At 42.4% G+C, this 72,089-nt stretch overlaps 1 protein-coding gene across 1 annotated transcript; it reads left to right on the top strand.

The window, feature by feature from the left end:
• The first annotated feature begins 42,813 nt into the window (after positions 1–42,813).
• Positions 42,814–68,785, top strand: brinp3a.2 (bone morphogenetic protein/retinoic acid inducible neural-specific 3a, tandem duplicate 2). Its single transcript, XM_078285674.1, has 8 exons — positions 42,814–43,040; positions 54,202–54,392; positions 56,165–56,355; positions 61,283–61,388; positions 61,646–61,882; positions 64,070–64,292; positions 66,909–67,251; positions 68,015–68,785. The coding sequence occupies exons 1-8, from the start codon at positions 42,814–42,816 to the stop codon at positions 68,783–68,785; spliced, it is 2,289 nt and encodes a 762-aa protein (XP_078141800.1).
• Positions 68,786–72,089: the final 3,304 nt, after the last annotated feature.

Raw genomic sequence — 72,089 nt, 5'->3', positions numbered from 1 at the left:
TTTATCACTCAGTGGTTATTATTGCATAGCGGAGAATGAACATCAACATAAGGTGTGTGGCTAAGATCTACAGTAATTAAAATGGGAACAATCCAGGAACTTTGCCAGGAGATTTTCTCAATCAGCCTCTACTCTATTACGCCATCTGTGAGCGTCGGCAACAATTACCTCTTCAATTACAATTACCGGGAAATGTATAACACCCTCCTTATTCCGCGTAGTCATGATTGGCACGTTATATTTTTACGCATTACTTTAAAAATCGAGAGAGGGAGAGGTGAAGGTAGGAGCTTTCAGAGGGGTTGAGAGTACATTTTCTTCAGAACTGATAACACTATGATAGAATAAATCTCATTTAGACATAAAACCAAAATATCATCCATTATATACAGATCCACTGTGAAGCTCAGTGGTATTCCCCTTCAATAACCCCTAATTCCACAGACACTAATGCCTACATGCAGTTTTGGCAAATACAAACACCGGCTTTGGACAAGTGGTCGATATTCGCCTTGAGCTGTAACAGTACACTGCTCAGTTCTGTACTGTTTGCTTTAAGCCCAAACTTACTGTATGGGAAGTTTCTTTATAATACGAGCTCCATCAAAATTAGAACTGTAATCCAGAAATCAACCACCTTACTGCATAATGGGGAAAGGGCAATCTTTGTTCCCTTATCAGTAAACAATCATGACTTCAAAATTAAACGGCATCATATTACCTTTTAAAAAGTCATTTACAAACAAATCATTTTTGAATGACACATTTAACAGATTAAATGTACGTTTCATAACCATTACATTATCGTACCACTCACTTCTATATTTTATTTCTTTATTTGTATTAATAGCGGTGTATGCGTTATCGCATGCAATTCGTTCTGCTCAATAAAATAATGGATATAACCGTACATCAAAATTAATTTCATAAACGTTATTGACTGTATCAATATCAATTTAAGTGTCAAGATGTCATCAATCAAGGTATTTTCACCAGAGCAGTCAAAAAAGCGAACTCGAGATAACTTTGATTTGATTTTCAATTTGTATTTTTATTAAAAAATTATAAACATTTATTGGGACATGGTGCATGACGGAAATGCCAATCAATCTAGGGCAAACATCATGACTTCTGCTAATTCATTTTTTCAACTTCCAGATCCTCTGATAGCTTCGCAGAAAGGATTTAATTTGATCAAACTCTGGTGACATTCTTCCAATATGGTCTCCCTATATACTGTAGCCCATACTGTAATTTCTCACCGCTGGATCTGCCGGTGGACGCAGTCCTATTTAAGAATCTGCTGGTGTGGCATGTGTGTGTGTGTGTGTGGTGGCGCTGGGTCTTGGCAGATGCATGAGATGGTGGAAGGCTCTCACTGAGGTGATTAATCAAAGCTGACATTTGGATGGAAATGAGCTAAGTTGGAGGGCTCATCTCAGTAATAACAGAGCGCTGCACAGCCATTGTCCAATACACAGATTTGAACTTGCATAAAGTATTCCGGTGAAGCCATTACTACTTTATATGGGACATAATGTAACAGAATCATTAGACCAAATAGTGCAATGGCCATATGAGAAGTGTGCTCAACAAGCCATTTAAATGGAGTTCAATTTGGGAGCAGAAATGAACACTGGAGAATGCTAAAAGGATATACTCCATGCCTAATCTATGAGATATTTCAGCTGTCACAAATTTCTCCTATTCATATTGAAATATCGACGGAGGCCCATCGTGTTTCATTGATTATTGTTTTCGCAATGCCACTAGTGCTTAACTTAAATACAGGTGATTTTTCACAACAGGGCTACATCTGTGATTGCTGTAGCAACCGCAATGTGTTCTCCCTCACTTTAAGGCAGTAACATTTGGAAACATTGTGTGCACCGCTTTATTCTGACCAATCTCAAAGAGGCTGCCCGAGATTCTTTTCTCACTTTTGCCTCTCACAAATGCATTGTGCTGACAAAAATCATTGTCCCGGGGACCTGTTTAATGCTGTCTGCTGCCTCGAACAATCAGTTTCAGACGGCAATGCAGAAGGATTAGAATCTAAAGCATGAACAAATAGCAATCAAAATGCTTAAAATGACTTTAAGTGCATAGGTGCCCGTGCTAGACAGGCAGCGCTTGCACTTTTGGGGGGAAATTGAATTTGTTCCATAGGGCCGGTCGAAGGGATATGATTCATTTCAACCCACTTCCCACCTTACATAATCACCACTTGCTGTGCTTTTTAGAAAGCTATTCTGCGGAGTGACAGAGTATGTGTCAGAGTCACTGTGGCTGGGAAGCAAGGGAAGTCGTGGGCTGGATTCCACTGATAGCGGTCCCCATCCGAACCCCAGCTTCACCAGGAGCGATTACGGAAAACTATTTTAGTTTTTACAGTGTCATTCTGAATCCTGCGTGCTGTATCAAGACGTACTATTTTCTATATTGAACATAGACCAGTGACTTTAGTATGCATGGTATGGGGAGAAGGGCATATTCTCAGAAAAGAGCAATTCTGCAATTCAAATAATACAGCGGCGAAGCCATCAAATTCCGTAAGCCTCAGATGGAGACGTTAAATTCCGTGTGATCTGCTTGTGTCTACGCGCGCTTCACTTTATGCCTATGTTTACCACGAGGAACGACAGCGAGTTTCATGTCAAAAGCGCGTATTATTGATTTAATTGTGTTCATAATGGCCTTCAACTGACTGAAGCAGTTCGGGAGCGGCTTTGTGTTCCTGAATTAAAACGATTTCCTGAGTGTTAAAGCAGCATGAAATTGCTTCTGTTTGCAAACAATTCCTGGGACACACATTTCTTCGGTCTATTCCCATGCCGTCGCTCAAACGATTCCGGCAGAAAAGATGAGCACCAAGGCTTCACAATTAGAAAAACCTGTAAGTTTGGACTCTGTGGACCGATGGAGATAGAAGACAAAATAAGTGGAATTAAGACACTAGATGACATTAAGATAGCAGAAAGAGGGCCTTCGATTTAGCTTATATAGTCTTAAAGGAAATCTTCACTACCCTGAATTGTTTGCATATTTCTCATTGTGCCTGCTTAATTGCCCCATGTGGGATACATAAAGCGCAGTTGAATTGAAATGATTTGAAATTTGTCCTGGAGCAGACAATTAATACTCTGTAGATCCCATAGTGGTCATGAATAGCTGTATTGTATTTTGCTGCAACATCCACAGCCTGCTGCATATTCCTTTACATACTGTATATATGAAAAATATATTGTTTGACCACTGAATTTGCATTGACTGAAGAAATTTCCATCCATCCATTTCCTATATATTCCTATTCAGGGTCACAGGGGGGCTGGAGTCTATCCCAGCAGGCGGAAGGCAGGGAAACAGCCGGGACAGGTCTGGACGGTCCATCACAGGTCTGACAGATAGACAAACAAACACACTCGCGCTCACATGCACACCTAAGGGCAATTTAGAGTTAACAATTCATAACCATATTTTAGCATTTAAAAATGCTGGGTAGGCTATAATAGCTAGATGAAACCGAGGCAACACGCCAGCACCTCACTTATGCAAAATCCATAGAGATCACAGCAAATCTGCCAAAAACTTGGAGGACAACAGGGAAGATTGAGTAAAACATGAGACTGTCATTTTACTGTTTTACAAACCTTAAATATTGTCCTTGAAACATTGGACAAAAAGACAATCAATTATCACAGCAAGCTAATCCTGTAAACTGAAAAATCACAGGTTCAATCCTTGCAACAATCCCTGTAATGTGTCCATCAACTGAACCCATTCACATAGATTAAATACGCTGCAGTGTCCTGACTTATGGTATATTTCCTCTGATGTTGATGGCATATAGCCTGGCCTTGCATAATTTCGTGAAATAAGTCCTAAAATGCAAATGGGTGTGCTGTGCATGAAAAGTGGGAGAAATATGTTTCCCCATCACAAAAGGGTGAAAGGGTAGGTGAAGGAGACACGACGGGAAACAGGTACTAGTCTGACATAGAAAAGTAATTGCAAAGTAAGGGTGTGTAGGTTGAGGTGGTGGGTGGATAGATACATTTGCCTTCAATTCCAAACTCATGCCAAGAAGATTTCCTACTGTGAGTGAAGGTTACATTTTTAGCAGTTTTTCTCATTTAACCATGACCAAAACATGACCTCATTGCCTAACCTCAAAGGTCCCATATTCTCCATTTTCCAGTGTTTTATTTTATGTCTTGAGGTCCATTCAAAGCTGTGTGTGTGGTGTCATGTACCAAAAACACTCTCAATCCATTTTTACACCTTCATTTTCCAGCATCTCTCTGAGCCTTACCAAGAACAGGCTGTTTCTGTCGCTGTGTCTTTAAGGCTCATTAATATTAACGACCCCTCTGTTCTGATTGGCTAACCGTTTCAAGAGTGAAACGTGAAACACCGCGGCCCGGCAGCTACAGGTAGGGAAAACTCTCCGGTAATAAACAAATGACAACCGCTTTGAAAAAAACACTTTGTTAGTCTATTATTTCTTACAAAAATGATAATGAGCGAACCTTTGTGACGCCACAGTTACGGAAGTCCAAACGGCTCGTTTAGAGGCTCGCTTTTCTAATATGGATTGTGTGGATTTAGTTGGCGACCGTGCGTTTTGATACTTTCACCATGTTTAGATAGCACATCCAACTCCTTTATAATCAAAGAGGCAAGGGGAATCCTGTTTTACACCATATGGGACCTTCAATATTTTATTGCCTAAACCTAACCCTAACCTTAACCTTAACCAAAGCTGTTCTGCATGACTAAATTAGCTAATGTTTTCACATGACCAACAGGTGAACATGGTGTGTCTAATTCATGGTATTGACACATAATCCAATTCATGTTGGAGGAATGGTATCATCACATAATTCGGGTCCACAACGCATCAGCATTTCAGAGTTCGTGCTCATTTCATGAAATTTTATCCGACTGTGTTGCATAGTAATGTTGGGTGCTTGAAAGTTACAAATGCTATCACTGAAGTTGCCAGATGTGGTTCTCATATATTTGCTTTAAAGTACATCTTGAAAATCTTATGGGTTAGGGTTAGGGTTATGGAACTGCGTCCAATTCCAGACACCTTATCCAATTCCGGACGCATTCTCTTGAACGTGATTTGGTGTCTTTGGGTGCAATTTTTTCAGTGAGTTCCCTAAAAAAGGCCACAAATTCATACATATTTGAGAAGCTAAATATCAAAGTTAATAAATATCTATAGAAAAAAGACAGTCAGGTATGAACTGCAAGGTAAGAAGCATAAACCCAAAGATTGCATTTTGGGCGACGGTGTCTTCATGTAGAGGATCCACCGTTAACATTAATGAATCTATCTGTGAGGAGTAAAAAAGATCCTGTGGAGGCAATATTGGCTGATAAATGGAAAAATAAGGCTTCAATTGACCTTCACACTGGCCATTTTGAACACTCAGGGTGGGAAACTCTACCTGGAAGATCAGCATAAATCTAGCGTTACTTCATAAGTGACACATAAGTGAGGACTTCAGATAGACGAACAGTTACCAGATTAACTAGCAACACTGACAACAACTGCCTGAATTTAGCAGGAATTTAGCTAGTTAGCTTACTAGTTAGTTAGCTACTAGCTAGCTGCCTAGACTAGACTCTGGTAGGTAGAGATAATGAGCCAAATACATTAAAATGTGAACTGATATCCCTCTGATTCCTGAGATACATTTGTTTCTGAATGTTTTTCAATGTGAATCTGTGAAATACTAAGTATAGAGCAGCAGGACCTGCTCTTCCAGGTAGAGTTTCCCACCCTGAGTGTTCAAAATGCCCGCTGTGTGAATAAGGTCAATAGCCTACCAATACGTTGCCTGCTATGCCTACAGTTATCTGTGTTGTGAAGGTACAGGGAGGGTTAATATCGAAATGTCAGAAATTGGATAAACCTTTTGCATCTCAAAACTATGAGTGCTATCATGCATTTGCAGGGACTGGAAGAAAGCGAATGACAAGACAAGGTAAAAATAAAATAAAATAAAAAAAAATAAATCAAAACAGTACAGAATTAATTATAGACATTATTGGTTGTGAATTTTTGCTCATACAGTGTCCGGAATTGGACACAGTTACGTTCAAATCACGAATACGGTTGATACATTGTAGAGGGACTTGTTGTCATCACCTGCAATAAGTAGCCCAATTTTTTCTTTAAAGTTTGACTCATTTTGTCAGTAGAGTCTTTTCACCAGTCCTCCCACCAGAATACGGCTCTGTGTGGAGGCAAACATGTGGCAGTTCCTGACTGATGGGATATAGCATATGCACAGCCGTATTACTGTCGTGACAGCTGGCACAGTTTGAGTAATTGCTTGCCTCTGTATCTTCCTTTATGCATAATTGGAGTATTTCTTTGTCAACAGGGTTCACTTTGCTCCTATGTGCGGGTATGTGTGGGTGTGCGAATGTGTGAGCAAGACGTGTGTGTGTATGCGTGCGCGTATATACAGTATGTGTGAATTAAAACAACAGATTGGCGTGTGCCTTAACATCATTGTTTAATGAAAATATCCAGCGGTTGTGCTGCGGTTCAGTATCATGTCATACTGAAGCTGGGGAAGACATGTGCCTTCTAAACTGTAAACATGTAAACTTCTTTCATAAGACTGTTCCATGAAAGAGAGAGTGTAGGAATAATAAAATCTCTGTTAAGGTTTTAGGATTACTTTCGTCAAACTTCCCCTCGATACCGACATGAACTTCACTACCAATCAGAGACAATGCCATTCACAAGAATCCATGGACTTGTGGATGTCCATTACAAAAACATGGACATATCACCTAAGGCAAACTACTGTAGAGTATGGAAATATTTCAATTTTAGCTCTCCTTTAAATTGCCTGGGTGTATGTATGTGTGTGTGTGTGTGTGTGTGTGTGTGTGTTGATGTGGGGAGTGCGGCCACTGAAGACGGGCGCTACAGCACCAGCTATAATGAAACTTCACCTGTTTTGATTTCCTATTTAAGCACCACTAGTGGCAGTGGCAGCGGAGGCTCCCTCTGCCTGATCGCCTCATTAAAGAGCCATAAAGCAGTTTGACACACACAGGATGCCAATCCATCACAGCTAGGCCACTTCTGATGGGGGTGGGGGGGGGAACCTCTAGGGGAGGCGAGCTGCAATGGCTGGAAGAAAAAAAAAAAAAAAAAAAGAGTCCATGTCGAACTGAGCTGTCGTCTGGTGAGCCGAGATGCCAACACCCCTGAGGCGCCAGAGCTGGATCCAGATCCAGTAGCCGACTAACACGTCCCGCAAACTCATGAACGAGGCAATTAGCAGGAGCCCCTGTGGATAGCACATTCCTCTCCCAATGATTATTTCTCTCCCTTGCTACCCCCCCCCTCCCCCATCCCCCCCTCCCTCCCCCCCCCTTCTCTCCTTCCTTTCCTTGCCAGTCCCAGTGTTTCTAATTCGACCGTCGACACATTGCAGCGGTTGTCTGTTGGAGCATAGTTGCGCGGGCCTGTTATTGTTAAACAGCCCTGTTCCTCGTTCCTCTAATTACCTCTCCAGGAAAATAAAATGAAATAAAATGTCATTTGGAAGGCCAATTAACGAAATTGAAAGTTAATCTATAGTGGAGGGGGGGGAACCTCAGACGGAGTTTGTAATTAAATTGTCAACGTCTAATCATTGTCGGAGCAAGTGTGCGCAATGCAGAGTAAGCTCATGTTTTAGCGTTAGGTGGGCCAGTCATGGACAGAGCGTGAATAAAAGAATCAAATTTTTTTTTTATTCCTTATAACTCTGGAAAAATCACAAGCGCCATATATTTTCCCTGCAAAAGTATGTAAGGTATAATAACTGATGAGATGGATTTGCATGAACAATGGTATAACAGTATAATCTCTCTTGTCATGGCCAAAGATTCAAAATAAAACATGTTGATTTATATTTTGTAGAAAATTGCAACCTTTTCAACTGCAAACTGTAATTATTTAGATTGCATGTCAGACTCATGTCAGACATGTTAGACTCTATACCTATTCCTGGCTACAGCTTTTCAACCATGAAAATAGTCAATCAGTTCACAATTAAATAATAAAACAATAAAACACATGGCTTGTGTAGATTGCCAGCAAGTATAAATAGTGAGGGTCAACATGTTGAGAATTAAAGACTAATACAAATGGGATAATTGTTTTTAAATGACTGCGTAAAGTGAAACACAGACTGTCCGTCCAGATGGTACTAGAGTTGGCAGAGGATGTGACAGTTTGCTGAGAATCAGAAGGTTATTTATCACTGTTACTATTACTCCTGTGGGGACACGCACCCTGTAATAATCACAAATAACACTTTTTGCCTCGTACTAAAACCACTGAATGAAAATGACATTACCTGACTAAGTCCAGTAAAGATAAACAGGTATTGGGAAAAAAGAAAATCCAGACATACATAACTACTGCAGTCCCTATTTCATTTCATTGCATTTAAGCTAGTAGTCTTAAAACATGACTTGGAGGATAATATAACATTGTAACATCAGGCTTGATCAGTATTATATTTTTCAAATTGCTGTTTTCATGAGCTTTAATTGCCAATTTGGCCATTTTTAAACAAATTTGAAAAGCAATTTATTCAAGCAATGGCTTGTGCCAGTTTATGGCCTAAATGAAATGCTCAAATCTTGTTAGTATGTCAATTTAGAAATGTGGTCAAACAATTAAATGAGAGCTGTCTGGTTATAGTGTATGTTAAACAAATCTACTGGCCACATTACGCCCATAAAAACAGAGCATTTTCCGACCATTGTGGTACAAATGACAATAAAACGTTTTGAAGCTTGAGGAGGAGAAAAAACACAACAGCAAATCACAGGGAATATATTTTCACCTGGCCTGACGATAATCTGCCGCCAACACATCAGCAGCAATCCACCAGCCAAATACATCAGAGCTGCACAACCACTCACTATGTTAATCTGTCCTAACTTGCCCCCTAAAGCACACATTTCAATCAAAAACACAACGCTTTCTGCCACCCATTTGGAAAGGGGGAATATGGGTAGGGGGGGCAAGGGAAAGAGGGATGGAGGAGATGGAAAGGGTTAAAATTGATGCTGAAATGCCAGCGGAGCCAGCGGGAGAAGTGGTGAATGAGGATTCAACTCCTCCCCCCCACCTCCCTCCATTCTTCTTCTTCCTCCTCCCTGAGTTGACTTTCTGGGATGGTAAACTGCTTAGAAAAACAAAGAGCGCCCCTTCTTTCCGTGGGCCTGCGCATGCTGCGATATTAATAAGTGTCCTTCATTATTTCCCACAGTGGGATCTTGTTAACCTCTGCACCGCACTTAATCAATCCTGAGGAAAACAAATATTGTCAGGGACCGGCGTCCCCACCCAGGTGCTGTTACACAGCCCGTAAGGACCCGAAAAAACACATTAAACATCTCTTCAACAGAGAAAACGCGATCCGCACACATATGGTCGCATCGTGTACCGATCCCAAGAAGCTGTTGAACGCTGTAGGAAACTGTCTTCAGCTTTGGAAGGTTTATAGCAGCAAGGTAATGTGATTAGAAGACTGTCTTGAAGCATTTGCACCTGCCAAACACTCTTTTAAAAGAAGGCTGTGTTTGTCTCATCCGATTGAAGAATTCAAGTTCAGGTTTGAGAGTTTATTTGTCTTAACCTTGACGTGTCTGAAACTGCAGAAAGGAAAAAAAAAAAAAAAAAAGACAACACAGTGACAACAGGCAACATGTATACAGACACATGAGATATGCACACTGCCACATCAAATTAACAATGTGAAGTGCAGGAAATAACCGAGGAAGCGGGGGCATGGGCCGGAGAGTCTCTTTGTCGCAGTTGAGCAGTTTTACCACATATGGAATAAATGAAACCTTCAATCTGTTTGATTTACATTGCGGTTGCCTGCAACCTGAAGGGAGTGGCTCCAGTTCTGCCCACAATGCGTGACTAGGGCAATCTGTGATACTCTGGGCTTTGTGTAAGACTTGTCGAACCCACGTCCAATGGAAGAGTTCCAGTTCAGAAATCGCCGAGATTCAATCCTCGATGGTTGACATGCCTTCATCTTCATATAGTGCACAAAAATTATGAGAAATTAAGTTGATATTGGCTGTTTTCTGGTGCTTTGACTCGCGAAACAATCATGAAATGAATGACAATCCACATGCCCTGTGATGTTCAATTAAAAAAGGCCTAATCATATTTTTTTTAAATGAGAAACATACTCCAAAAAGCAGATAATTGCAACTTAAAGTGTCTGGCTGTAGTTTATGGTTAAATACCAAAGCTATACCTGCACATATTGACGAATATGACACAGACACTTTTTCCCTTCTGCTCCTCCTTCAAAATAAAAGCGTTCCGTGGAGCAGCCAGAACGTTGCATTGACGCCACGCTGACAGCGAAGCAACGGCGCGCATTAACTGGTATTTGAGCGTGGCAAACATCAGTGAGGGTAGTCTGCTGGATGCCTGTGCTCTTATTTACTACTTTCACAAAACTGTGGAGTCAGTTTCACACCTCCAAATCAGGCCGCTATAGAGAAGGTGAAGATGGATTGACAAAATATGTGTAGAAAAGACATTATGCTCTACTCACATTAAAAAACATAAGCCTTTCTTGAAAAACAGCATCTCTGTTGGCCTTTCCTACATAGTGGCAGTGTCAAGATGAAAATTTAGCTTACAGTCAATGCCATATCCCCTTGTGACTAATATGAAATATTCATAGGGCATGTTTTGAACTGCATGTGAAGTCAAGTAATAGTGAGTGAGTCGGAAACGGGGTTGTACTGTCTCAGTGCTTCTTGAATATCTTGTAATCTGCTTTAACATACTGTATAATGACAATGGTGGAGTCTTAACCCAGGAGTTATCAACAAACGTAACAACTGCAGGCCCATGTTCTGTCTTAAGATCTACCATCAGCAACTTACGCACGCACATCATTCGCATAATGACTCCTCTAATTGTTGGTGTAGACAATAGCTCTGTTTGAAACCTTCCCGACATTTTGAACTAGTGTGTTGTAATTCTCAAAGGTTAATTTGATTTACTATATAGTTCACTAGAAAATACCCACAATCTACTGCAAACTTTGAACAGACAATGTACCCTACAATTTCCCCTGTATACCACAACGCAAAGCGAGTGTGTCTTACCGAAGAAGAAGAGCCATCTATTCTGTCTATTTACCGGTTGACAGCATTGGCGAATCAACAAAAGACGTATTAGACGCCTCATTTGAGTCAAAGTTTGCCTCAGTTTGTGTCTGAGAAGAATAACTTGAACCAAGAGCAGCAAAATAGCTACAGGAATCATCGTTGCAGGTCAGCTAGCTAGTTACCAATACAGTAGGTACATGAAAGGTCGTGCTAGTCGCTAGCTGTGAGCTAGCTAATGTTAGCTAACAAGCTTAAATGTTTGCCAAACCAAAACAGCTTGCTACCATTAGGAGACAGCACCTTAGTTGACAAAACCACACTTGCACGTGATTAGACAACAATTTATTTGTAATTTAATGTTCAAAACTTAGCAAAATCAAAACTACCTGAGTGCGTCACACCAATATTCAACAAATTCTTTTGAAGCAATGATGTCGAATGTAGTATCCAAAACTTCATTTGTTCGTTGCCCTATAGACAAACACTCCATAGGGAATAGTGAGTGAGTGAACGAGTGAACCATTCCGAACGCAGCAAATGTCCTGCGGAGGGGACAGCTTTGTATGCTAATGTGTTCAAAGAAGGACTTTATCGTCATGAAAGCTGTGAATGAACTGCGTGGGACCACTGCCAAAACCCTTCACAGAAAGAGGAGACTACAGCATCAATCAAGGTTGCCAGCCTATTTTTTTGGTATCTCTTTTCAGCAACCTAAGTGCCAAGAGTAAACACATGGCAATTGGTGTGGACTGTGGAGAGGCGTTGTACAAGTGGAGGGGCTGTTCACAAAGTAGCTTGTTCGCTTACTGCGGAACTCACAATTAATAGTAAGCTTGTCTTGTGCAAAGTTCAGAAAACAGGTGGCACAACATGAAGCGAATGAGAGAAAAGTCACTCTTGCTCCTGGTAATTTGTTTACGAAGCACACATGCAGCTTGATTACTGAGTTGTAACAGAACTCAGCAGATGAGAGCGAGGCGGAATAAATGTGTTGCTTTTTATGAGGGCATTTGTATTTGATTTAAGGGAAAATAATGCTTTCCTGAGTTCGTCGCGTCCAAATCCATGGGACGAGGTTTCACTGAATCAGTGATTAAAAGAAGAGGAGATGGTGGGGGTGGGGGGGAGATGGTTCTTTTTGACTGAACATACTATGATATATTCATCAATACGTTTGAAACCAAGCAAGGCCGCAGACAGCTGGGCCGTTCTGTTCCGGGCACGACAGATAGTGTCCCCCTTGTTAAATTCAGCTGTCAATGCCGTTGGAGGAGGAGATAAGAAGCGGAGCGGCCCCCACATGGAAATCAGTCGAAGTCCTATCGATCACTCTTGCCTTCATTTCAGCAAGATGGTTAAAAATGATTAGAGTTCCGGAACTGAAGTTAATTCCCAGGGATTGGCTCTCTATAACAAGAGCGTGACATAATCAATGCAAATGATCTCACACTCCTGTGCGATCAAATCAAGGTCCCTCATAGGCAAGATGCTTAATCAAGGACTAACTGTCATTGTTTAAGATTTGCATTATACTGTAGCTCTCTCCCAAGGCCTCTCCCACTGTCTTTTAGCCAGTATTCTGCTCTGTGCTTTTCATTGTTAGCCCTGTTGATCATTGAAGAGCATATAATCTATATGAAGTGATGCAAGCAGGCTGTGGTTTGTTGCATGTAGGGCATGGTGTGCTCTTGAGTTGGTCATTTTCATATTAATCACATGACCATTTGAATTTCACAATCCATGGAACTGGCAGGAGTTTCCTTTGAAGAGGCATAAAGAGGCCGATGAGTTGACAGGCAATGAGCGCTGGACTTTTACATGTTTACATACAGTATACCAAGGAAAACTAAGACAAAAGCTAGATCTGAAAATTGAAATAAATACAAAAACAAAATTGTGAAAAAATTAACTGACCTAAAATGATCTTGTCTCCATGTAAAACTAACGACAATGAAATAAAACAATTGATGACACCTTTTTAGTTTTCATCTTTCTGTGTGTGTGAAGGATGGATTTTGGGCATTTTTTGGTTATCTCAGGCAAATTGAAAACTTTATGTACATACATTTTGAAAAGAATGTGTGATTTATTGTTTGTATTACACAATATTGTAATTGTATATATACACAAAATGCCTGTTCTGAACTTCTATCATGATACCTTTTAAAAAAACTACCACCCCTATCAAAAATACTGAAACTAAATAACAACTACACTGAAACTAAACATTTGTGAAAAAAAAAACTACCAACTACCAAAAACCTAAACTGAACTTGAAATACAAATTGAAAACTAAAAAAATTTTTTTTTTAAATGAATGAAAAATCCCAAACTATAATAACCCTGCAGTGAATGAACCATGTGACTGAAGCAACTGTGCTTGGGATTGAGATTGGTTCGGAAGAATCAAAGCTAATATCTTTGGTCCAGTCGACTGTGAATTCATGATTCATTAATTGAGACATTCATGTTGTCAAGTACAAGCGAATATGAGGGAAAACAGAAGTGACTGAAATGACAGTAATATTATAACTGCAGACCATTTTCTACCTGGATCCTGGCTTCTGTCCAGGTCGTATCAGAGAAGAGCAGAGGCAGAGGTGATTGGAATGGTGGTTGAAATATCGCAGGGTAACGAGCCAACGATTATCATACGCTGCTGCCAACTAATTGACACACCCAAATGATTTCCAATAGCTGCCATTTTAAGCGAAGGAGGCGGAGGCAAAGGAGGAGACTCCCTGCCACGAAGCGCCTCGGGCAAGGATTCAACTCTCCGAGGAGGATGAAAGCAAAACGATGAATTGAAATTCCGAATCTGACGATGCGGAGGGGAGTGCCGCCCCCCACTTCCGACCCCTCAGCCCCTCTCCCTGGCCCCTGTTGATAGCGGTGTCAGCCGTTGATTGACATTTGCTAATTTCCCTACTCCGGCACGGGCAGTTTGAGGACAGTAAAAGGCTCGCGGGCTCAGGGTAGGAGTCCATGGTAATGATGGTCCCTGCTGGGACAAAACCAGCCTTAGAACAGTTCATGTCGCTTCACAGGCTCCATCTTAATCGCGGCGGGCCCACGGTCGGCTCCGCTGAACGTAATTGAGTGAGCGTATTTGAAATGTCTAATAGGAAGAGCTGGGAAGCCGGAGTTCCATTAAACCCCCAATTTGGAGAACTTACAGATGAGAAGGGAGCTTTTCGCAACATGCTCATATTATTATGATTTAGAATACAAGTCTGGGAGGCATGCGATTTTACATGATCTGACATAAAAACTCACAAGCCATGCCTTTCTATTTACCTCCATTTTCACTGTTTATCATTATTATCCATTATTGATGTAACCGATTTTGCTGCTGTTTATCGGCTAATTGGGATTCGTTTTTCACCTCTTTCAGGCTGAGGAGTTATCTCTACTCTTGATGTTATCGCAGATGGAGCAGCCTTTTGTCCGCCAGCGATGAAGGTGCGGAAGGTGAGGAAATTCAAGAATGCAGCATGTGCTTAGAAAATGCACAAAGGTTTGTTTAGCAAGACTTTTACCAAATTACAACTCCATCACCTGGATGGATCGCTTGCGAAACTGAGAATGCAAAGATGAAAGACTGGTCTGCCCATTCACTGCTATGCTAACTGTGCCAAGAGCCTTGCCGTTTGGCTACCATGCACCTTCAAGTGTGTGTGTGTGTGTGTGTGTGTGTGTACACAATCTATTAAAGTAGTTCCTAACATTTTTGGTTTCTCATTTTGTCCACAAAGATTCCAGGATCCCAAAGTGATGAAGACCATGAAATATTACGGGAAAGGTAAGATTGTCCTCTTCGGTTTTTCAAAAATATGTTTCCCTTTTAGTGTGATGCAGCTGTACTGTTGATTAAATGCAGGCTGCTGTCAGCCTTTTCTATTTGTGGGCGTAGACAGCAGACATGTTTTGATTAAATAGTAATACATTTTCTCTCTCTCTCTCTAGAACAATGAGCACTTTTATGAAAAGAAAAACAAAACAGTGTATTTTGTGTAACCATTAAAAAACCTTTTGTTGGCCCCTAAAAAATAACCGATAATTAACTTTTCAGCTAAATGAGCAATCAACTACCAAACACCCAAAGAATAGACTACTTCTGCAATTCAAGTCACAACCCAGCCCACCTTCCCACCTTCTTCTTCTTTTGTTCTGCTGTGACACTCAGGCTTTGCAAATACCATTAATTGGTCACCAAACTGAGATTACTCTTAGCCAGTAATAGTGGCAGGAATCCATCAGACAGTTGCCAGTCGCAGCATCAGTGACTTGATGACTCACCAGCATCTGCGCTCTGGTGAGATTTGCACTGTGTCTTTGAGATCTCCACAGCTCAACTTGCATGGCTACAGCCTCGAAATCTGAGGGAGATGGAGAGTATTGGAAAAGAAAAATCAAAACAGAAAACAGAATCCCCATTGCTTCACAAAGGAGATGTTGCTACTTGTCCCTCCTTTCCCTCCCTGCATTTGTTTTGAAGAACCAGAAGAAGGATAAGAGCCAATAACAGCCTATATGCATTCAGACCAGGTAAGCTAAAGTGTAATTGAAACTATGTGATGAAAATAGTGGAATGGAATAATGTTGTGCGTTTAGAGGCCGGTAGACGCTGTCAGCCATCTTGGCGATGATCTTGTTTGTTTAAGGTAATGATACTAATGTCTCCGAATTCATATGGTAATGATTTATTGATGTTAAAATGCTACATGTAGCATCTTTAAGTCATATTTATCTGGTGATTTCCTTTTCTTTTAGAAATTATTTCGGTATGCAGTACCTCACAGTATAGCGGTTTACTTTCAACAAGCTGAAATTCATTCATCACCGTTATTAAAATCAACAAGTCCTCAACCGGGAGAAGTCACAGCAAGGTGTTCAGGTGAATGGGATTAACAGGATGAGTTCCGGAGTGAAAATGATGCATGGATAATTGATGAGGTGGATCCAGACTATGTGGAAGTAGGTGGTCTCTGGCTCTGAGCGATTGAAGCCGATCTAGCGCTGAAGTATTAGAAGGCAGAGAATGGAGGTCAGCTCTCACAGGGAAAAGAGACTCAGTAACATGAACATTAAAGGTAGCCAATAATCAGTGCAAAAAAATGAGTGCAGAGAGAATATGTGAAATGAGAAGCCAAAATCCAAATTCACATTGCTGTAATGGTGGGAAAAAAACAACACAAAAAAAAACAATGTGTCATCCGCATTTTCCCCTTCAGTAGGAGCGAAAAAAGCCGCACCGCTATGTTTGACATTTAGGATGATGGGAGCAAATAATTAACGTTTTAAAAGGCTGCAAAAAAGACTCCAAAGGATGGTGGTTTAACCTCAACAAGGTTCAGTCGGCGGTGCCAGAGGCCTTTTGCTTTTTAATAGGCAGACCTGCAGTGAGTGCACCCTTTTATGTGATGTGCAGAGTCCTGAGAGTGGGGTTAAGACCCCGCCATTGTTGTTGTACAGTGTAATTATACAGTATATTAAATCAGATTACAAGATAGTCAAGAAGCACTGAGACAGTACATGCAGTCTCCCGCTCTTCTCACTGTTATTTGACTTCACATGCAGCTCAAAACATGCCCTATGAATATTTCATATTAGTCCCGAGGGGATATAGCTTTGACATTAATACAGGCAGCAGTGCACTCAGACAATGGCTATTTGTTTACTCACAGCTGGCTGTACGAATGAGAATGCAAGCCCCTTTTTTGCGTAGCCATGAAAATCATTTTGGGTGTTTACTCTTCCCTGCTGCCTGTGTGTGTGAGTGGCTTGAGTGCAGCATTGTAAGGAGTAAGGCCCGGGTCAAAGAGCCACTCGCAAATCAATCTGTGTTTTAATCTGTGTGGAGTACATGATGGGTGGGATTTACCGCACCAGGACAATTAAGAGTGTGTCAGGTTAGTTGTCAATCACACAGCAAATATACTAAATTGACTTTCAAATACTTTGCTGTTATTGTCAGAAACTTTGTAGCACTAATTGTATTGTCCTGTATTGACCCTTATGTGACATAAACAACATAAAACATATTTGCTATATGGCTCCTGTCCACACAGTAAGGTTCAGTCAATATGGGTTTTTGTCCGGTACTGATGCTGATCTTATTGGACTGAAGCTGCCAATTGCTTATATTTTGTGCTGATATTCAATATTTGTCATTCTGACCGTTTTCATGCCAAAAAACTACAAGTATTCAGAGTTTTCCCCAGAATTTTAGTGGCTTGTCAGGGTGGAAAAGCCTCTGAAACAGCATTTAGACCCTTGTGTAACACTAAAACTCTCCATTCAAACCCCCGACTAATGAAATTCTTAACAGCTCTTTAAGGCAGGGTGACCCACCACACCTATTCAATGGTAGGGGAAACTCTAGGATACATTACTGCCTTACCAAAAGACATGATCGAACAATTAAATTAATAAATAAAACGCACAAAGGAAATGACATTTCATTGCAGGTTTTACAGACAGGGAGGAACCTCCATCATATCAGAGGTGGACAACATCCAATATCCAATAATAAAAGGCTTATATTGACCCTATATGTCAGTCTACCCCTCTTACACAGGGTAGAAATACATGGGCTGATGTCTCAAAATGTATTTCATGACCCTTATATACTTTGTGGTTGGAATTAACTCTTTTAACATCAGCTGAAGTTTTTTGTATGCATATGTTAAGTAAATAGTGGGGATACAACAATATATCGAAATTCAATATATCGCGATACAAAAATGCGACGATACGTATCATGGGACAGAAAAATGAATCGTGATGTTAGCTCCATTTAATTCTGCTGTAGTCACAAATGAGACGGCTTGACCATCACAATTTCACAAGCTCGCCATCCAAATTATATTATTTGCATTTAATTCTGCAGTCAGACTTTGTCATTGAACTTATATTTTTTACAGTATCGTGGTTGTATTGAATCGTGAATCGTTTATCGTATCGTGAGATAAGCATATCGTCCCATCCCTAGTCAATGCTTTATATCAAATCAAATCAAAATGATAATTTGTCTGATATTGCGCCTCTAGCACCGTCCCAAAGCAGGCTTAACAGCACATGCAGACCTATCAGTATGCATCCCAGAGACCGATGAGGTGATGATGCTACATAACCGCTTTGGCGAGCGGCACTGAAGTGAGGACACAATTAATGTTATACAGTTAAGGGGGGAGGGGGGGGGGGGAGTGTTTATGTCAGCTGATGCCGGGCCTCTTAACGACATTTCTGCATCGACTGCTGCCAGCCGTGTACACACACACACGCGCGCTCACCGAGACTAAAACCAACTGGAGAGAGAGGAGGAGAGGCCATAGATTTCTGTCCCCCCTTTCCTCCGCCTTCCCTCCCCGCAGCCTCGGGGCTGAGCGATGGCTCTCAGTAACTTATGTGACGCCGAAGTTACCGCCGTGATGGATAGCGCCCCGGAGGAATCGATAGCATGCACGCCGCCTCAGACGGGGGCGGGATGGGGGGGGTGCCTACATATTTCAGAGCCATTAACTGACCACGGTTACCGTACTCAGGGCAATGTTTCTCAATTTGACCTGCCTCTTCATATCAGGAGGCATATATGAAAAATTAAAGAGTCAGATACGGAGAATGGAAAGGTGCGTCTGCCTGAGCGCGGGAGAGTCGCCGCTCCGTTTGCCGGGGTCAAAGGAGATTTGTTAACAGCGTCGGTTAAGATCCCTTCTATCCCTTCTAAGTGATAGTGTTTACAAGCGGGCTAGATGATTTATGACCTTGCCTCCCACGAGCCCGTGTATCTCTCCCTCCATTTCTGAGATACCACATGTAAAGCGAAGTCAATTAAATGATTGGGTGACACGGGCCGCGTTATCGGAGGCGGCGCCGGGCGCCCCCGAATGGAGGCACTACCTTGGTCAGTCGTTTGACCTTTAATTATCTTTCTTCAAAACTGGGATTAGATAAAGCGCGGCGCCCACTGGAAACATGTTGTTATCTATCCTTTCAATTATGCCGCTCCTTTGATGAAGGGGAGGAGAGATTTACTTCGGAGAAAAAGGATTGCGACTCCTTGTTGTTGAAATACGAGTCATGTCGGTATGTTGGAAAAAGGTGGGCATGCGTGTTTTCTGATGTTTACTGTATCTCATAATGTTGTCATTGTCATCTGAAGCTTTGCCTCAGCTGCTTTGAATCTATAAGGATTCATAGATTAAAAGCAGCGGCATTACAAGTACCTACAAGTAGTTTTGTAGTCTGGATAGCCAGTTGCAAAGAAATGATGATCTTCTTATGTTTCGGATACATATATAATGTTTATTACTCATCAGAACTATTTATTTATTTATTCATTCATTCATCTATAAGGGAGAGAGATGGATTTCATCTCACTTTGTTGAAGGACAACATGTTGTATGGTCATGTACTGCACTGATTCTCAACCTTTTTCATATCAAGGACCCCTAATTTAGTCCACATTAGGGCCACGGAGCCCCAATTGATGAGATTTTGTCTCTTGAACCCAAATCTGAGAATATTTTTGTTAGATATGATTTTGTCCAGAATTCCATGACTATCTGTATTGTAGGTAGAGAGATAACAGTGATGATGATCAAAACAGTCATTCTTCAACATTCTATAATCGTTCTTGTAAATGAAATAATGAAGTTTAACAATTCATCAATTTGCTGGGGGACCCCCTGAAATGCCCTCAAGGACCCCTGGTGACCCCGGACCCCACGTTGAGAACCACCGATGTACTGTATAGGATATGGCATCTTTCCTAGCAAATTATTTGAAAATCTCTTTGACAAAGTGCATAGCAAAGATTCGTTTTACTATTTGACACATATTGCAGAGGAAAGAAAAACAAAAAACAAAAACCTCGCTAATAAGAAGACTGACAGCTTTTCCTTTTAAAAACAACTAATTGGATTTCATCCGACGAGGCTCTTGATGATTCGGGGTGTTGAGGAAAACCATCCACCTGTGTGCAGACACGCCGCCTCCCGCTCGCGTCTGACAGCGAACGGGAAGCCCCGAGAGCCGCCATGCTGAAATTAATCACAGCGCTTTTTTGGAAACCAACGGCTCCGTAAACAAAATTAACAAAGCAGATGAGAGGGCCTATCAGGGCGCGTCCCATTGACACCGAAGCATTATTGTCACAATAAACATGTACGGAGCCCAATATTCCCCTCCCCGGCATTCTATGTCTTTCTGAGGCCCGAGCATCTGGGGCTCTATTAATTAACTTGGCATTAGTAACGTTTGGTTTTTTGTGCGGTGCCGGTGCACCGGGGTGTTTGAGGACTGTTAAATTAGGGCTAGGGAACATGGGAACGCTCGCGCCCAGATTCAGGGAGAATTACAGCCTGCGCAAACCCGCGAGGGAGCGAGCCTCTTCTGGAAGCTCTCTGTAATTTAACATGGCTGTCAATCACTGTTTCTAAAGGGCCCCTAAATCCCTTGTCTGTAGTGTGGATAAAACAACAATGCCAGGGATTGGCGACAACTCTGTTTCTGAGTAAATATTCGCCGAAACCCGCAAAAAACAGATGTCCGACGCTTAAAGCTCGATGGAATTGATTAGATTAAATTGATGGGTGAAGTTTGGCTTTAATGTTGAATTGTTGGCAAATCAGTGTGGATCAGCTTCCCCAAATAGCACATATACCTGTGGAGAAAACACATTCCCAATACACTTCCCAGGCAGGGGGGTATATTGTGAATCTGACCCTCCATCTGATCACCAGTGTCAGATGAAAAACCTGTATCTGCTGGAATTTAATTTTTCTTGGTTTCAGGTTGAGGATTATGTATTTTTGAAGTTATTTATAGGTTTAGCATGGATTTGATTGATACTTGATTCACGAAACCTTCTGAGCACATGAAGGTCTATGCAAACTTTCAACTGTGTCAAAAAAAAAAAAAATATCGGGTACCATTTGTTATTTGATAGCAGCAAATATTGTCTCTTACTTACACAAGTGTAATATCTCCAGCGCTGCTGAGTGACTGTGACCGCAGCTTCTGATTGGTCAGTGAGTTGGCGTTTCATTTATTGAGACACACGTCATTATTATTATTCAAGCGGTCTGAGGTCGCTCTGAGGGCCCTCACGTTACCCATAATTAAGTAAACATTAGCTAAATCAGCATGCAACAGACACAATTATGTCATGATTACTCATTTGAAGTCCTTTATTAGTTTTAATTAGTGATCATTACTCGTGGGCTTTGGCCATCAGTAACATTCATGGACAGTTGCACTTGTGTGTGATGTGTGTGATGCTCTGCCACAAATGCAGTGTGTCCTTGGTGAGTGGCTGTTGGAGGACCTGGAATGAAATGAACCAAATATATGACTTTTTGTAAAGGCTTACAATTGTAGCTCCTTTTTTCTATTATTACTGTGCAATTACACAGAAACAAAATCGAACAAAATTTGACTCAGCTTTTCTGCCGCTACCAATAGGCCCATTATTCACTTTCCCCTGATTAACATTTACTCTTACGCTTGATCTGGATAAGAGCGTCAGCTAAATGTCTGAAAGGTAAACGATGAGAAATCAAATGTTTCGACTTCATCCATTTAGAATCACTTAGGAAGAGTGATATACATTCCGATGGAATGAAATGACTAACAGCCCTGAATTCAGATGTAATCGACTTGTAAGAATGCGAAAATTCAAACAAAAAAACAAATTCAAGCAAATATTGGACACAAATGACTTGTTCCCATCCCATGCCATATCAAAATAACTGCTACAAAACTGTTGAGTCCATTTCATTTATCACAGACTGACCACCAGTCTGTTTTATTTGCATTATCTAAAAGTTTTTCCATGTCATTTTATGCAAGTGATGACTTGAACTAGCCGGCTCCCCAGTAGATCAAAGGATGACAACCAAAATGTCCTACATTTCCCACCAGAATGCCTTTCGATCCCCAGAGAACTCACCTGGACTTGTTGCACTCTGCTGGGTTTTACATGTAGGTGGAGAGAACATGTCTTGTTTCTGCATTGCATTCTGGTCTACTGAGGCTACTGCCAGTGGAGAAATTGGTCTCTCTCCTCTTCTACTATGGATTTCTCCCTGTATAATTGTCGGTGCAAAATGTCGAGCCTAGAAAGAAGCTCTTACTCTTTGATTCTGAGGGACTGACAACGAAACCTGATATTTACCCGGAATGCATTGAACATCACAGATTGATGATACACAACAGTGTCAGCGAGTTTTAGACTTTTTTTTCTCTGCTATTAAACTCCATGGTAGCTGTGCTGGAAATATCTCAAGGTGACATGAAGTCGTCTAGCCGTTGTTGTGAGAACACGTTGTAAGAAAGTGAGAAAGTCTTCCAAATACATTATGTATGGCCTAAAGGAATTTGGACTTGGGTGTCACATATCCAATTAGGTCCCTCTTTCCCTCCCTTATATGGGGCTGTTGAGTAGTTTGTGTGAATTTTTAAGTAGGACAAGGAAAATAGGTAAAAATGTGGACTGATAACAAACCTATACACACACATCAATGACAGTGGAGTAGTCTGAAGTTGAAGGTTTCATTTAATATGAATTGTCACATGTTTCGCTGAATTGACGAGGACACTTAAGTAGAGGGATGTCTAAAAATGAGCAAGATCTAGCCTAATGGTGGCTCTGGTCACTGTAGCAGACAGGCTCCTCTGCAGAAGAGGGGCTCGGCACAGCCATTAGAAAGCTTTATATTGCAGAGAATAATTTTCCACCCGGTGTCCGCCAAGGGTGAGATAGAATAGGAATGACTGACTTTTGTTCCCCGGTCAAAAATTGCAAATCCAGCTGCTGAGCTGTACTCTCACTGAAATGATTAATTTGGGCAGTCAGATATAAGGGTATTATGCTAATCTATAAATACATTTATCAATTTCTCAGCATAATGTTGGGGAAGAAAGTGCTGGTTTTTAGTCATATTTCATAAATGGGAGAAGCCAGGTGTAGTTATGTTCTTAATTTGTGTGTTTAATAAAAGTTCATAGTCCATTGAATAAATTCATAAATTTGATGCATGGTTGTGTCCGGACATTGAGACCACAGGGCTTCCTGTAGCCCTTTTAGGTCACAGGCAATTTCCTGTTGTCTGTCTGCTGGCTTTGGATACTTTTTTGTCCCTTTTTTTAGTAATAATCAACATTTTCATGTAAATAAATGTCTGTTTTGCTGCTCTCTACTGCAAATTGAAACACAAGAGTGATTCATCCCATATCCAGTTCATGAAAGCTTTTACATTTGCTGTTCTAAACACCTGGTGTCTGGTAGTTCTTTCCTAGGAAAAATCCTAACAGAAGAAGAACTGGGTAGTTAGCATGAGCAGCGATAGCCACCATGGCTGAACAGACAAAGAAAAGAGAAACTCAAACTGCATCAACAGAGAATCCAAGGAAAAAGACGTCACAGTCCCGCCCACACTGTTTGATTGACAGGTGATCTCTGGGAAGTGCAGTGCAGAAACACCACAGCAATGAGCGCTTAGTATCAAAGATGGAGACAAAATGAAAATATATATTTGTTTTTAAATACAAGGAAGTCAGAGATTACTACTTTAAATATTGGTCTTGAGTTCCATTTCTAAACTGGCACATGTGGGCTAAATCCAATCTCAAAGATTAAATGAAATAAGGAGAAAATGCTGATTGGCAAAATGGCTTCACATAAACTGTACTCATTCCTGTAATACTTGAACTTTAAAAGTAATCTGTCATCAACTTTATTATGACTTGAAATACAAATAAAAACTTCAGTATCCAAGTTGTAGAAGCATAGTATAACAATTTTAAGAGTACAAGGGTAAATCTTCTTAGATATATCTAACCACCCACATGTACATCATGTTGAAGTTTACTGCTGTCACTAAAGAAACGAAACAATAGAATTTTGAGATCTCTAATGACACTGGAGGAGTCGACTGAGGACTGAGCAGACACAGTGCACCGGCCAGCTCATCCTTGAAAAATTAACTGTGGACAACACAGTGCCAAAGCCATCATTGCTAAGACAGCTTAAGTAGTGGTAGGTGTAATAAATGATTCAGTAGTGCCGAGAAGTGGGGTGTCAATTTGTAACGTCCTCCACATGCCCAATCACCTCTTCCTACAGCCACACAGCTTACAGAGTTGAGGATTTGTCTGAAACCAGCTGTAAATTTCATTTTAATGGTGCGACACCTTTCGCTGAGTCATGCACTTTCCCCCCCACTCCCCCCCCCCTGCACTCCTCTCGGCTTTTCCCAACGCTGTCACAAAACAGTCTTTCTCTCTGCCTTGTATTATCTCTGTCAGCAGAGGGCCCATGGATCTATCAGGCCAAGCTGGGAAATACAGATAGTGACAGGGGTAATGTGGACCGGGTCACTTCACATGCCTTAACTTGTCCCTTCTTCCTACACTCAATCCTGTGCTAACCGCTGGTTGAGAATTTATCACTACGACTTCAGCTGAGCCTTTGGCCACGCTTCTAGGCCTAGGCAAAAGGGGTTGGATGACAAGAATACACAGGCAAAAAGACAAGTGAGCCACTCCGTTTTCCAACACTCCTCAGTGTTGGAAAACGGCTGCGCCAAGCCAAGATTTTCATGGAAAAATACACCCATCTTCTCAGGCCAAAGCACAAAGAGGGGCTGCACGAAGAAGAGCGTCCCGTTCCCACTAATTGAGACGTCATAGATTCGCCCCATGTGCTCAAATGAAATTCTGCCGTTGGGTATAGACACTTCTCTGCCCACAGAAAGAGGCAAGTCAAAATTTAAGATTGAAATACAACCTGTCTCCTAAACAGCAGTGAGCAGCGCTCGGTCCAGAGAAAGCTGGACTCACCAACGTTAGATCTTTTGTCTCTCTCGTCTCTTTGGTATCCTTTGGTATAAAGCATCACAGACTGGCAGTGCAGTTTACTGACATCTCCTTGTAGGATTTCTGGGTGTTGAAGTCAGTTACCTCTCAATGCCATGTGGGGCCACCAACGTGCAAAGTTGCCTAGTGCAGCTTTAAAAGAGTAACTAAACACCAAACCCAAATTTGGGTATGGGGTTTAATTACTTTTTAAATAGTAACTAAACCCCAAACCCAAATCTGTGGTGAAGCCTGACATCTAATGGTGAAAAGTAGGGCACTGAACTGGCCATCTGCTATTGGCTGGTCTTTGGTGCCAGGTGATGTCACCTCTAGAGTACAACAGGTGATGACATCACCTGGCACCAAAGACCAGGCAATAGCAGATGGCCAGTTCAGTACCCTACTTTTCACCATTAGGCGTCAGGCTTCACAACAGGTTTGGGGCTTAGTTACTCTTCAAGCACTGGCTGTGAAACATTTTATTCAGACACCAGGGAATCAGTCATTTCTACCATGGAACAAATCCAAACTGAGCTGCGGTCTGCAGTAGTTGCTGCCAGTGTGGAATATAATCAGGTGTTATCTGGACAGTTTGGGTACAAGCAGTACAGGCGCGCGTCAGCCCCTCACTGTGAGGATAGCCTTTTGACTTCGACTTCAAGTGCTCATGTAGAGGGAGGATGACTTTCCATTACATGTCTGAAGACAAATTGTCTGTTTGTTCTTTTCTGTCGGTGCACCGACAACACCCCCCAACAAGTAATAGTGTTGATATGAGTTCCCCCAGTACGGAGACAAGCTTTGACTGTTGTATTGCAGAGAGGGGGTTGTGTACGCCAGGATGGTCATGGGGGAGTTTTCACTTTCATCAAGGAGGTCAGCCTCTCAGTAGGAGCTTGTTGCTGCCTAGTAGTTTATCTGCAATACATCATTGGTGATGGATGGGTAATGGAGGAGCCATACCCTTCTCATTCACAGCACTATATCACCTCTGATAAATCTCCAACCTATCTGTTCTTGGGGTTGCGATGATAGCCTTCCTCCGTGGCAGCGGCCTGGGTACAGTATAAAAGTATACCGGTCCATCCATATCAGGCCTCTCAATTCTCCAATTTCTGCGGAGGAGAAGTGACTGATAATATCTGCACTGTTGAAATGTGTAGTTTGATTCTAAGAGCGGGACACATTGCAGAGACTACAAAGAGAGACACCAACTGTGTTGCGGAATGTAATTATTATTTTCATTTTTTAGTGTTTTAGCATTTTTTTCTAACTAGGCATGTTGAAAAAGAATACATTAGAGCAACAACAGGGGAGCGGTTGCAGAGGGAATGGTTTTGCCAAATGTTTAAAACAGCTCTGTTCTGTCGGCCAATGGAAAGCTCAAGTGGGGTAGTTGCGAGTTCAGTGCCTAACCTAAGGGCGCTTTGACAGCAGTCGATGCTCGCCTGCTTCTTGTCTCCAGCTAGTCCGGGGATTTGAACCGATAACTTTGTCGCAAGTTTACTTCTCTAACCATAGGCCGTCTATAAAGCACGATTTGCATTTTCCAATTTGCGATTCAAAGCTTCCCCAAAGAACCGTATAAGCCCACCTGGGTCACGTTTATGACGCTGTATGAATGGGCGAACGCCTTTCAAAAGAGCAGGACGTTATCGCTGTGAGATTGGGAATGTGATCTGTGTTTATGGAAGGGCTAGACAAAGCGGCTTACCTTTCTCATCCCCCCTCCACAGTAGCTTTATCAATCCTACAATCCCACTGAATTAGCAGCCACACCGTTAAGCACTGAAGCTCCCATACCATGATAAATCCCTCGAGTGAAAACATTGATTACTATCATCGTGTTACTGTTGTTGTTTCAAACCACATACAAGGTTATCTCGCCTTTATACCATTGCCTCTGGTATCAACTTAATTTTGTTTCTCATCAGGGTCACGATCAAGCCTAATATGATCATAATATGGGCTGTTGTTTATGGTATAATAGTAAGTAAAGCATCAGGCTCCATTTGGGAACATGATACAATTACAGGTTATGATATTGCAAGAACTTTGGGTAAATTACCATTAACCCTGACTAATCTCATTAAGTCTGTTCCTGCACCCAATAAAGAAACATGTCCATGGGGTTGTACTTGTGATTTTGTCTTGCTCACTAAAGCGCAAATAATCTGTGATTGCTATTTACTGGCTTTTCTTCAAGTGCAATGTCCCCTTTAAAAAGTCAAGAGGGAGGACAGCAAATACTATTGTGTGACGATGCGGACAAAAGAAGTTATTCTCTCTGAATAGTTTTGAAGTTCTACTTTTTATAACCTTTTGTCCCGGGTATACAGTGATAAGCATATACCATAATAAACAGGGGGATGATACTGCCGGCGCTGGCTTATATTTTAATGCAGGATCTGTAGCACAGCGATAGAAAATAACACGAGATAGCTTGAGGTAATCTGTGTGAAGTATGAGGTATATTCATCCCCAGCACCAAATAATCCCACCTGTTTTAAATATAGAATAGATAACTGCTGGTCTGATGGCATTCTGGGGGAAATGATAGCCAGTGAAATGGAGCCAAAATGAATGGGCTCTTAGTTGAACAGACCTAAATTCATTTCACAGGCCCAGTGGAATGGAGTTATCTGAATCAACTGTCCTCCATGGCTGCCTGAGGGATATTGGAGACGGCTAAGGTCAAATTACATGGGGGTTCGGCTTGTGCCTGACTGTGCTGGAATTGCCTTAAGAGTTCACAAGAGCCTGACAGTCTGCCAGTCGGCTATGCTAAGATGTAGTAAGATGGAGCGCAGAACGGAGAGAGAAACCCAAAGCCCCTATTGTGTGTGCATCACAGTCACTGTTGTCAAAAAAGTCAAATCAAACAAGCAAGGCGAGCAAAGCCAAACAAACCCCCCCAAAAAATGAAGTTACATTTCTCCTTCAGGCACCGCTCTCCCATCAGAACTCCTTTTGAATCAAATTCTGGCATTAGAGAGTCAAGCACGAATGTGAAAACAGCCCAAACATTACAAGTGACATCTCTCGTCCTGCTGCAGAAACGTTTTCTGCGCCCGTTCGCACAGCGCTCTCCAGACGTTCCCAGGTCCTCGTAATGAGACTGTGCTTAAGGTGTAAATTAGTCACACAGCCTTGCTCATCACAGACACTGGAGCAGCAAATCCACTGGGTTGCTCCACTTCCACCCGACATGGCGGGGATCTATTTCATGAACATCACTCATTAATATGCTAATGCCAGTCATTAATGCTTGATAGTGAAATTAATGGCATTAGAGTACTTAGTGGGTCAGGGCTAAGAAGAAAAGGGGGGAACTGTTTCAGACAAAGAGCCATTTCTGCAAAGTGTCTTTTTTAAGCGTTTTTTGCCACATGAAAACGCATAATCAGTCAAACTGGCTTGTTATTACTATGTTTTGTATGTTGTTATGTAAAGAGTGCACTCTTGGTGAGGCTTTGTGAGTACACAGTGTAGCGAATCACTTATCCAATCAAGCCTTTAAGTGCTTTTAATCTGGAAATCAAATTTGGGTGATCCCCATAGCCCGGTTCCCCCATTCAAAACAGTGTGAGGCTACATGTTCAGCACCATGGACAGCAGCACATCCTATAAACTCCCCACTCTTCTGCTGGAGCTGCTCCCTTTACTTCCACGCACATTTAAAAACAGCCACTGAGCTGGAATGGCACTAGATGAATGGTGCGAGCCTAAGGATGGGCACAACACTGTCATTTTTTCTTAATGTCGCAAACAGATGGATGAATACACCTCCGGAAAGGGTTAAAAGGAATGATATTTTTTCCTAAGAAGTTGTCACTTTTTTTTCCTGCGCCCACCGTGATCGGAATTGACAGTTAAGAATATAAAACGGAGTCCATGTCACACCGAATCTGGCACAAATCTCTGTTGGGACGGGACATAAATCAACTTCAGAACCACGGACAGCTCCGGCACAGCCCGGCATACTAAGTGGACACTCAAACACATGGGGAACTGGGTTAATTAGCACCACACTGAGGCTCCTGCGCCTTTATAATTCCACAGCTTGATTGCTTTCACAGATTCATTGCTGCTGTTTCTGGTCGGATTCTTTCTTTCTTGTAGCCTCAATAGCCCCTCCGCGTCTGGAGTTAACACAAGACCTCGCATTATAATACACAGCGCAGTTGATTTTGAAAGAAATCTGCTCACAGTTGTGGCATGGCATTCATTCTGTTAAACACTGAGGCATGATTCTGTTAGATGAAAACACTCATGAATAGCAATATATATCTGTTGCTGTCTGAGAGTTCACACTGCCTACTATTTAGCAGCAAGTAGTTAGAATGAACTCTTATAAATAGCCAGCATGGAGTTATTACCTACTTACCAAAGATAGCATCCACATCTCAGAGGGATTTGAATTGTGTAAGTCAAGACAAAAAAGTCCCAAATAAAACTGAGACCTTCTTCCCTTCCACTGCATATTAATTATTTCTGCCCCGCCGCCAAGGCAGAAACAGAAATCTGCCTTCCTGTCCAATTCAAATTCTCTCGAGATGGCGCTGCTTTTGATCAATGCAATCTGAAATGAAATCAGGTGCCCGGGCATATAGGACATCGGCGCTGATCCTTGTTGCTATAATGTGCGCTGTCATAGTCATTGTGAAAGTGCCAGCATCCATTCATCCCGCCCACTCAGTGGCCATGGTCTCTGCTGCATGGTGATTTTATGAGCGCTGTCATTGCGGCGCTACTTGACTCGCGGCTCATGCATAGCCATGCTCCCCCAGACAAAACCTTAAGGGAATTAAGCCTTATGCTCAGCACCTTTGCGCTCTCTCTCTCTCTCTCTCTCTCTCTCTCTCTCTCTCTCTCTCTCTCTCTCTCTCTCTCTCTCCCTCCCTCTCTCTCTCTCTTCCTACTTGGAGGCAACTAATGTGACAGCTCGGACAGATAAAGACTTAAATGCTGATGTCCTGGACCCGCCTAGCAGTTATGGGGAGATAATGAATCAATTACTTATATTGCTCGTGTCTTTATAAATAACTGTGGCATTAAATTTTTTTTTAAAAATTCTAAACTTCAAATATAATGGGGCATAAAGTTAATGACCTGAGTGTCATTTCTCTTAGTGCACACCGGTGCTTTTCATTTAAAGTGAGAGAAAGAGAGAGAGAAAGAGAGAGAGGGAGACTGTTAACAAAACGCTTATTATTCCTGCCGCGTCGCCTACCTTAGTCTACCCTCCTTTGGCAGCTATTACAGAGGGCTACTTGTGTCTTAAACATGTGACTAAGTGAGAGAGGGAAGCAAGGGAGGGGGGGAGAGAGAGGGAGCTGAGGCTGAACCATGCCCGCTATCTGCTGCCCGGCTCCTACCTATACAGTACAGAAAGCTGGCTCCTCCGCTCCTGCGCGCCTCCACACCGCACAGCGATGCGGAGTAGGCGGGTCAAGTAGAAAGCGGCGCCTGGCGTGGAATTTATAACGGGGATATTTAAGCGTCTTCGTGGGGCGGCTGTGATATCCGGTCCCGGTAGGCGCTCCAGAGCCGCATTCCGAAAACCGCCGCATCTGCTCGACGCGAGGAGCCCGCCGGTGTTTTGGGTTAGGGGGGTGGAAATTGCGCACACGCTTCCTTTTTAATCTCCTAATCGAGAGCCCCCTTTTTTTGCGCTCCTTGAGTCTCTCTCTCTCTCTCTCTCTCTCTCTCTCTCTCTCTCTCTCTCTCTCTCTCTCTCTCTCTCTCTCCTCCTCACTACATCTCTTGCCGGATGATTTCATTTTGTAAAGTCATTATCCCCCAGAAAGGTCAAAGCCTCTGCTTCCAGGAACGTTGAATTATACTCGGATAAGCCGACTTTACCCCCAACGCACCGCCCGCCTGCCTTTCCCAAAGTTTCTCACTGGTGTAGAACGGTAGGACGGAATTGGTCGGGAGCAGCAGCCTGCATTTTTTTTTCATTTTTTTTTTTTTTTTCTACCGATCACTTTCACCTCTTCTCGGATCCTTGTCTGTTGTGTGTGTTGTGTTTTTTTTGGGGGGGAGTCTTTCTTTTCGGGCCAGCTATTGAATCCTGACAAACTGTGAAATGAGTTTCTCCACAATTTCGGCAGTTTCAGGGACAGACAGCCTCCAAGATTCAGCAAGAGAATGGGAAATACTGAGTTAAACTTTGTCTGCTGTTCCAAACCGCGGTGAGTTATTATTGCCATCATTATTATACCTCATTTTTTTTTATAAGTGTGTTGTTTACTATAACAGAATTTCTAAAGAGGAATGTGAACAATAGCCTACCTGTGGAGATTTGTCTGCTCAGCCTGGCTGGGAAATAACTACATGCAGTGTTCTTGTTCTTGACCTGGATAGGACTCTCAAATCTGCTGTGCTGTGACATGTGTGAAATCCTATCTGTAGCTTGTTCATCATGCATACAGGACACACACACACACACACACACACACACACAAACAAACAAACCATCTGCTGTTCCGTTTCAGGCCAGCAGTGCATACACACTACATACATTCCTTTACATAGCTTTTCAGTATGACATGAGGCACAATCAGGCTCCTCTCTCCCCTCCCTCCCTCCCTCCTTTCCTCCCTCCTTTACTCCCTCCCACCTTCCCTCCCCTTGCCCACATCGCCACCCCCTTTATCTGTCTTTCCACCAAACATCTCTAATCTATATTCCTTTAGGGTGTATTGGCGTGCTTGCCTGTAGAGGATCAGATCTGTAACACTGATGTGCACTGAGCGGGCTTTGCCAAGCGGCGGCGAGGCAAGGAGAAAGCAGCTCCCACTCAGCCAGAAAAAAAAAAAAAAATGCCAGTGTTTTGATAATTATACATTTCACCCTGGAGCGTCACCCTAAAAGAAGGCACATGAGTCAGGGGCAGTCTTATGGGATCGTCGGTGGAGGCTGTGATAATGAGCCAAATGCCCTCCAAGAAAACAAATACAACTTTAAATGCAATCATGCTGGCCCTAGGCAGGCTGACATACAGTAGGCGCTTCCAATATTATTTTAAATTGTACCTTATATTAACCTCGGAATCCTAGAAATGCCTCATGTGGATAAAACACTGCAGCCAGCCATGATTTATAATGGAAAAACAGCAGAGGTGGGATGACATGCTTATCTCACAATACGATTCGATATGCAATATGGGGTTCAGGATTCAATACAACCACGATATGATGTCATAAATAAAAGTTAAATGACAACAAAGTATGACTGTGCAGAATTAGGTTTATTCCTGAGTCACAAATCTTTCTAGCAATGGCATTGGCTTGCTAGAATGTAAACAGCAATTTAAAAATGTCATTACAAAGTGCAAATAATATAATTTCAATGGAGAGAAATTGTGATGGTCAAGCTGTCTCATTTGTGATTACTACAGCAGAATAAAATGGAGCTAATATCACCATTCAGTATTTTGCCCCACGATACGTATCGTCACATATTTGTATCGTGATATATTGAATTCCGATACATATCGTCCCATCTCTAAAACAACACTGAATCAATGCTGTCATCCTCATTGTGACTTGGGTTAGCCGAAGGGCCCCAGAGGGATTTGAGCCAGCCGCACCAGAGCCTCACGCTGTTTATGGGGCCACAACAGGCCCACTGTTCAGTGTCCTCATCCATCCTGGGAGACTGGTGAACCCGACCGTGTCCAGGCCTGAAAGGCACACTGTCTCCCCCCATGAAAAGAGAGATTTCTCTCCCATATCAGTCGCCTGCCCCAGAAATGAAAGAGAGTTAAAAGCTCAACACATTTCCCAGAGCCGTTCCTGGACTGGAAGACTCTGTGTATGTGTGTGTGTGTCCATCTGTCCACGTCTACATGTCTGTGTTGCATGCAGGACACACCTCCCCTCTTGACTTGCTTTGCATGTGCGTTTGTCAGGCGGCTGATGAGCGGCCCGGCCGTCAGTGATGGACACGCGGCCTTTATTCTTGAGAGGAGACAAAGTGAGCTTGAAAAAAAAAAAAGCAATTACATCGTCCCGGCGACCGAGCAGAGAGCCACCTACAGGTTCCCACGGGGAGAATGACATGCCCGGGAGGGGTCCTTCTTCTTCTCCCCGTTAGTGCCGGAGTGTGTTGTAGGTGTGGATGAGGCTTCACATGGAAGGTGGCGATGGCTGAGGAGAGAAGGGGAGAGGGGAGAGGAAAGGAGATGCCCCCCTCTCCCATGGCCCTCTCTCTCTCTCTCTCTCTCTCACACACACACAAACACAGACACATCCATAACTGCTGCCTCTCTGTCAACAGCCTATTCATCTTCTCCAACTGTGAGATGTGGGTGCAGATCAGAAGGGATTGTAACCGCCGATGAGATGCCCCCACCCCCCTCCCCCCTCCCCCTCCCCCCTCCTTATTCAGTCAAATACGTGCCTTAAAAAATGCCTTTCCGTCTCATAGTTTTTCGAGGGCTAACAAGTGTTCGCCTTAATGAACGAGGAGCCATGCCGCGTAAAAAAAAAAAAAACCCACTGCAGCAAATTTGATCACATCACTGTTCGCCGGGAGGAGGGCGATGGAGAAAGGAGAAAGAAGTAAGAAAAACAAAATAATGAAGAAAGTCTGAAAGAAAGAGGAAAAGAAAGGAAGAAAGAGAGATGGAGTGTGGGGGTTTGGAGGGAGGTATGGTGGGTCAAGTTTTTGCCAAGGTCTGTCTAATATCCATAGCCCATTATTTTATGATAATGAGCAAAACCGACGGGTTCGACTTCAATCTGAAAGTGACGGAGAAGAGCAGAGGGGCTGGGGGGGGGGGGGGGGGGGGGGGGGGATGGGGGGGGGGAAGTAGGAGAGATGAGGGAGATGAGAGGAAGGCGAGGAGAAAATCATAAAAGAAGAGGAGGAAAATGTCTCATTCAGGGTTTTGGAGACCGACTAGGGCGTTAAAGCAGAATCTCTCTCTCTCTCAGATTAAGAGCGACTGGGGCATTAAACCGAAATCTCTCTCAGAGGCAATTGGTAATTGAATGTTGAGTCTGAATATATTCGGCAAAAGCACACACACTCAGGGAAACACACATGCTCCCTCTCTCTCTCTCTCTCTCTCTCTCTCTCTCTCTCAGTCGAGATGACTGCATACCAGAAAGAGCAAAAAGGAAAGTTTAACTTGTTCCATTAATGGATATTCAACATGTGAATGTAGCAGTAGAATACGTAAACAAAACACAGACAGGCAGAGAGAGAGAGAGAGAGAGATAGAGAGGGAGGGAGAGAGAGAGAGAGAGAGAACCAATCTCCTTTATTTAAGAGCAACCTTTGTCCCTCGCTTGTACAAGGCCACCGGTAGTAGAGGGCTATTTGTGTTTTACTGTGATTTATAGAAGCCTCACCCTCAGTATGTTCTCAACCGCCCAATGATATGCAGCCATATAAAATGTACAAGTGAGAAGTTTACAGTCTGGCCAGCCGTCATTAAGGTGACTTTTCCCCCATCGCTTTCCAAGCATCGACGGCCTTTTATGTCGCTTTACAACAATTTGCGTTGTTCCTGAATGCACCTCGCAGATTTAAACATCGCCCGCTTTCGACGAACTCTTTAGTTTTAACTTGCTAAACCCCATCCCCATATATATATATATATATATATATATACACACACACGCACGCACACAAAAACACAAGACAGACACAAACCACCAGCCAGCTAATTGATTCAATCCACTTAAATTATTTACCTCCTATTGCTGCCACAACCACCCACCACAACATACACACACACACACCCTCTCTCACACTCTCTCTCACGCTCTCACACACACGCACACTTTTCTGCAGTATTGATAGTCAACTCCCTTTTCAAAAGTCAAGGTTTGTTTTGAATTGATTTGGAGGAGCTTGAACAGAGAGGCGTGGCGAGCTTTCAAAGGAACACTCCGAGTTCATTTTTTGGTTCGTTTATCTTTGCATAATGTCCATTTTCTTATGTCGGCGCGCGAGGTGAACCGGGCTCATTGATATCCATCTCACATAATAGATTATTGTCGTACAATAGAGAGTTGCTGTGTTTGCTATCAGTTCGTTGCTCGCTGCTTTTGTGAGAGGGAGGATGAATCGGTCGTGAGTGTGCTGCTGTTTTCTCTGCTGAGCTATTGTCTCTAAAAGTTAGTTTGTAATGGTGTCGCCAAGATTAAGGCCTTTTATCAGCAGATGCTGGTGTGACTATCCTCCTTGTGAATATTCTCAGTGTATTTGAATGCTATTTCAGTTCTCTGGCTCCCTGCTTCCATCTTTTCTACGGAGAATACAGTAGGCTACTTACCTAGCTAGCTAACGTTAGCAACTGAACTGTTAGCAAACACAGCTTATAGCATATTACATATACCTAGAAGCACTGCTTATACAGCAATGTGCTTTGTTAAAAAATCCTAAGGTATGTGTTGTGTCGTCTTACCATTTATAAAGATAAAAGATATATGAAATATATATACAGTATATAAGAAAAAAGATATAGCTATATCGCTATACATATGCAGTCCATGTGCACTTTTTTTTTTAATTTCAAGATAAAGTCATATACAGATACATGAAAGTATGAAATATTAATGACTAACATTCAAAACAACAAAGAAACAACAGCAATAATAACAATAGTGAGAATCCAGTGGTATAAGAGAAAAAAAATGGCAATGGCTGGTTAGGTTTTTGATTTGAAAACTTGCTGGTATGGATGTGGTATTTACCCACTAAGAGGAAAATATAATAGATAATGAATAGTGATTTTGAATGTCGTCATCTGCAGTGCCAAATAAGTTTAAATTCAAGATTAACTGGAATATTGACTCCATGTAAACAAATAGATCATAAATTATCTCGTTGTGTGATGTCATGGAAGCTAATTTACATACGCAGATTACAATCGCAGCTAAAATGTGACAATTTATAGTTTAAGTTACATTTTTACAACAATACAACTTTTACTTCTGTTTATCAAGTATAGGCTACTCAATAGGGAACAGAGTTGACTTGTATAAAATGATTTTCACAGCACCATGACAGAGTTTCATAGGTACAGAGGAGTGAAGCGTCTCGTTCCCGGCCACTCCAGCTGTGTTTGGACCAAGGAGGTTCTATATTGGACTCTGAAAGAAATACGGAGTGGGCGAGGCCGGGTGTGTCATTGGGTTTATGGGCGCCTTCCATCACAGATGTGCCGCTGAATTAGACCCGCAACACCTCCAGGAGGTTCAACAGTAAATTTGCGAGTCCCAGAGCAACTCCTAAACCACAACTCTTCCCACTCCCCATCTATAGCTTCACTTCCATCTCTTCTCTTCTCACACACACACACACACACCGACACCTTCATTCGACCTTCCCCGCACCCAACTGCTGCTGCTCCAATGTTCAGCCGTCCCAGTGCATGTGAGGCTTGTACGTGCGTGCGTGTGTGTGTGTATTAGCGTGTTCGCGTGTTCGCGTGCACCCGACGCTTACACAGTGGCATTTTGTCTTTGATGTCTTCTTCCCAGGACACCATGGGAGCTTATCCTTTGTGTTTGTTTGTAAGACAGCCGGATGAGTGCGACTGGCAGTCGTATTATAATTTCACAAAGGCTGTGTTTTACCCCTGGCGCTGGTATGAGAGGTATTGTTGACAGTTGTAGGAGGGAAGATAACTGGGTTAATTAGGGCCAAAAACCTCGTTAGTCAGCGCGGAGGGGAAGATGTAAAGTTTATTGGTTCCTGTTTCCCTACTTTGAGGATGGTTTTGGGGTTGGCTCGCAGACAAGTTACAAAGTGCAGGAGTTACAAATTGGATCCTGTTGAAGAAATTCTAATGGAATGTTTTAATCAAAATCCCCACCCCCCCACCCCATCCCGCAAAGCATACACCCCCTCCATCTCTTTTTCTACCCTGCCTTTCCTTCAAATGTATTCAAAGTGTGAGATATCACAAAAAAAGAGACTTGCTTCAAATTTGCATAGTTGCGGTGCCAGTGGAGGGAAATGCGCCTTGGTGATAGTGTCCCAATCACAGATATGGACACATACTGCAGATGCACACACACACACATAGACAGACATACACTGCCAGTCAAAAGTCTGGACCCACCTGATTGAATGTACTATATTTTTCATGATCTTAAAGCCATTTTGATCTACAGGCTTATGCTTAAATGCTTGAAATATGTTTCTTAGGCAAATATAAATAGTGAAGTTGATGCCTATGTATGAATTTCTTTCCAAAGCCTTTGCCTTTCCATCAAGGCAAAGGGCGGCTACTTTAAAGAATCTAAAGTATAAGATAGTTTTGATTTGTTTAACACTTTTTTGGTCACTGCATAATTCCATTTGTGTTATTTAATAATTTAGCTGTCTTTACTGTTATTCTAAAATGTGGAAAATAGTAAAAAATAAAGAAAAATGTGGTGTGTCCAAACTTTTGACGGGCAGTCTACATAGCTGACATCACACACACACACACACACACACATACAAAGCTCAGCTAGGTGGCCGATATAGCTACGGCATCATAACAGAAAGTGAGTGAGCAGATGTTTAGAGGCCAAGTGCTCGTTTTTTGTCCCAGGCTCCCCTGAACAACGCCTGGCGAAATCCTCAAGAAAGATGAGGCTGGGGAGTTCCCACATCTCATCAAACCTCCTGTATCCTCTAAAAGACAGGGCGAGAGTCTAGATCCGGCACTGCAGTCGGTTGCCAGGCCCATCTCTGGGGGAAACAAGTAATTCAGGCAGTTACACAAAGTTACAGCAAGTGCTGCAGTGAGGGCTGAAAGCAAGCTCCAAAGATTTTGTTAAAGATTAAGTTCCGATTAAGCAAATGGAAGAAACCGGGCATGCTAGTTTGCTTCAGATGTTTTCTCATAGCAAAAGCGATCGAGGGATGAATTCAAAGCGGCAACTTAGTGAATTTAGTTCAAGAATTCTGTGAGTCATTCAGCAATTTTCAAGAATCGCAGGAACATTTGCAATCACGGTTCCCATGAATTGACTCATTTCACTAAAGATCTTTGTTTCTGAGGCAGCAACAGTCAGCTGTTCCGCAGGACTTGAGTATCAGGTGCATCCAAAATCTGTTTTCCATGCCCGGCATGCTTCTCACTCGCCCATTGAGAGGAATGTAGACAGACAAACAAAAAAGAGTTGTCATTTCGCACAGAGGTTCCAAATAGCCAGAGGACATTCCTTGCCCACGTCGCGCAAGGCAAATTCGAAACGTATCCGCCGGAGCCTTACACTCACCCAGCGCTTGTAATGAAAATGCCTTCGACTTGCTGCCTCATCACTCCATTTGGTCTTTTAACATTATGCATGGCGCTCTCGCCTCGGGGGGGGGGGGGGGGGGGGGAGGATGAGCACGTTATTATGTTTCCCTTCGCGTGACTGGTGGTCGTCCAACATGGATCCCTGTGTTTAAATCCCTATACTTTTGCTGGACTGGAGCGGTTTCCTCAATGAATTTAACCCTAAATTCTGAGTCAGGGGTTTTCTGGAAAAGGGCAAGGCTTGTAACGGTGACCTATTTAGCTTTCTCACTGGAATGAGGTGCTTAATACATTCTATAATTTAATATATTTTCAAAAAATAAATCTGAAAGAGGTCACGAATGCCAGCTAATGCATTTCCTATAGTAAAAAATAGACTGGTTTAAGGTAAAAAACAGTGTTTTTGAGGCATTACTACTGTGTCATACAGCCTCAATGATCTCAGTGGACCTCCATTTTAAGATATGCTTTAACTAAACGGTGCATTGCATGAGAAACAACTGCAGTTGACTAGCCTGCGTGGCCCTTTCGGTGGAGAAACGATAGGACATTCAACCTGCCTTACATATTACAGGAGTCATCACAGAATATTTAAGTATTTTGTCAGCGGAAATAGTTGATATCCAATGGCGCTTAATGAATATAGCCTGCCATTACGGCGGGCAGTGGGCGTAGAAACGTTATGGAGTTCGAACCGCGTCGGCTGTACTTCATCGGAATGGCCATTAGTTTCGAACGCTCCCTGCTCCTTTGTATTGCCAGACCGAAAATACTTTCAAACGGATATTTCTTCCCCCAGAGAAATAAACGGGACCTTGTCGTAAGCGCCATTTAAATGACAAATTGCAATCTCCGTGCTTTCCCTCTCTGTTGATGGAAACCTTGTAGGTTCCCGCACAAATGCTCCGGACATATTTTTTGGGGGTTTTTGATAGAAAGTTAGAGTGAAAAATTGTATGTCATATGACAAGGCTGAGGCGCTTGTGCACAGGGGGCATATGCTGACTGTAAATTACCCCGGAGAGCCGTTTCCAAACCTTGAGGGCCCCGTAACAGATGTTTGCAAAAGCAGGAAGAATGCTTATGAAAGCTTATACAGTTTTTAATTTAACTTGAAATTATGATTACCTCTGCGCTGTGAGAGTAAACAGCGGATTATGAAAACACCGCCATGCATTTACAAAACAAAACAAAGCAAAATCCCAAACCCTTGATGGCTAAAATAACATAATTACATGAATCGTCGGTAAAGGTGCAGTGGGCCATACCATGCCACATCATGGCCTTTTATTCTTGATACTTGCCCATTCCATTTATGCCACTCCTCATTACATTCGTGTGTGTGGGGAAAATCTATTTCCCCCCATCATTTGCACTCTCCTCACAATTCCATTGAGAGGACCTCACAGGAACAAACAGAGCTTTCATTTTATACAGAGGTTCCAAACAGCCCCAGGTTATTGCTGGCCCACGTTGTGCAAAATCATATTTGAGTGGATCCACTGGAGCCCCAGCGCTCGCCTACTGCTTGAAATGAAAATTCCCTTCCTCTCGCAAGCACCCGACATTTGATTTGTTGTTTTAAGATTATGCGAAGGGTTCTCGCCTGGAGGATGAGCATTTTAACAGTGTTTGATGAAAAGCGGCGTTTGTATACGGCGGTGCGTGTGTGACGTAATGCCCTTGCAAAAGTGGGAATGACATGTATCTGATATCAGCCAGGCAAGCTGATAGTGAAAGGCTTAGTGGATGGCTTTGTTTAGGGGGGGGGGGCGGCGATAACATGATTATAAGGCCGGCGCTAGTCTGACTGAAAGAACGATGAATGTTTACAGACAGGACTGTCATATCGAGTGTGTGCATGAACAAAAAAAAAAAAAAAGAGCTAAAAGTGGGTACTCGAAAAGAGAAAAGGGATTGTTTGAGGGGAGAGAGACAAAAGGGGACAGAGAAAAGAGAGTGTGTGAGGGGAAAGGAAAAGAGAGCGAGAGCACCACAGAGAAGAGAAAGAGCGCCGTGTTCTCTGACCCTCCTCTCCTGCATCAGCTTTTTGGACGGCTGCCTGTTGGATGATAGGATTAAAGAGTCTTTAAATGTGACCTTAGTGCTGTATTCTGATATTAACACGCCACACGCTCCCCTCTGAGCAAGGTCACTTTAAACACAACATGCACCATGTAAACCGAGGCAGCGTTTCCCCCTATAATATTTTGTCGAAGCGGTGCTTTTGGATGTGGCTCCCGAAATACCACTTGTAGCTGTTGGAGGCTCAGTTTACAGCCGGTTGCAGCATATACACAACATACTTTATCATACTGCGTTATTACAAAAGCATTCTCAAGCCCCAGCATCATTACTAACACGAGCCGTAAGTTTAGTGTCAAGCGATGTCGCCGCTCTTCTCGCCGTGTGTGGCCCTCCGCGGCTGGAGGAACAGAAGAGAGGAAAAGTGCGAGGGCTGAGAACAGAGAACGTGGCAGAAGATAACAGGGAGGCAGGGAGGAGAGAGAGAGAGGTCTCTTTGTCTCAGTGCGAATAAACTATTCAACAACCGCCGGAATGAGAGCAGAAAACCGCTAAAGGACTCGTTCGCTGTTTAACAGCATCAACAACAAAAGGAGTTAAAAGAGAATAGGAGAGAATTGCTCCTTTGCAGTGTTTTTTGGGGGAACTTGACTCCCGCCCCTGTTTTTTTCGCTATGTGGAGCAGCGCCGTACAGAAACTGTACCGCATTTATGACCCAAACCCAAACCCCCCCCCCCCCACACACACACACACACACACACACCCCCCATCCCCCCATGGCCCCTATTGTTTGCTACATCAGATCAAGTAGCTGCCTCCGATAATCCATATGCGTGATCATGCATGAATGTCTGCACTAAGAAATTAGGTGTTGCACAGAAAAATCGTGATTAAAGGAGGTGTGATGAAAAAGGAAAAAAACATTAGGCACTCTACCTGTGTGTGTGTGTGTGTGTGTGTGTGTGTGTGCACTGGCATGGTAATCCAGTTATCTTTGAATTACCTTCAGCATGCAGTTCCTTATGGTCTAGCACGCTGCCATGCTGCCACACGCACCTGAGTACACACACACACACACACACAAACACACACGCAGGGGTCAGACAGGCCGAAGCTGGTGAGTGATGACAGTAAACCCGATGTCAGACTGAAATCAATCTCCAGAGAAGCGCAATCTCATCTCATCTATGAAAACTACACTGAATCCAAATCCTACTGCATGGTTTAAATCAATAATTAACCCTCATAATGCATAATAGCATTTAATATCATACATTCAATCTCTTCACTCTCTCTCTGTTGCTCTTCCCCGCGTACTTTCAGCTGCTGCGCCTTCCTCCCATGGTGCTTTGTGGTATTGTCTGAGAGTAATGATTTTTGAAACCCACACACATGCGCACACCCACGCACGGTCATATGGCTGAGTTCACTTGACAGATTGTCATCAGAATACTGTAATGGGACTCACCACCCCCCGCCACCCCAACGCACACACACACGCACACACACGAACACAGCAAAGCAGCGTGTCACTGCGGGGGAGATGATTGACAGGCCTTGAGATGGTGATGGAGACTAATGTGAGCCCTGGACAGCGGTTGGAACAGCAGGTAGCCTGATAAAGCACAGGCACCGAGGCTTTTTATTTTAGCAACAAATGCCTTTTGTTTTTTTTGTTTTTTTCTTTTTCTTTTTTCCATGATTTGCGAGTAAGAGTACAAGAGGCATTAGATCTGTTGTGGTGGTGTTGCAGCAAAGCCAGCGGTGAAGTATGATGAATCTAATGTTGAAAAACAGCAGCACAGCACATGCAATTATTCTGCAATTAAAAGAGAGGAATTCACAATAGGGATGATCACTGCGACTCGTTTTAAAGCTGCGCTAGGCAAGATTTTTTTTATGTCAAAACACACTTGTCTTATAAGTCTAAATCACAAAGTGGGACTCCAACACTAATCCCCATAAACTGCAGTGTGTAGAATCAAAAAAGAATCAAAACTTCAAAGCGAAATACTAAAACTGTGTCCTAAAGTGCTCAACCCAGAGAAAACTGGATTCAACGATGGTTAAACATGCTGCGATTTTGTTTTCACCACCTCCATCCCCACCAGCCATTAAGAAAAAATCTGATTTCTGGGTAATGACTTCAAAGTTTGAAAAATTCAAGCAGTTATCTCTCGCTGCCAGTTGGGGCTGCCAAAGTGCAAAGTTTCCTTAATATTGTGATGTTTTTTGTTTGTGATTATCTATGTCTTCTGTATGGGTGTGTGCGTGCGTCCTTATCCGTGTGTACCTGTGTCCCTGCCTCTGTGTGTGTGTGTGTGCACCCACCATGTCTGTCGCCCAGGTGCTCGGGGGGCGTTGAGGTTATGCAGGTCCCCCGGTCGTCCCAGTGGAGGCGTGAGCTGACGACGAGTGGCTTCGGCTTTGGCTGCTGAACCCCCCCCCCCCCCTCATCCCTCCCTCGCTCCCTCCATCTCTGATGGCTCTATGGGGCGTCCTCAGCCTCAGCCTCAGCCTTCACTGCTGGGTGTGTTTACGGTCAGCAGCAGCAGCGGCAGCAGCCACAGCCAGCCTCCCCAATGACAAGCCCGGCGGTCCGCTGGACTGGCTCCTGTCGGATAAGGGGCCCTTCCACCACTCCCCAGAGTACATTGACTTTGTGGAGAAGAACCGGCAAGGCTTCTCCACCAGATACAAGATATACAGGTGAGTCACGGATGCAAAATGAAGACGCACTTCTGTACTACATATATATATGTTAATTGTATATAGAGGCTTTGCTGTTGTGTCACAATTCTGGACAATTGGCTGTGTGCAAATAATGGCTAAATATATATCAACCGGACTAGATAAAGAGATATCTGGAAAAAGATTGATGTGGTGTGGCTGTAGATAATGAATATTCTGATAAGGTACATTTGTTTCTGAATTTAGGTTAGTGTAACACAGGGAACAACCTTGTCTTTAGCCCTAGTCTCTACTCCAAAGAGCTGTACCTTGTACCTGTTGTACCTTGAACAGTCAGCTCAGTTGACCTGAACAAACAGTTGTTTTTTGGCATTGTTATCTAGCTAATTAGCCGGCTAACTAGCAAAGCAACCAATGTTAATGTGGAGATGTAGGCTAACTAGCCACTACTAATGCTATCTTCTACTAGATACGTTAGCTAGTGTGCAAATCAGATGTGTTTACAAGACAGCGATGGTTAGCTAGCCAGAATCTACGGTTAGTTAGCTAGCAGACATTATCTAAACGCTAAATCAGATATATCAGTGGTGAAATGATCAGTTCCCAGTCAAAAACATCACAGAAATTAACCAAGTCTATTCAATTCTCTTGAAACAGCCAAGATGTACATTTAGAAACACAATCAGCTGTTCACAGTCACTGTTGTCCAAGAGCTGAGGAACTCCAATATGGCCGCCAGAGAGTGCGTTACATCAGCAGAAAGCCCTTTATATACAAATACAGAAAACATGGAAAGTGGCAAATGTGCACGTGCATATAGCAGCATTTCCCCACTGTACTAGTTGCGGTTGGCTGCTCTACTTAAAGGAAAAAAAAAAAAGTTGTCACTTCACCTGAAAGACTTTCATAAGCATTGCTTTCAGTGGAGAGTTTAAATGCAGTGCAGTAGGTGGCTAAATTTAACATCAACCCAAACAAGCACACATTTTCACAATAAAAAGTGAAAAGGCACAGTAGAAATTCATATTTGAAAACAGTGTTGAACTGATATCAGAAAGATATTTAGATCCTGATATCACAAAACAATGCACAAAGCAGCTATGGACGACTATAGATGTTTCCACTTTGATTTCGGTGCTGTATTTATAGTTTTCAACATTGATGCAGTCAAAATGTTTGCTGGGTCTTGTTCGAGGCAAGACAATTCAAAAACTCAATGCAACAATCCAGATACAAGCTCAGTCTAAGATACAGGGGATTTTAAAGCATAACTTTTGGTGATTTGGGACCTTTGTGGCATATTGAACAGAACTGCTACATGTCTTCATTAATACAGTACATTAGCTGTAGGTACTGACCAGAAACCTATTAACAGTCAACCAACACCGATTGTGAGATATGTAGCGAGAGGAAAATATTGATTTAGGCTGAAAGATGTTCTTCATCAATAATGTTAACCATGTTTTTGGTCCCTGTGTGGGTTTCAGCAGTATAGATTATAACCTGAAGCCCATATAGAATTTGTGCAAGTCCTTACCTGACCCCTATTAAAACACTTGAGCGAAAATTATATTGGAAGGAATAAATTGTACCGCAGTTGAATCAGGTGAGGTGGATAAATTGATTGAGATGAGGAAGTAAAGGAGTGAACTACTTTCATCTGTCAGGGTCGAGTTAACCTGCAAACTGGAAACTCCATCTGCTGTAAAACCTTGGTTAAGTAGCAGACTATGAGTGGATGACAAGATCATTCTAAGGACAGTATATCCTAGTAAAGCATGCGATAAGGTTATTTGACCACCACTGTAAAGTCAGAGTGAGTTTAATACTACTATGAAGTATTTTAATACAACTGTAAAGGGTTTCTAGTACCAGTATGTTTGCCTTTCCCTGGTAAATTGTCTTACCACAAAATAAATGTATGCGCAAATTTATCCTAATATGACTATGTGTTGCATGTAAGGTAAAATTGAAAAAATGGACAAACTGTACCACAACAACATATCTCAATGCTTATTGTAGGCAATTGACAATATGGTCTTGTCAAATCCTTGGTTCTGCTAGTGGGTGTGCATGATTTGGCCTGTGTTGTCATGCAGAAAAGGTTTGCCCGGAGCCAATAATCACATGATATCTGGCACATGGGTGGGCAGGTCTGATTTATGAGTCGTGATGTATTACATGCAGAAATATTGCTATCAGCTTGCTGTACATCACATTTTACTGCCTTCTCTCTTTCACCAAGCCCCTGAGGCAGAATGCAGAGTGCGCCACCTGATCAGGTGGTCAAGTGAAATATGTTGATGAGCGCAGGGTAAAAAATGATGATTTGTCACGACGGCAACACAGTCTGAGGTATCGGCTTGTGGCCGAATTAGCGGGGATTGTGTCATAAATCATATCCGTCGTCATTTCGGGGGATGTTGTCCAGGCCTCTGGAAATGGACAGACAGGGTTCCTGACATCTATGGATCGGCACGGCGATGCTTTATGGCTTTGGTGATCGGCCGGCGCGTTAGAGCTTTTTAATATTTCTTACTCTGGCAAAGGCAGTGGTCCATTGGAGCTGAGCTGCATGGGCGGCAAGATTAATAGTCTTATCATGTGGCCAAGTGATTAGTGAGCTCTTAATACTTATTACTCTGCATTATCACTGGCTCCCCTGAGAGGCTTCTGTCAGCTGCAAGGTTGTGTTTGAGGCCCTCTAGATTACCACAATGCAGCCTTGATTTATAGTGATGGTATTAAAGCAAAAACTAACCTAAAACGTAAATAGTCCGTAAATCTTCCTAAATTGATTTCAGTTGAATTCAGTCGCGTTCAGTTCCACAAAATCATCTGGAAGACACATGAATACAGCTTTGGGATACATTCTGCTTCTGTGCTTTTGGCAAATGATATCTCTATATTATAGAAGACCTTAAAGCTCAAGATCAAGCCCTACCCCCCACTCTAATACCAACAAGGATAGGATGTGATGCTCTGTGGAAGTGTAGCTGAGGTCCAAGTGCAATGCCTTGAGACTTGTATCACGATGACTTTTTTTTTTTTAACTCTAACCTCTAGCCTCGGTGGCTATTTTTACAGTGCGCTTGCTGTATAAATAATGGGAGATATTCAACAAGTATTACTGGAAAATACAAGTCTTAAGTTGAGTTAGAATTTGTCTTTTCATGCCCCTCTAGGAAGAAAATGCTAAGAATTTTCAATACCAGAGAACATTATCAGTCATAGCCTATAACTGATTATTGCCAGTAATCGCATATTCTGGGCTTGCATTACCTGTGGCATGAACCCTGCTGTGCCTCTGCTGATTCAACAAGTCCACATTCTGTCCAGTCCCATGGTGCTTTTTTGGCAATAACATATAGACCTGATTATTTATCAGTTTATTTGAATGTGATTTCAGCACTCTGGTTCCCTACTGATCTATTAGCAAGCATAGCTTATGGCAAATTACATGCATATATACATATATAGAGGCACAGTTTATACAACAACGTGCTTTATTATGAAATGCCAGAGTATGTGTTGTCTCACCATTATACAAAGATTTAACTGCATATATCTCTATATAGACTGCATCACTATATTGCAGCAGTCCATTAGTAAAGAACCAGAAGTAAGGTTTGATGTTCTTAAAATTCATTTGCATGTGGAGAGGATTATGGGAGATTAAAATTGCAGCTAAACTGTGAAAATTTATATTTTCACAATAACACAACTTTTACTTTGTTTCATGAATGATTAACTGCTCAATAAAGAACAGAGCTGATTTGTACAAAATGACTTTTACCACACCATAATGAAGTTTCACAGCGGCCAGGTAAAGAGGACGAAAAGACCACAGTGTGGTTGCCATGGTAGTTAAAATGGACAGATGTCTGTAATAATAATATCATCATATCAGCATAATCACAACACCAATCACTTATATCAAACTGGTTTTAGTGAAATTAGCTTCAGTAAAAATCACTATATATATAAAGAAATACTACATAAAAAACAATCAGGCTCCAATAACCATCATCAGCCATATGTTTCTCCCAACAAGTAGGATGTGCCCACCCTTTGAGTTTAACTTGATCAAAGAAGCCTGCTTACTCTTTGATATAAGAGCCACTTAAAGTACAATGAGCAGTAGCAGCTTTCCTAAACCACAGGGGAGCCCGCAGGTGCTCAGAACAGGTTGAGGTGAGCATTGTAGAGCAGACTCCCTCAGCGCTGCTTCCCAACACCCTACTGCTGCATTGTTACTGATGTTCTCTGTCTGTTCTCCACTCTTGAAATCCCCTCAGAGGTTTCAGCACCTCCAAGTTCCTCCTTCTAGTAAATAGGCTGGCAATGGAACAGTAATAAATGATCTTTCTTGTGTTTGATTTCTTGATTTTTAAGCAGTTTTTACTCAGCCCTTTCCTTCAAAACATTAAAAATGAGTACTGGCATCTGATCAGTCTCTGCGTTTTGCAAGTTGCAAGTGAGACAATGCTAATTTGGTCATGAACTCAACTGCTCAGTTTTTAATTTTATCGCTTCCGCTCATGTTGAATTTGTTAAAGCCACATGCGCCTGAAATTGATTATTTCTCAGGGGGTTGGGTTGACTTGCTAACCTTTTTGATTCAATAAAGATCAGGAAATATAAAAAAAATATGTGATGTTACTAAACAGAGGAAAGCCTCATAATGCATAATGACATCAGGTGGTTTCCCTTATTATCCCCATCTCAGGTTTTTGACTTTATCATTAATAGAATCCTAAACACCAATGAAATTCCCTCTTCATTTACAGGTTAAATGAGTTACTCTTGCTTACTCTCACTGTTAGTAACACAAACTATGCATGATAAGTAACTAGAGATGGGATGATATATCGAAATTCAGTATATCGTATCGTGAATCGTCGGGCAGAAAAATTAATCGAAAAATTAATGATACTATCGCTAGAAAGCATATCTTCCCATCCCTAGGTAAACTAATTTGGAACAGATCATTGTATGAACAGTAATGTCACAGCAGCTTTTTACTATAGGCACACAAAAACATAAACAGCTTGTCTGGATTCAAAAAAATTCAACTAATCTGCAAGACCATTAAAAAGTATGGATGTGATATCAAAAAAGACAAAAAGACACAACAAGCAAACATGAGCAACTTGGTAAGATGTCATTTTCTCACCGGTTTCTGTGCTGAATACAGTAGCTGGGATTCATTATAGCCATTTGCATTCTGTGAGGCGCTCACACCCTTTGGTCAAATCAGTGTCAGCAGCCATTGCTCAGATCCAGCAATTGCAGTGTGGGCAGATTTGTGTGATCTGCATCGCTGTGAGCTAGCACAGCGATGACGAGGTAATGAATTTGCACCACCTCATCCCTCTCTTCAATTTTTCGCCCCTCTTACTGATTGAATTTGAAAGAATTTTTAACAAGTCCTCTGAAGGAAACGCGTGAAAGGAGCGCGTGTGTTTTGGTGGATGCGTGTGTGTGTGTTTAGGGGATTCGCTGGAGAGTGTACCCAATGCAAACACAATGTGGGCCGCTTCCGCTTTAGCCACCTGTCCATAGCAAACATTGCCAGGGGAAAGCTGCCATAGTCACCAGGGCGAAGGCAGTGTTGACATGTAGTTGGCTGTGTTCGGAGCATATTGCATTCAGATGATGCAAATGATTGTTTAGGGGATAACAATCCATTATAGTTATAATTTAAACTGGAAATGTGACTGTGCTAATGAAAAATGATTAAATCGTGCTGAAACATTAGGCCATATGCCAGTGAACAAATGTGGATACATTCAAAAATGTAAAAAAATATCAGACTATGATGTGCCCTCTAAGAAAGAAAGAGGTCTCTTAGAATTTGGATAAAATTCAAAAGCGGAAAAAAAAAAAATTGTCACACTTTGACTATGATAGCATCCAAAGAGTTGAACTTATGAAACTGATGTACCTAGCTGAAGAGCAAAGAAAATTGATAATAATAATGACTTTGCCGGCTGTGGAGAAGACCGCAGCCCCTAAAATCAGCTCCATGGTGAAACGCATTTCATTTCCTCCTCTCCCTCTAGGACGAACCATTTGGCCTATCGGGGGTTTAAGATAAGACGGGGCTAGCTTATCACAGTCAACGATAACTGAAGAAACGAACGACAGCGGGGATTTGCGAATACTCTTTCTGTACCTGTTCTCTGCCCCCCCCCCCTTTCTCTCCCTCTCTCCCCCTCTTTCTATTCCTCTCTTTCTCTGTACGTGCCGTGGCTTTGAACTAGTGCTTTCACATTGCGGAGTGGGACTCGAGAGACACAGTGTCCCATTTGAAGAGGTCATTTATTTGTATGGCATGAAATGAGGTAAAGATTAATAGCTACACCAGATATATCTGAGCAAGAGATTAGTCAAGGGCTTTGTCTAAATACTACAGTGTCAGCAAAAAGGTCAATGGGCACCACATATCCATTTAACATCATTATGTTTACATCACACACTCTACATTTTTACATCTGCTGATACGGTCTTTGCCCGACACTGCATGAATTCGTCTTTTGTCTCTTGATTATGCAACAGTATATGAACATGCATTGGGAATGTTTCCCCACCGCCCGTTTATAACTTCCGTGTTCAGCGGTTTGAATTCAGGGGGATTTACACTTCGAGTGTATCATTCAAACATCTGGGTGTTAGGGCTTTCCTCATTACTCCTGGTTTAATGTGATATATACCCTTTCAAAAGGCCACACTCTCTCCATCCATCATCAGCGGCCAAGGTTGTCCAACCCGCTCTGATTACAGCAGTCAAGCTATTTCTTCAGCGAGAGAAAAGTGCAACATTTGACTGATCCTACCTTGGAGAATGCGCTGTAAATGTTTCTCTTGTCCTGACCACACAATGAAATATGATAAAAGCTGTTCGTGCTCATCCAAAAGTGTACTCCAGTTGGTCATATTCATTTTTATATGGCCCCAGTGTGCTTTTGATGTACATATAAAAAGGGTGGTTCTCTTAGCTTTGAGTGGAATGGTCCTTCAATGAACTTTCTCAACAAACAGAGTGCTCTCTAAAAGCCTGACGGCCCTTTGTGACACATTTTTCCATTCCCTTTTTCTTATATAAGCGTGATTATGTGAGTAAATTGGGGGCAGTGCCGGGCGGATGACAAAAATTGCCATCGCACTCCTGTGGCCTCCCCAAGAAATTTCAAAGTAATCACAACTGATCTGATGTTATAATTACAGCTGTGGTATCTGTCTGTCATTTCAGAACTGTCTGCTTATAAATTCTGTCCCATGCAGATTTCTGTTGGAGTGAAACTACTTGCAGAAATAAATACAATCTCGCCCCATGGCCTAAGATCTGCCTTTTACTTATTTGAAACATCAAAAATTGGACTGGGGTCCAATCAGTCTCTTAATTTTGCAAGTTCATTTCAATTTGTTAAAGTCACAGGCAACTGAAATTGCTGATTTCTCTGTAGTCGGGCTATCTTGCTACCTTTTTTGATTTAATGATGAAAGTGTAAAAAAAAAAAAAGAGGCAATATTACTCAGTGGAGGAACGCCTCATAACTTAATTTGGTGGTTTCCCTCCTTATCCTGATTTCACCTTATGATTTAATACCACCCAAAACACTATCGAATTCTTTCTTAATTCCCATATTAAATTAGTTACTTTCTGTCAGTGCTAGCAGAACAGACAAGGGCTACGTTGCCCTAATGATATCATAGGTAATGCGACAGCACTCTCCCTTTGCTAACAGATGATTGCATGAACAGCAGTGTCATGGTGGCTTTTTACTATAGAAGAAAACATAAACAGCTGTTTTGGATTCAAAAGATGGAGCTAACATTAACAAGTTAACTGCAAGAACCAAGAACATTTAAACAAAACAAGCTAACGTTAGCACATCCTGTGGGTTTTTGTCTTCTTCAGTCAAATTTGAAATGCCAAAGAGTTACTGTGGACCTTTCTGCACAGCAAATAGCCTACACAAAACTCCAAAAACAATGTCAGAAAATATATGATTATATATTATATATTATATATTATCTTATGTCACAATATGTGACTATAGCTTTCAGTCATAGTTAGCCAGTTTGCATAGTGGCTTAAAACAAGTGGATTTTAATGGTCGTGAATTTGTTTCTCAAAAATAACAACAAAATATGTGACAGAGGACAAAAGATGTTGTGAGAATTCAGGAAAAGTTATGTTAGCTTCAATAACAAGAGGCAGAAAATGTGAATTTTAGCATCGGCGTTAATGTGGAGTTTTCTTGTATAGTGTCTGCCTTCCACTTCTTTCAGGTCTTCTCTTCACCTCTGTGTCTATTGATCCAGGCTGAGGACTGTAATGTACTTGGTAAAGGTTATAATGAATTCTGGAGAGAAGCCCTAAAAAAAGCCATACAACTCCTACTTTTTACACAAGGACTGACAGCATGTGACAGCTAGAGTGTTATATGAGTTCTGCAGCTATGAAAGGTTTGTTCATATCTAATGTTTGTCTGTATATTATGACAGAATAAGAAAGTTCCAAAAACTATATTTTCCATCTACACGTCCATCTCCTATACTGTATGTGAATATACCCAAAATTTAGAGGTCAAAAATAAGTAAAGCCTTGTCTCTTTTCCTATAGTACTTTTCAAGGCTAACGTGCAACACCTGTTCGGCTTGAAATATTAGCTGTGTAGTTTCCACATGCTTTGCTAAGCCTAAAGAAGTGGTACAGATTGGGAACTGCTGAGCTGAAAGCCTGTTTTGAGTGCATATTTTAGGTGTAAGCAAGCTGTAATGACCTTGTGCTTTTGCTCCTGCTGCCTTAGTCATATGAGGTTTAGCCGTTGGTTTTTTTATCCTCTTTGTTGTGACAGTGGTCAAAGTACAAGTTGTAGCCTCTCATGCTAGGGGCAAGTGGCAGCATTTTCATTTATAAAATTTAGTTGAATTTTTCTTTGGCTCGGTACTGTAACTAGTGTTGGCAACTACTAGCAGTATAACTGTGTGTGTGTGTGTGTGTGTGTGTGTGTGTGTGTGTGTGTGTGTGTTTGCTAGCTTGCATACATACATGTGGTTGCGGTTGTGTGTTAGCTAGGAATCTGACAAGATGAATGACCATAGATTGCAGCAAAGGGAAGTTTTTTACATTGCCTTCCTATTTAGCTTGTTTCACTGTCTGTTATTAATACTGCCAGTTTTGCTACTATTTTCTGGATAATGTTCCATTTTCTTTTTCTCTGGCACATATCCTGTAGGCCTTAGGAGCTATCTCAACTCTCAGATTTTATTTCAGAGAAGCGCAGCTCAGCTTCCAACAAGCTACAGAAGTTGCTGATTTAGTTTTATCTTTGCTATTGCTCCTTTGGCAATTGAGCTCATGAAACGTCTTTCAAAGCTTCAACATACATCAGCGATTAGTGTCTCACATCAAAAATAAAATGATTAGATTTCTTACTTTTTTGTAGTTCGCAAATTAACTCATTTCGGACATACTTCTAGTTCCAAGGCAAGAATGCAACAGTGTGATAACTGGCAAGAGGTACAAATTGGGTGAGCACTTTCAAATATAAGTGTGATCATTTTATATATTGAAGATTATTTCACAGGCTTTGAATATAATCATTTGAGAGTATAGGCTGGGAGTTGAAATGCATGATAGCATGAGTCTAAAATAAAAAAAACTATTCTAAGAAAAGACACTCTGTGCCTCTTATTTGACTCTGGTATGGTAAGTCCCTATGCGGAGCTATACTGGTATACACATTATCCTCAGGCTAAAATTTGTCAACTGTCAGGCAAGCAAACACACATAAGACTAATTTACATTCAGTCTTATGAAGTTGTCTCAGTTATACTGTGTGTGGAATTGTAAGTGGAAGAGTGTGGGACCCAATGGGCAATTCAACTACTCAAGGGATCAGTGAAGGACTCTTCACCAAAGAAGTGTAACTTATAAGCAACAGCAAAATATGCTTTCTAACACTGTATTTGATTCAAAACACTGCCAAATGTGATATCAGTTCCAAGAGCTGTGCCCTAGGCATGCTTTCTACAAAAATACTTGCAAAAATGCACCCAGGGTCGGCCTTTATTGATTGAACAACAGAATCCACTGGTTCCCTGAGTTTTGCTCCAGTTCAGCATTAAAATCCCGGCTTTGACATATCTGTCTGTTCTTTCTTCACACATGTCTTGTGTGTTAGCTTTTCTACATGAAGGCAGAAAGTCACACTGGACAGAAAGGCTGTAAGAGGGAGATAGGCAGCCTTTTATAGTGCACAAAGCTTTGTTTAAATTCCTTATTTCTGGTTCCATTTCCCTGTTGCCTGCAGCTAGGCAATGCTGGTAGAACATGTACAGTTTGCCCCGTCTCATAGCATTATCATCTTCAAGCTGTCAGATGCAATTAAATATGAACATGTTCAGAGATACTATAATCAATGAAGCACAGGGGGATTAATATAAACAAAGTGTAAGCTGCACTCATTGTTGAGGTCAGACATATTGGTTGTCAGTGGAGAACAGGAGAACATGATAAGGCAACAAAGGCTGATTGAAGCAGGCTGATCTTTTGTTCAGCCCTGCTTTCAACATTTTCATCACTTTTTTTTTTTGGTTCCTGCTTTGTTTCCTCTCTCATTATGGAAAACATTGGATGTGTCAGTCATGGGGATATTTCTTGTGCTGTTTGTATTTTGCCTTTCAGTGTATATATCTCTGTCATGATGGGGTTATTAAGGGAAACATGTTTGTAGCCCGGGACAGGAATGTCCCGGGCTACAAACATGGTTCCAAATGTCTGGTTGTCTTTTATCTCTTCTCTCCGGATTTCTCTCTCTTTTCTCAATCTCTCTCTTTTTTCCCCTTCTCTCTCCCTCAATTCAATTTCAATTCAATGGGTGCTTTATTGGCATGACCCAGGGATTCCACACATTGCCAGAGCAGAAGATGACAAAAGGAATTACATTCCCCATTCTCTCTCTCTCTCTCTCTCTCTGCTCTCTCCGCTCATTTCCTTCCACCGCCGGAGCTTTAGACTAATGATGCTGCTATGCAATGCAGTGTCTGCCCCTACAGACTCACCTCATCTTCCTTACTAGAGACACAATAATAAAAACTACCCTATTAAACACCCACTTTCAACAGTACTTTCTGTGTTTTTTCTCTCTCTTTTGGTTCTTTCCAGGGAGTTTGGCAGATGGAAGGTGAACAACTTGGCAGTGGAACGGAGAGATTTCCTGGAGTCTCCGTTGCCGCTGACTCCTGAGTTCATCAGGAACATCCGACTCCTGGGCCGCAGACCCACCACCCAGATGATCACCGACAACCTGATCCGGAAGTATGGGACTCACTTCCTGCTGTCAGCTACACTGGGAGGTAAACAAAGAAACAAACGCACTCTATATAGATTGATTACATTATTTAGGTATCTTCATTACAGTATGCATGAACCCTTATGCGTTCGCTAATTGTACCCCTTGGAATAAATGGACAAACTCGCAGTGCTGCCTGCTACTTCTTGGGCGGTAATTATGCATTTGGGAGTGAATTCTCTCCAACTCAAACACAGGCGATATAGGCTACAGTCAAGTATGGATTTTCTGTTGATAAAGTTTGTTAGAATGTGTTCTCCCAGGCATTGCCTACTGAAAACAGATGGACATGGTACAATAACTCAGTCACAGCGAGTAACTGAATAACACATCACAGAAGCTTGGCGGAGTAATACGCCACTGGCAGCACAGAAATCACTCTTCAAAGATGTATGAGTATATGTAAAAGCCTGTGTACCGCAAACGCGCCACTCCCAATCACGGTCACCGCATTTTTGGGGTTTCTCCGCAGCGTGATGGATGGACAACCCTTAATGGTCCTTGGAGTGAAAACAAACAAACAACAACGACGACGACAAAACTCATTTAAGAAGCCGGAGAGGCCCGCGCAGTTCTGGCAAAGCAGATTTCCTCTTATAGAGCAACACTTGTCAATTACTTTAGACCTGACTCCTGGCTTGTGAAAGGTCGCCGTCGTGAGTGGCTCCACATAATGCAACCCCACCAGCTGCCGGTGCCGATGCAGCCCCCGCACTCTGGCACGCCGCCAGTTCTTAGTGGTATGAAGAGAGGAGAATGAGGAGTTTGCCTTGGGCTCTTGCCAGAGATATGCCACTGGGGCTATAAATGGATTGCCTCTATGTTCAGAAACATATGGACTTCATGAAATGAATAAATAGATTTGCGATATTAAAAGGGTGCCCTTCAACGCCTGAGGAAGAAAAACTAAATTGAAATATTAACACTGCATTATGTTGAGCGGTATGAAGTATAGTGTCTTTGCTTTCGAAGTAAAGAGAGCTTACTGTACCGTGGCCTGGCATAGGGAAGTATTGATTGCCATTATCAATGGGTACTGTTACAAGGTGGCCTGACGATTGAAGAGATCATTCTGTAACTGGAAAGGCATAGCTGGTCCTAAATGAGTCCTTGGGTTGTCCTAGAGCAAGATACTGTAACCCTACCTGCTGCAGGGGCGCCTCTGTGTTCTTACCCCTCCAGTAAAAGGCAAACCTGTATATGTGTCTCTGAGGGATATGCAAAGAAAAAAAAATTTGTCCATCATCGATTGATATAATGGAATAGTGATACAACCTATATCCAGTTCGTGAAAGCTTCTACATTTGCTGTTCTAAACACTCAGTGTCTGGTAATTCTTTCCTGGGAAAAATCCTCTGCCGCACAGGAATTGATGCGTTTTACGTTTCCAGCAGCAGCAACAGGTGTTTTTTTTTTAATAAATAGAAGAAGAACTGGGTAGTTAGCATGATCAGCAATAGGTAGATAAACCATGACCAAGGTTCCAAGGAAAAAGACATCACACTACTGGACACACTGTTTGATTGACAGGTGATCTCTGGGAAGAAACACCCCAGCAATGAGCGCTGAGCAACAAAGATGTCACCAAAATAAAAAAATAAAAAGATTCCAGATTACCACTTAAAATTCCGGTAGACACAACAAAAGAGAGATTGTACTTGGAAGCTCTTAAAGGCAATGCACAACTCTTTAGCATATGGACACCAGTCCCCTGTTCAACAAGTACTAGCAAAAAATCTCAACATTGGCTCATTCTTTCTTTCTGTGTCTGTGCAGGAGAAGAGGCCTTAACGATATTTGTGGACAAAAGGAAACTGAGTAAGAAAGCGGAGGTGAGTGATTACTCGGGTAACTCCTCCACTGTGACTCTGGAAGCTCTGCACCAGCTGGCTGCCTCCTACTTCATTGACCGGGAGAGCACCCTGCGCAAGCTGCACCACATCCAGATCGCCTCCACTGCCATCAAGGTAATGCTGTTGTATCTCTATTGTAGAAATTTGAGGGGGGGGAGCACATTCACAGACTAATGCATTTGTTGTCAAGGATTCCGCCCACTATCAATTTGCATAATTAAATAATCATCCAGAGTGTTTTTTTTCTATGGCTATTCGCTCAGACAAGAACCGGCGAACACATTTTAATGAGTAGTAACTTGTGTCCTTTTACTCGAATAGAGCAAAACCTTAGCTGAACATGGATGGAAGTTAAGCCAATTACAAAATGTATTACCATAAAACAGGCATTGGGTAATACAGAATCATCAATTATAGGGGCATCAAAGTCAAAATCACTACACCATGAAGATAAGCTGAGATGGGATCTCTCCATGGTGAAAAGCCCGGAGGGCGCGTCTTGTCTCAGTTGATGGTCGTCTGTCTCCATCCTATTCAGCGATCTTCTCTCTCTTCTTTCTCTCCATCTCCATCTCCTGGCCCTTTTGTACAGAGCTGGTGTATGTCCAAAATAGAATTCTGCTACTTTCTCATACCCATTATGGAAATGTTCTCTTTTAGCTTACACCGAGCAAAACTCTCAATTATCCTTTTTTCTTGGAGGTAGGTACATTGTAACAGATTTATGGCATTTGCCGTCCCAGCCTGTCGCTACTGTGAACATTGTAGACAATGTGTTGGCATGTGAGCAATTTCTCAAAATAGCCTCCTGTCTTTATGTTGTAAACCTGAGACAGTGTTCCTAGAGAAAGATGGACTCACTAACGTTAAAGCAATATTCCACTTAGTTTTAACATGGGGGTTATTTGACACTTGACTGCCATGAAAACCAGAATATAAACTAATCACCAAGTTCAGATGCAGCTGGACGAGTTTGTAGCATTCAGATTTTTACTTCCAATTCATTTGAATGAGGCCACGAAAATAGCCTGAGAACTTACATTTAACGCATTTGTGAACAGATTCAACAACAGATCCTGCTATTGTAATTTTCAACTGACTGTTGGTCCAATGTTTTAGAACATAATTTTGCCAAATAGCAGTTTTATTGAAACAAGAGAACAGCGGCGGGATACCATTTAGGAGAGATAGTTCCTTTTTGGGAGAGATCTACTTTTATTTTTAAATACTAATTTTAGTGTAAACCAAGAATAGAAATGCAAAATGACGACCAACCAGTTACTGCTTTATTGCCTTAAAAGCGGGATCTGTTGTTGAATCTGTTCACAAACGTGTTAAATGTCATGTTTTCAGTCTATTTTCGTAGCCTCATTCAAATGCATGGGAAGTAAAAAACTGAACGCTAGAAACTCGTCCAGCTGCATCCGATCTTGATGAGTGGTTCATATTCTGGTTTTCATGTTCCGGTTTAAATCTTTTGCCTCTCTCATCCCTTTAGTATCTTTTGATATAAAGCATGACCATGTCATGTGCTGTTTACTGAACATGTTGCGTGATTTCTGGCTGTTAAAGTTCAAATTTTTCAAACAGTTACCTTTAAATGAAACTCCCTTCATTCCCTGAATAAAAGCAAAACACCATTGTCATTAAATCCAGCAGCTGAAAGTGAGATGATGTCTTAATGTTGTCTTAATATTTGCACACCTCTAAAATCTTACACTATGTATGCTGCTGGATGCTATTTTCCTCGTTGTTTTCGACAATGACGGTGTTGGTGATGATAACGATAATGATGATGACAATGATAGTAATGACGAAGATTCGCTATCAGCCCACTCGTGATGAGATATGATCCGCAGCAGCCGTAAGCACGTCGACTCTGAGGGAAGCTTCAAGGTGTGCACATATGCTGGGGGAAGATAAATGAATCTTGTGAAACACAGCTCATGACAGGTTTCTGCCTCCGGTTGTCACCTTCAGATAGCGTGGGTTAATAGGGTGACTGAGGAGAGTGTGACCCCCTCCCCCCCTCCCTGCCTTTTTCATCCCTTAGAACACAATGGTAGTCGGCGTGTGAAGTGTGGTGTCTCTCTGTTGTAACAGAGCATGAATCAGACTCCCTGTACTTCTATCAAAAAGCTCTGTCCTCTGACTACATGGCGTTCAGGGAGGGTTGGATATTTCGTCGACTAAGGTGGGCGCATCTGAGCTACAGATGCTTTGTCTGTTTCATTTCTTGGGAATTAGGTTTTTTTTTTTTTGTAGCTACACAGAGAGAGAGAGAGAGAGAGAGTTGGCTTTCATGCTCCAAAGGCAGTCATCTGGCGTAACTGACAGGTGGGAACTGGGAAGAGGAGAGGTTCACCTCCATCACCGGGAGAGAGTGAGTCACAGGAGCGACAGATTCCTCCACACCCCGCACATCATTTCCACAGGGCGTTGACCCGCGCAGTCGGCGGAACAGACACAACTAAGCGCTCCTCTTCGCGAATTTGAAATTGAACAAGTTCGGGAGCGAGAGAGAGGGCTGGGCAAGGCAAAAGGCCCCCCCGCCGCCGCCATGCAGAGGGGAAATTGAAGCTCATTTCTGAGGAAAAGCCTGTTACTGTTGCGGTGTGCTGGGGGTATGGCTGTGGAAATCTGGGCTCTCTTAAAGAAGTCACGGTGCAGCGCCAGAGTCTGTGATCGGAGCGGGTTGTTTGTACAATGAGTAATGACTCAAGCTGTTTGAGAGCGGCAGGGATCATTTTTGTTATGATTTGACAATTTCCCAGACTAAATCGATGGTGATATCCCCACCTGACTCTGGTCATATTTGCCAGCGCGTCTACGCAGAATGATGAACAAGGCGACAGGCTTGAAGAAGGAAACTGCGGGGATCTAGCCAGATTCTCCGTCTTCATATTTTATTTTCATCTCAGGGAGAGCCTCTCTATTGTATTTTGTTCTCATTATAGCAGACTAATGCATTTTTATGATTCCACCCCTACGACTCAATCGATTTCCGTCTGTATTATCACAGAGCAGACAAAGCGTTCCCATACACGACCGACTTGCAGTTCATCCATGATCACAGTCGAGCCAAACTTTATTTGTATGGCATGTCAAACACGAGCGAACTCAACGTGCTTAACATACACGATGAAAGCAAAATACAAAATGAAAAAAAAAAAACATATACACATATCCCATAGAGAGAATGTGGACGTACACACATGCCCACACACACTCATATACACAGGGGTCGTTACAGGGTTTAGAGAGAAGTGGTCTTCTCTCTAAAGAAGACAGCAGAAAGTAGTCTGCTTTTAAAAGAGGTTAGAGTTGGAACACATCTCAGTCTCGTCTGGCAGGCTATTCCAACAACTTGGATCATAATAACTAGGAGTCAAATCATTTGTTTGCCAGTATCTGCGCCCAAGGCTTGTTGTAATGCCGAAAGACCCCGGCTTTTAGAATCACTGCTTCTCTCCATGTGACCGGGATCAAAACTCGCCTCCTCCTTTGCGCTACTCTTTCTCCTACTCTGTTTTTACTTGCGTTTGAATAAGTCAGCGAAATACTTTTTTTTTTGAGCCCTCTAGCACCTGTAGTTCAAGTTCACATCATGATGATGGAGCTCCTTCAAGAAAGTAGAATAGAAAAGATACCGAGAAAAAAAAAAAAGAAGAAACAAATCTTCAGCATCGAATTTTAGCCTTTGCCTCAGTCCCTCAAACAGCCGTGCACCGAGATACAGGTGGCCAATAATGTCCCATTAAGTATTTTTTAATATACCAGAATGTATCTACAATGAATAGCAGCTGCCTTACAAAGCGGAAATTGAATGCTCCGCTCATCAGTCACTGTTTTGCCATATGGCATATCATATGGCATATCAAATAATGTCTTATATAGATTCAATATTCAAGTGCTTCGAAAGCCAGGGTTGTATCTCATTTCCCCGCGTTCATATCAGCGGTAAAATCCCACGCGAGGGAAACAAGGGATTTATGATGTAAATATTATAGTAGAAGAATTGCACTCAAATGATTTTTCCCTTTCCCGTTCGCAAAACGTATTTACTTTTCCCTCTGCAAATCCCTTTCTTCTGGATTAGGAGTTTGATTAAGGAGCCCCCCACGCTGAGTTTTCACTTCCCTGCAGCACTTGCCTTATATGAGCTCCCAAGCCCTTCAAGCCCTCTATGATTGTGTTACTGATCGACTGACCCTCATTGTCTCGCCTCATCCATCTGTCACTTTACACCAACTGTCCTCTGACAAGCCTGACCAGGACAAATCGCTGAACAAAATATGGTGTCCCGCAACCACAAAGGGAGAAAAATGGGAATCGGTTAGGTGCTCTCCAGCATGTCGCGGCGAGAGAAAAGGAGGGGGGGTCGAAATGAGATCTCTTATTGCAAATGAAGTGAAAAAGGATGCTTTGCCGGAGCTGCTTTGCGGCAAAGGTCAATGGAAACGTCTTCAGTCAGTGACTAGACAAAAAAGGAGGCCTGATGTCTCCTTTAATGCTTTTGCTCTTTCAGGGGGTGAGGGGAGCGCTTGCCAATAGCCATCTTTCTCTGGTGCTTAAGATGTTTCCAAAGAGGACTGAACTGAACTATGCAAATAATTAAAGAACGCACGGAGGGTGCAATGTATCATTTGGTTGAAACATTGTTAATTAGCAGCACTCTTCCACCAGAAATGAGTGCAGAGAAAGACTACGCTTGGTGCAGTTTGGAAGACTCTGATTGTACTTACCATGGTTTTTCCATTTTTTTCCCCCCACATTGCTACTTTTTCACAAGTAGAAACGATTAAGTAGCAAAAGGTTTTGTTTATAGACTACAGAAAAGTCACTTATGTGTTTTACAAAGAAGCGCATCTTATTAGAATCCTCTCAAGCCGCTTTTGTGTGGTTGGATTTTAGGAGCAGCCTTTAGATGTTTTTGTGTAAAGAAAGAAATATAACCTGACCTTGCACTTGATATGAGCTTGTACTAAAATGGATGCTGTGGTGAATTCATAAAAGAGCTCTTTTATTTGTTGTTGCCCAGGTGACAGAGACCCGAACAGGTCCTCTCGGATGCAGTAACTATGACAACCTTGACTCTGTTAGTTCTGTGCTGGTTCAGAGCCCTGAAAATAAAGTCCAGCTGCAAGGTTTGTCTTATTTTTATCATCTTTTATTGCGATTGAATGTCATGACATAATGTTTTTTGCACAAAACAAACATTTTTTGTGTATATGGGATCAGCGCCAACAACAGGTTGACATGTACTCAAGGCTAGCTGAAAAGTTTAATAGATTTTATTGAGTAAATTATAAGCCCGGCCAGCGCTATACTGCCTCTGCACTTCCACTATCACTCCATAAGTTCACAGTTTGATTACGGCACTAAACCCAGCTTGGTTTTACAGGCTTGCAGGTTATCCTTCCGGACTATCTGAGAGAAAGTTTTGTTCAGGCCGCTCTCAGCTACATTGCCTGTAACGGAGAGGGAGAATTTGTCTGCAGGGACAATGACTGCTGGTGCAACTGTGACCCCAAGTTCCCAGAGTGCAACTGCCCCTATATGGACATCCAAGCCATGGAGGACAGCCTGCAGAGAATCACAGAGACTTGGGGGATGCTCTACAAAGAGTTCGAGGAATCAGGTGAGAAAAAGTTCTCTGATGGATTCTTGCTTACGTTACACATTGCAGAACCCCCATTCCCCCCATTCATACCTTATCCTAAATGGTTTTAGAAGATAAATCATTCATATGGGAGGGAGGGAGTGAGAACGAATTGAAGTGTTTTATCATATTCTGCACGGTTAAATCTGAGTGAGGATCCTAAGTGTGGGCTCCTCCCTCCTCTGTGATTTATAGGTGAAGGCCTGTAAACTATAATAGCTGGTCATGAATCCTGGGTCCTGGCACGCTATCTGCATATAGCAAATTAACAGTGTGACAGGACCGGATTAAAAAAATCAACAGCTTTCGGCTCAGGTAGTTTACAATATGTCTGGAGCAGATTAATCAGCTATAAAACCCATTTATTGCCAGTCCGGCTTTTCACATCACCGGAGAAGCAGAGTTTGAATGGAAGCACTTAGCATAATGTTTAGTTATTATTGCTGTGCTCGGTCACCCTGCCTTGGCGATTATTACTCAGGTGAAATCAAAATGGATGCCTTTTTTTTTTTTTCACTCCTCAAATTTGGCTGAAATATCTCTAAGTGCAATTACTTTCAAAGTTTATGTTTTAATAGCTGGGTGAGAGGCGAGGGCAGGAGTGTGCCCAGAATACAGAAACCCTCAAGTGTCATGATGTGTCCTTCAGTGAGGGATATCAAAGAGTCCCAGCACTTTGCCCCATCAGCAGAAGAACCATGGACACATATGGAGATTAACAATGGTGACTCCAACCAACGCTATTGTTAGCCTTGAGCCTAATGGTGACACACTGAACAGAATAGAAAGCCCAATGCATTTTCCTGTCAAACTCATGCCTGTTGTTTCAGGCTAGACCCCCTCTTCAGCTCATCATCATATTTCAGAAACTGGAATACGGATGTCCGTAAACTTTCCTCTGTCTGTTGCGTTCAGATTAAACAAAGTAGTAGTAGTAGTAAAAGTAGTAGTAGTAGTGTTGGTAGTTGTAGTACTAATAACTTTAAAGGTGCTATGTGTATCATCATTAAACATCAATGACACCATAGTCAAGATGATTTGTAGCCTCTATCTCACACAAATGGTATTGTTAGTGCTAGTGTTTCTCAAAATTGACCGTATTTCCCATAACTCCCAGTGAACATATATTCTAATGAGGCAAGCTAACAAGTTGAAAGTTGAAACAATGCCATTAGAATGGTGGAACTGTAATAAAGTTGTGTATTACTTACAAAGTAAAACAGTTCCTATTTTGTGTTGTAAAGCAATCTTCCTTTGTGCCGTAAAGCAATATGTAGATTTCCCGCCAAATCTGACATTGTGGCAACAATGTAAAATGCAGTGTAGATACTGGTAGAGGCTGCCAATCTTCTCTGCAATATATCATTGTCAAATTAATTGTATTACTTTAAGATAACGTCTGACTAGGCAATTCTAACACTGATTTTAAGTCTGATTTTAATCTGGGCTAGTCGGGGTTGGGGGGGCACTCGGACCCAGCAGTCGGTGGCTGAACAGGCTGAAGACTGACGACTCTTGCCGTTTGGCCTGAAGTGATTCATGTTTCATTTTGTCAGCCCAAGTCCGGTCAGGCTCCAGTAGAGTGACTCACCAAGACTGAAATCTGAGACAACAGCCAATGGGAGTTTAGATACAGGGGGAAGAAAAACAAAATGAGCCAGAGGAAAGATCACGTTAAACAACAAGAACACGCACTCATATTATATCATATCTATATCAGCAAGATTCCCAACTCCACGTGCTCTTGATAAACTCTTGATTAATTGCTATACAATTTCCTTTGGAGGAATAAATCTCATATAAAATAGTATAAAATGATGAATGATGAAGTATGATGAAGTATGCAATTACAAATTAAGTGAAAGAAGTCTCATGCAAAATGCTTCATGTAGCCTGTTCCATTCCATCCAGCTCCATTTGCACTGGAAGGACAGCGCCCTCTTCCTGTTTTGTGCCATAAAGCAATATCTCTTCGTGCTGTAAATCAATCCAGCAGATTTCCCGCCCAAATCCGACCCACTGGCACACAATGTAAAATGTCACACAAGACCAGCGATGTTCTTGTTTGTTTGTGGTAATTACATTTCAGAATTAACGTGACAAAGATCTATTGACGTGAAAATGGTCCACATAGCACCTTTAATTTGTATTTTGCTGTCGCACTAGATGAGTTCAAGACCTTCTTCGCAAGGCTGCCCCAGAACTTTTTCCTGAACGTGTCAACAATCCAACACCTGTGGTCACTGGACAGCCTGTTCCAGTGGCGATACGAGCAGCTGGAGAACAGCATGCGTGTCCTCTTCAGGCGGGCCCAGAGAGTTGTCTTCAAGCTCTTCAGTCTCAGCAAAAGGTGCCACAGACAACCCCACATCCGCCTGCCTAGAGAACGGTGAGTACAACCGTTGACAAAGCTTTAATATTAAAAACCAATGCGTTTCAGCAGAGGAAAGCGATTCCAAAAGCTTCGTCAATTGTTCTCTAAGAGTAGCTGATTGTTTTTCATTCCTCGGGTGCTTTTTGATGCATGCCCCTTTGAGGAGTTGCAAGGTTGCGGCAATTTTTTACCCAAAAGCCGCATCCGGTAGCAGCCAGAGGCTTTCGCCTTACAGCGCATCCTGTTCAATGTCCATTCTCCCTCTCTCTCTCTCTCCCTCTCTCTCCATCCCTCCTCAATCTGTCTCGTTCTCTCCACCACTCCGCCACATTGCCAAAACACACATTAATCACTGATCTATGCAGCTGATATTCCCACCCACTCGCCAGGAAAAGGAGTGGGAGAGTCATCGCCCTCATCCAGGCAGTGTTTATCTATGTTATTACTGCCGCATCAAATGTGAAGCATTCTCTGTTGTTTTTTTTTCCTCACTGCATAGAAATCTCCATATTCAGTGGAGAGAGATTGAGAATGGGATGTTTGTCAGTTTGCCTGGGAGTGAAGCGGAGGCTCTTGAAAGCCCCTCACCCTCCTTTTAACATCCTGTTCATGGCACTTGAGACAGATGAGAGATATATGATTGATTTTGCTTCCCGGGGCTACTTTTTTCTCTGTGCTGACAATTATGAGCGAATAATCCAATGGAAGCCGCAGTCAGCTCGGCTTTTGTCAGGCGAATAATGATAAGAGCTGCACAGTACACTTTGTGCTCAAACTTTTGCCATTAGGCATAATGATGCACATTCTCGCTCAATTGATGTTTTCGTTGCATCTCCTTTAAGCAGCTCAGAAAAGGCCTTTCGTATACGCAACTCACATATTTTCTCACATACGCCGAGCTCTTGAGTCCTTGACTTAAAGAGTGCTTTCACCTTTGTTTGATTACAAAGACAGCACAATTAACGTTTGATTAGAAAAATCCCGTTGAATGTGAAAGTGCCAGTGTATTAATGGCTTGTTAATGAAGTTGTCAAAGCACGCAGTGCATCAGACCAATTTCATCTGCATTAACAGCCGATGCTTTTTCAGTCGCAGTTCTTGTCATTGAGGAAACGATGACCAGAATGTATGATCATCGCCCTCCACCTCACCCCGCTTTTCACATACTTACATGTTACATGTTGCATGTTGTTATTACAGTGTAGTCACTTTAATACAGACACGCAAGTTGACTAAGAACACACTGAGATTTATAGCAACGGAATGGGAGAGCCGTACAAATACACAACTATAATCTTGTGTTGTTGCTCTCCTGAAGCATTGGGGGTCAAATGTCTTGCTCCCAGGTAGCCGGTGAGGGAAGGGAAGAGTTATTTTTGTTCATTTCCCATGACCAGATTTTCCACTGGGGGATTTGATATTCAAATCATTTTTCATTTTTCAGAGCTCACTTCGCTCGCTTCTCTAACCTTCAGGCTACCGCCAACCAGACCCGAGGATTGGGATTCGGAAGAAGGATGCCCTAAATGTAATCCAACAAACATTTCCAGATTAGCATAAAGTTTACCACAATATAACCCTCATCAAAGAAAAAGCTTTTTTTTTTTTTCTGAAAGGAAAGCCAGCAGTATGTACTGTGCATTTCGTCTCCTCAGCTAGCAAAGAGGATAAGAGGCATAAAGGGATCACAGCAAAGAAAGTGCTACAGACGGGAATCAAACTCCAGCCCACATGGGGAAATTATACGTACGTCTGAAAGTCGGTTACCCTACGGCTGCAGCACACTTCTAATATTTATGTCATAAACTGATCAAAGACAACTCTCTCTCTCTGTCTGTCTCTCTCTCCCTTTCACACACACACTTTCCTCCCCGTATGCTGTTTTGGTGTATGAAAGCTATACTCATTGGCCACTTCAGGACACCCTTTTTGCCTCCAGAACAGCTCAAATTCTTTGAGGCCTGGATTCAACAAGGTGCCGAAATGTTGGATCTTGGTCCATGCTGACTCACTAGCGTCACTGCTTTGCAGATTTTTTGGCGGCACATTAATGCCGCAAACATCCTCTTCCACCTAATCCCAAAGTGGGTTGAGATCTGTGCAGGCTATTGTAGTAAAGTCACTGTCGTGTTCATGGAATCATCTTGAGATGATGGTGCGTAAATCCTCCTGGAAGTATCCATTTGACTGTGGCCATGAAGAGATGCACCTGGTCAGCATTAATGTCTATGTACACTGAGGTGTTCAAATGATACGCCAATGGTATTAGCCTCTAGACAGTGTGGTGCGAGAAAATCCAAGGGGGGTCAGTCGTTTCTAAGATGCTGGAAGCGGTGCATCTGGCACCAACTATCCAACCACATTCAAAGTCGCTTAACTCATACATCTATTCTAACGTTTAGTCAAGCAGTAGCTGAACCTCCCGACCCTGTCTGCATGTTTTATATTTATGCTTATTTCACACATGACCTGCTTTCTAGAGGAGCGAGCCATAAAGTGGATACTGATTGTATAGCCTGTAGGAGCCAGCGGCTCACACTGCAGTGAGCTCTGTTCAATAACCACTCTCTCTCTCTCTATCTCTCTCTCTCTCTCTCTCTCATCCTTCCCACTCGTCTCTCCCTAATGCAGGCCTCAGTCCTACTGGCTGAGCCATTTCCAGTCTCTCTTGTATTGCTCGGAGAACAACCAGCTCGGCACATTCTCCGAGGAGCTCCACAGCTGTAGCTGCCGATATGAACACAGCCCCTGTCAGCTGCCTCCGCCCTGCTCTGTTGGGGAAGGGGTAGCCTGTGCAGCTTGTGCCCCAGACAACCACACTCGCTGTGGGAGCTGCAACCCAGGCTTCGCCCTCACACAGGGGGCCTGCAGGCCCATGGTGGCAGACTCCACGGAAAACTACCTGGGATTCGAGACGGACCTCCAGGATTTGGAGCTGCGCTACCTACTGCAGAGAGCTGACCGCAGGCTAGAGGTATTTTTCTTTCACCCTTTGTTTAATCATGTCAGGTTGACCGAGAGCTGAGCTATCTTTTGCAGCAATAGCCTGGGGAGGATGCATTCACTCACGGGAGCTACTCAGCATTACAAAGGCTTGTACTGCTGGCTACTGAGGAATTCTCTAGCTTCCTCATGTTGTTCCCATATTTTGTTGTACTCAAGGTCTGAGGAAGTTCTTGTTTTGTTGATTAGAATACTGAATAGCAATGAATGTAATACAGGGCCAATATGGATTTTATAGTGATTTGATCTGTATGGGATAATGTACAGCAAGCTGGTCATTATCGCAAAATGAGCTTAGAATTGCTGTACATTATCCCACTTAGTAGATGGCTACTGGCCAGGGTCATTAATCATTTGGTATGAAATTGATTTAAAATGATTTTATTACAAGCTTAAATAATTCACAAGTTTCCGCCAAAAAACTAGTCCAGCAGGACTCTCTGGAGTAACCAAGGAGTAACGTCTTTTTGCCACAAGGTGTCGCTAGTTAATTTGATTAGAAATCAACAAAATTGACCATACTTCTTTACTGCGGAGTGATATGATGAGATGTGAGAAAGTGGCCTGTTATGTGAAACCTCCATCAGTTATTAAGAAATAACAGACCTCAGAATGTGTTCATTGGCCAATCAAAATTGAGTATTCAACAAAGCCGTGTAATAAATTGTAAAATTGCTTTTCTGCATGGGTGTACTGTGTACATACTTTTTTATGTATGTCTATGTGTCTGTTAGGTCCACGCCATCTTCATTAGCAACGACATGCGACTCAACAGTTGGTTTGACCCATCGTGGAGGAAGAGGATGCTGCTGACGCTGAAGAGCAACAAGTACAAGTCCAACATGGTCCACATGCTGCTAGGTGTGTCCCTACAGATCTGCCTTACCAAGAACAGCACCCTGGAGCCCGTCCTTACTCTCTACATCAACCCCTTTGGAGGGAGCCATTCAGAGAGCTGGTACATCCCCGTCAATGAGAACAATTTTCCAGACTGGCAGGCCACCAAGCTGGACCTGCCCCTGGAGTGCTACAACTGGACTTTGACGCTGGGAAACAAGTGGAAGACGTTCTTTGAGACCATCCATATCTATCTCCGGAGCAGGATAAAGACTCAGGACGGAGTGAATGACAGCGTTTATTACGAGCCTTTAGAAATGACAGATCCTGCTCGGAACCTGGGCTACATGAAGATCAACAGCATCCAGGTGTTTGGCTACAGCATGCACTTTGATCCGGAAGCGATCCGCGACCTGATTCTGCAACTGGACTACCCGTATACCCAGGGTTCCCAAGACACGGCCATGCTCCAGCTTTTGGAAATACGGGACCGCGTGAACCGGCTATCCCCTCCGGGTCAACAGAGGTTGGATCTGTTTGCCTGTCTTCTCCGGCACCGGCTCAAACTTACTGCCAACGAGGTGGTCCGCATCCACGCCTCCCTGCAGGCCTTCAGCTCACGCCTGCCCAACTCCCTGGATTACGAGACCACCAAGCTGTGCAGTTAACAGCTGCTCGAGGGGAGCTCTGGAATGTAAATGGCTGCGAGGATAACTATTGGACATATGAATTGTGCCCATTGTGGTGCACAGGCTTACAGTTGTGTCCTGTCCCTATGGATTACCTTATTACCAAACTGTATGGTTAATCGGAAGAGGACCAGCTGGAGAATGTACTGATGTGATCATTTTGGTTTCTCTTGTGTGGCAACGACTAACAGTGCAATATTAGAAAGAATCGGGTGGATCAGCAAGACAAAATGCACAACTGTTTCACAAGAACATAATCTTTAATAAAAGAAATCCACAGTAGAAATTCAGATAACTACTCCATCACCTTGAACCATCCTGTTTCAATATGACCCTGCTCATTTATACTGTAAGTACCAAGGCCAAATGAATGGACATTTTATGATAAACATGGTACAGTATGTTTGTTTGTAATTTTTATATGTTCCTTTGCTTCAGTGACAGTGCACTTTCCATAAAGACCAGAATACAGTGGTGTCAGTCAAGGTTTTGTAGATAAATTGATATTAAAACATCATGTTATAACAGACTCTAGCTGTTGGAATATTTTTCATGATTTTTTTAACTTGAATTTTCTTCTCATTCTTCTTAAAGAGATGTCATAAATTAGAGTTGGTAAATGAATTTGATCTAAGCGATTCAAATAATCATAAATCATTAATCTTTTTTCCAATTACTGCCATGTGTCTCACCATTTTATCCTACTTAACAGATTTTGACCTAGGAAAAATTTATTCCAAGCACAAACCAAAACTCACAAAGGCTAGACATGGCAAGAAATACACTCCACTTCTGGTTACACTAAGTTCTCTTTTTCTTCAGAATCATGGACTGGTCTGGTATTCTAAACATAAGTTCAAAGGTGCTTTGTGTAGCATTTTTAAACTTCAATATATCATTGTCTTGGTTTAAATACCATAAACAATGAGACCATGGTCGAGGCAATTGGCAGCCTCTATCTCACGCCAGTGGTATTGTTAGTGCTAGTGTTTCTCAAAATTAAGACTACATTTCCCATGAACCCTGTTTCTTCCTGTTTCAAAAAGGATGTTGCAGTGAAAATGCAGTGCCAATCCTCTCAGTAATGGTCCTGCTTGTTTACAGTAATTATACAAATGTTTCAAAATGAATGTCATAATGGCTTATTGATGTCCAAAAGCTAGACAAAGCATCTCTAAAGAGGGTGCAAACGTATGAACTCTTCAGTCGCTCGCCATGACCAAATGCTGTTGTGCCTCAGTACAGTAGGTCACAGATCCTGCCTGCATTATTAATGTCAGGTAGAGGATGCCACCTCTAATCTGTTAACATGCCCATGCTTTAGTGACACTGCGGCCCAGAAGAGCACACAAGGGGAATTCAAGCACCTGCGAAGGTTAACAGTCATCACCTCAATTTGTCTGCTCCTCTCATCAAATCCAGCGCATGTCAAAAGCTAAATTCCGACGAGGGCTGTACATGGATGAGTAGTGTCTGATGAGATGTGTGAGTGGCTGAATGTATTACCAAATGTCAGCGTGTCTTTTCTTGGATACAGCAATGTCAATTACGCGGCGGTAACGAGCACTTCAGAGCAGCGCGGAAAAGAGCAGCTACAAATGAATGAAGGACAGCGCAGTTTGTGAATCTGTGGCGACTTTGTCGCTTTGTGACTTTCAGATCAGTAAAAAGTCCAAAAGTTGTCTCCCACCAGGTGGCCAGTTAAGCCTCGGATAGTCCAACCTTTAATGTGCACAGGAGGCAAAAAAAGATCACAAAGCATGAGCCGTCAACCATGAAGGTAGTTTTTTGTGTTACGGCTTTTTGGGGAGTTTTGTTGGGCAAAACACCAATATACTTACTTCATCTTAACCCAAAGACAAATTAAACACCCACCCAACATGAGTAATTGTGGACGCGGGTGGTATTTTTCAGAGAAAAGTGGAAATAGAGGACTGCAAATAATTCTGCCCGCCCTACAGTATGTGTTCCTCCTCAGGCAAAATAAAAAGATCCCCAGGTAGATACCCATAATTATGATGTTTAACAGCACTCCGCTCATTGTGCAATTACCAGACTCAGTTCTACAAACCTGTCCTGCAGAGGCAGGTAGCCATAACTCATTACCGCGAGCTTGTAAATAGCTCTGTTTTTTATTCCGCTGATGCCTCCCTCCCTTATGACACTGTGAGTAGGTGGCAAGAAGTGGAGGAGCTTTGATGAGAGAAGCTCTGACCTTTAGTAATCTGTCAATCAAAGCCATCAGAGACAAGAAAACCCCTCACTGTACATCTGCATGGTTAAATTCTGTTTGTGATGTATCGAAGATCATTTCTCCTACGATGGTTTCTTATTTTGTTTTGACTGCACTTGAATCGGAAAATTCACCCAAGGGCAGAATTCACGAATGTTTGTTTTGATGATCTTGGACAGTTCAAAATCAATATTTATGAAAATGAACAACTCTCTTCCAAAGCTGCAACGCACAAAGAGGTAAGGCTCTTATGTAAGACGTCGTCCCGGGACAAGAAGCCGGGGCTGTTTCGCGGTCCATAAATCATGGTCAAGCTGTCCAAAAGCATGAAAAAACACAAGTGAAGTGTTTTAGGGGTGAATTTTCCCTTTAAGGTTACTGTTTATGAGAAAAGCTTTATCTTCAAATACTGTCAGAAGGGCAGTGGCTTACTTTCTTACTCGCGTTGTTGGGACTGCTTCAGGTGCAACTGCTCCCACATCTGCCACTTTTGTTTCTCGCATTAATTCCCGCTCATATTACAGAATTACGGCAACTCAACGAGATCATTTGCCCATAAATGGGAGATTAGTAGTGGGCTCGTTTTGCCTTTTTGAGAATGTCAGAAAATCAAAAAACAGATTTGTACACAACGAAGTCCTAGCTAATACACATTCCGGAGAAATCCACTCGTCCAAATCAATACCCCTCGCATTGTCTCGCGGGAAGCTAAAATCTTAATGTCAGTATGGATGTGTGTGTATGGACCGTGGCACAGGCTAAGGGACTTCAGCTTCCATTGCAGACAAAACTTTTCCTCCCCGGGGACCCGGCCGCGGGCTGAAGCGGAGAACACGGGGAGGAGGCAAAAGGTAACCGTCGCCCGCCAATAAATCAATGCGCTGCTTTATTACTTCGGAGAACAAAAGGCTCTGCAGTGAGATCGATTGCACCGCCGAGAAGCCTCCCGACGAGGGAAAAAAAAAAATATATAAATAAATAAAATTCCACTGGCATTTGGTTCCTCCGTCCCCGCGACCAGATCAGCATCAATTTATTACCGATGTGATG

Source organism: Centroberyx gerrardi, chromosome 9 (assembly GCF_048128805.1).
Source record: "Centroberyx gerrardi isolate f3 chromosome 9, fCenGer3.hap1.cur.20231027, whole genome shotgun sequence".
NCBI lineage: Eukaryota > Metazoa > Chordata > Actinopteri > Beryciformes > Berycidae > Centroberyx > Centroberyx gerrardi.
The sequence above is the reverse complement of the archived record's forward strand: the minus strand, read 5'-3'. Positions and strand labels throughout refer to the sequence as shown.

Coding starts and splice junctions, on each gene's coding strand:
- brinp3a.2 (XM_078285674.1), top strand. CDS start 42,814: ATGGCTCTATGGGGCGTCCTCAGCCTCAGCCTCAGCCTTCACTGCTGG. Junction 61,389..61,645: donor AAATAAAGTCCAGCTGCAAG/GTTTGTCTTATT, acceptor TTGGTTTTACAG/GCTTGCAGGTTATCCTTCCG. Junction 61,883..64,069: donor CAAAGAGTTCGAGGAATCAG/GTGAGAAAAAGT, acceptor CTGTCGCACTAG/ATGAGTTCAAGACCTTCTTC.